The sequence below is a fragment of the Heterodontus francisci genome, chromosome 33 (genome assembly GCF_036365525.1).
Source record: "Heterodontus francisci isolate sHetFra1 chromosome 33, sHetFra1.hap1, whole genome shotgun sequence".
NCBI lineage: Eukaryota > Metazoa > Chordata > Chondrichthyes > Heterodontiformes > Heterodontidae > Heterodontus > Heterodontus francisci.
The window spans coordinates 26573383-26645471 of NC_090403.1; the positions used below are offsets into that span (position 1 = coordinate 26573383).

Here is a 72089-nt window from a genome sequence, read left to right on the forward strand (position 1 = left end):
ACATTTTACATTTATCTAAGAGTGCAGAAAGGGCCTCAGTTTAATGTTCCATCAGAAAGACGGCACCTCCGACAGCCCAGCATTCCTTCGGTACTGTATTAAAGTACAGGGGGCTTGTGGCTGCTTCTGCGCCCAGGCAGGCAGGGAGGGCCTCATGGCCTGCCCAGGGTGCTGGCCTCCCGGCTTGCCGCCAGGTGCCTGCCTCCAGGCACTTAAACTGGCCCCCACCGGTACAGGAACCTGGAGGCTAAGTGGAACATTCCAGTCGGCATCATTTAGTTGCCCTCAATTAGGCCCTTAATGAGCCTGATTGACAACCTGCCATGAGTGGCCCCGATCCCACCTTTGCAAAAATGGCCCGGAGTTGGGATAGAGCTGGGGAACTGGCACGCCGGCTAGTGGGGCTAACCACCCGCCTCCGATCCCAGCCCCAGAGGGGGTCAAAAATCCAGCCCTACGTATTCAGATCTCTGGAGCGGGGCTTGACCTTTTGATTTGGAGGCAAAAGTGTCACGACTGAGCCAAAGCTGGCACCCATGTTAGGGAAAGATAAAGAAAATCAGGATAAAGAATATAGAAAATTGGGAAAAATAGTAAAAGAAAACAATCAAAGGACCAAAAGGGAACTAGAAATGACCATAACTGTAGAACTCAAACATAACAGTCGCAATTTTTCCAGTACAACAGATGAATGAATGATCAAAAGAGAATCAAAATCAGTTAAGGATGCAAATGGAGTTGAAAGTAGGGATAGTTAAAAATAATAATTCCTTCCTGCGTATATTCAATAAAGAAAGGGGTGCTGTACCCATCATAAGCATTTCTTCAATTAAACTTAATGAGTTTGACATCGCTTGCAAGGATAGCAGCCACGAAACCAGAAAATCTCAAGGACAAAAGTTATCCATGGTGGGGTGCTGACTGAGGTTAGCAGGAAAACCTGTAAAGTGCTGATAGTCAACAAAAATGAAGATAGGGAGGCCCCATTTGAGAAGAAATATGTCAGAATCTTTTAGACTGGAAAATTGTACATATTACCCTGCTATTTAAGAAAGGTGAGAGAGAAAAACCAGAGAATTATGGACCAGTTAGTCTAACAACTGTTGTCAGGAAATTGCTAGAGTCTATGATTAAGGATTGAGTGACTGAAGACCTTGAAAATTTTCAGCTGGCCAGAGAGAGCCAGCATGGATTTGTAAAGATGTCATGTCTGATGAACCTGATTAAAATTTTTGAAGAGGTAAATAAAGTAATGGACAGGGAATGTCTATGGATGGTATTACTACCGACTTCCAGAGGACATTCAATAAGAGAAATATACAAGATACAAAGTGCAACAGAAAATGTTAATCTCAAACATTATTTCAAAGATAAACCTTGTCTACAGAACATGGAGACATTGGTACAAACTGAAAAGAAACAAAGATTTGCATGTATATAGTGCCTTTCATGACCACAGGACATCCTAAAGTGCTTTACAGTCCATAAAGCCCTTTTGAAGTGTAGTCACTATTGTAATGTAGGAAACGTGGCAACCAATTTGCATACAGCAGGGTCCCACATGCAGCAATGTGATAATGACTAGATAATCTGTTTTAGTGATGTTGGTTGAGGGATAAATATTTGCCAGGAGAACTCCCAAGCTCTTCTTCAAAATAGTGCCATGAGATCTTATATGCACACCTGAGGGTCTCTGCTTCACATCTGAAAGACAGCACCTCCAACAGTGCCACATTCCCTCAGTATTGCATTGAAACATCAGCCTAGATTATAATCTCAAGGAATGGAGTGGGACCGAAACCCACAATCTTCTGACCCAGGCATGTTACCACTGAGTCATGGCCGAAACTATCAGAAGTCTAGGGCTGATGTCAGGAACTGTTCATATAAAGAGTCATCAATACCTGGAATGGACTTCAGTGTAGGGTAATGATGGTAAAATCTTAAGAAACTGTGATAGGAGGGTGTGGCTGGATGGGCCAAATGTCATATTCTTATCTGTACTTACACTTGTGTGGAAAACAGATAAAAAGAAACAAAGATTTGAGGTGGGAAGATAAAGATGCGGAGTATACGTTCAAGCCAACAGTTTTTTTCTTTAGCTCGGATGGAAATTAATTTTTCCAAACTAGTTGGCAAGTTGAAACTCAGTCTTGGAAGTACGAGATTTCAGTGTTGTGAGGCACTTCATCAAATGGGTGGTTCCAAGACATACTACTGGTAGATTTGAGTTTGAACCCCATAATTTTGATCAAAATACAGCAATTTTTCAATGGCATTTCTTTCTGTACTTTCATGATTTAGATCTAGAGTTAGCAAATTTTGGCCCGGTAGACAATCCGGTTTTACGATTGATTAGCTCAAACTGGTCCTGCCTCTTGCCACTAAATTAACAGGTAACTTTTTGAAATCTCGGACACACCAATTATGGATACAATAATTCTCATATATACTGTCACTGCATACTGTTTTCTTGTTCTGATACTTACAGAGTGTTGAATATGTATGATGACCCTCTGATGAACGGCACATTATCCAGCTGATGCCATTTCCCAGCCCCGACGCAGGATAGCAGCCAAGAGGTACACGTGCACAAAACAGGGCAGGAGGCATTTTGGGACCCACTGCTCTCTGTGGTGGTCTGCATTAGACCAATATAAAAATGTCCATAAAGCAGTAGTACCACGACATGGGCCAGTGCCATATTTTATACCCTAATCGGTGAAACCACACCTGGGCTACCGGGCCACTCCGAGCCCGATACCCAGAAATTTGATGTCCAGAATGCAGAAGGAAGAACTTACAACAGTATGATTGGAATCTGATCTTAAATAAGGTTCTGGGCCTGTCACCCAGTAAAGAAATCCCAAATCTTAGAGCCAAGTGGTGGTTCCTCTGTGCCCAGGTAAAGCCACCTGTTGACTGAGGCTTGAGACGTTGGGCCCAATGGGAATGCAACCTGAAACGACAGAGCCACAAAAGGGAGGCCTTGACGCCTAGGAAATCGGAGGGCCTGAGTCTCGGTGAGCGAGCCCAGGCCTCCCCGTCCGTGTCTGGGAAGCTCGGCCCCTCCTTGACACCCGTGTTGATCGCTCACACCGAGGCCTGGCAGGAGGATTTCAACCCCGTAGGCCCCGATGCCGCTAACACCATTGATGCCATGTCCCCCCCAGTCACTCTCAGGCGCTGCTCCGATTGATTTCTACCCGGTCCATTGGTTACCAGATGGCGGTTGCTAGGCAGAGCGTTCCTTCCCATTGTGACGCTTCCGCCTTGCACTTGCGTCACGCTACGATCAATACACGTGGCCAACAATCAGCGGCCGGATTCTCCCCCTGGGGTCAGACCGGTTGCTGGAGTTGGTTGGGGGGGTGGGGGCAATGCTGTCTACCTTATAGTGTAGGAGAGCTCACAAACCAAGCCTGCCATTGGGGTTGGGGCAACCTTGATTCCCATTCTAAACACTGCTCAGGGGAAGGGGTTCCTGCTCCTGGCTTATATGCTCCATGCATCACTGCAGAGATACTCAACCTATCGGTTTTGTAGCATCTCATGCACGCCTGTCCCTTCAAGCAATTGAATGAAGAAGCTACCAAGAAGTTGGACATTCAGCCAAATATAGAAACAGTAGGTATATGGAGGAAACATTTAATTTCACAAGGTTTGATAAACGTTAGTCCATAAGAGTAATTCGCAACATGGCTAACAATTTTTAAAAAGACAACATACTCACAAGATTCCCTTTCTGTATTCTTAACCCATCAGCTAACTCCACCATTTTCTTACTCTTCTGGGAATTTACTTAACTAGTGTTCTTTTCCTTCCTTTCCATTTTGTTTTTTTTTGATTTCTTACGCACCAGCAGTCTTTTTTTCTTTCGTGGGATGTAGGCATCACTGGCAAGGCCAGCATTTGTTACCCATCCTTAATTGCCCTTGGCAACTGAGTGGCTTGCTAGGCCATTTCAGAGGGCAGTTAAAAGTCTGTGGGTCTGGAGTGACATGTAGGCCAGACCAGGTCAGGACAACAGATTTCTTTCTTTAAAGGACATTAGTGAACCAGGTGGGTTTTTACAACAATCAATGATAGTTTCATGACACCGTTACTGAGACTAGCTTTCAATTCCAGATTTTATTATTGATTAATTGAATTCTTTCTTTCTTTTGGGCCTCCTTATCTCGAGAGACAATGGATACGCGCCTGGAGGTGGTCAGTGGTTTGTGAAGCAGTGCCTGGAGTGGCTATAAAGGCCAATTCTGGAGTGACAGGCTCTTCCACAGGTGCTGCAGAGAAATTTGTTTGTCGGGGCTGTTGCACAGTTGGCTCTCCCCTTGCGCCTCTGTCTTTTTTCCTGCCAACTACTAAGTCTCTTCGACTCGCCACAATTTAGCCCTGTCTTTATGGCTGCCCGCCAGCTCTGGCGAATGCTGGCAACTGACTCCCACGACTTGTGATCAATGTCACACGGTTTCATGTCGCGTTTGCAGACGTCTTTATAGCGGAGACATGGACGGCCGGTGGGTCTGATACCAGTGGCGAGCTCGCTGTACAATGTGTCTTTGGGGATCCTGCCATCTTCCATGCGGCTCACATGGCCAAGCCATCTCAAGCGCCGCTGACTCAGTAGTGTGTATAAGCTGGGGGAGTTGGCCGCTTCAAGGACTTCTGTGTTGGAGATATAGTCCTGCCACCTGATGCCAAGTATTCTCCGAAGGCAGCGAAGATGGAATGAATTGAGACGTCGCTCTTGGCTGGCATACGTTGTCCAGGCCTCGCTGCCGTAGAGCAAGGTACTGAGGACACAGACCTGATACACTCGGACTTTTGTGTTCCGTGTCAGTGCGCCATTTTCCCACACTCTCTTGGCCAGTCTGGACATAGCAGTGGAAGCCTTACCCATGCGCTTGTTGATTTCTGCATCTAGAGACAGGTTACTGGTGATAGTTGAGCCTAAGTAGGTGAACTCTTGAACCACTTCCAGAGCGTGGTCGCCAATATTGATGGATGGAGCATTTCTGACGTCCTGCCCCATGATGTTCGTTTTCTTGAGGCTGATGGTTAGGCCAAATTCATTGCAGGCAGCCGCAAACCTGTCGATGAGACTCTGCAGACACTCTTCAGTGTGAGATGTTAAAGCAGCATCGTCAGCAAAGAGGAGTTCTCTGATGAGGACTTTCCGTACTTTGGACTTCGCTCTTAGACGGGCAAGGTTGAACAACCTGCCCCCTGATCTTGTGTGGAGGAAAATTCCTTCTTCAGAGGATTTGAACGCATGTGAAAGCAGCAGGGAGAAGAAAATCCCAAAAAGTGTGGGTGCGAGAACACAGCCCTGTTTCACACCACTCAGGATAGGAAAGGGCTCTGATGAGGAGCCACCATGTTGAATTGTGCCTTTCATATTGTCATGGAATGAGGTGATGATACTCAGTAGCTTTGGTGGACATCCGATCTTTTCTAGTAGTCTGAAGAGACCACGTCTGCTGACGAGGTCAAAGGCTTTGGTGAGATCAGTGAAAGCAATGTAGAGGGGCATCTGTTGTTCATGGCATTTCTCCTGTATCTGACGAAGGGAGAACAGCATGTCAATGGTCGATCTCTCTGCACGAAAGCCACACTGTGCCTCAGGGTAGACGCGCTCGGCCAGCTTCTGGAGCCTGTTCAGAGCGACTCGAGCAAAGACTTTCCCCACTATGCTGAGCAGGGAGATTCCACGGTAGTTGTTGCAGTCACCGCGGTCACCTTTGTTTTTATAGAGGGTGATGATGTTGGCATCGCGCATGTCCTGGGGTACTGCACCCTCGTCCCAGCACAGGCATAGCAGTTCATGTAGTGCTGAGAGTATAGCAGGCTTGGCACTCTTGATTATTTCAGGGGTAATGCTGTCCTTCCCAGGGGCTTTTCCGCTGGCTAGAGAATCAATGGCATCACTGAGTTCCGATTTGGTTGGCTGTATGTCCAGCTCATCCATGACTGGTAGAGGCTGGGCTGCATTGAGGGCAGTCTCAGTGACAGCATTCTCCCTGGAGTACAGTTCTAGGTAGTGCTCAACCCAGCGGTCCATCTGTTTGCGTTGGTCAGTGATTATGTCCCTCGATTTAGATTTGAGGGGGGGCGATCTTCTTGATGGTTGGCCCAAGAGCTCTCTTCATGCCATCATACATTCCTCTGATGTTTCCGGTGTCTGAGGCCAGCTGAATATGACTGCATAGGTGTTGCCAGTAGTCGTTTGCGCAACGCCTAGCTGTTCTTTGTGCAGAACTAATGGCTGCTTTAAGTGCTGCGGATGTTAAATCGCTGGGGGCTTTCTTGTAGTTCAACAGTGCAATGCACTTAGCGGCTATGACAGGTTCCAGTTCTTCATTATGAGATTGAAACCAATCTGCATTTCTCTTCGCACTTTTGCCGTAGGTGGTCAAAGCTGACTCATAGATGGCGTCTCTGATGTGGGCCCACTTGGTCTCAGCATCCCCTGTGGGAGTGTTTTGAAGGGCTGTTACAAGTGAATTTAGAAATTTTTGTAACGGCTGTGGGTGAGAAATTCTGCTCGTGTTGATGCGCGGGTGGCCCTTCTGCTTGGAATGATGCAACTTCTTTGGTCTGAGTCTAACCTTGCTGCACACCAGGGAGTGGTCGGTGTCGCAGTCCGCACTGTGGAAGCTGCGTGTGATTTGAACACTGTTTAAGGCGGCTCGCCTTGTGACAATGAGGTCTAGCTGGTGCCAACGACGCGATCTTGGGTGCCTCCATGAAACCTGGTGACAGGGTTTAGTGTGAAAGAACGAGTTGGTGATGCAGAGGTTATGATAGGTACACAACTCAAGCAGTCTCTGCCCGTTCTCATTCATCCTTCCAACGCCATAGCGCCCAAGGCAGGAGGGCCATGAGTCATGGTCGGCCCCAACCCTGGCATTAAAGTCCCCCAGCAGGAATAGGTGTTCGGTGTTGGGGATGCTGCTAATGATGTTATGGAGTTGTTCATAGAACTGGTCTTTAGCTTCAGGTGCGGAGCAGAGTGTTGGAGCATAGATGCTGAGTAGGTGTACTGGACCAGAGGTGGTGAGCAGTCGGATGGACAGTATGCGTTCCGAGCCATTTGAGGGAGGCTCTATCATGCTGAGCAAGGAGTTTCTGATGGCGAAGCCCACTCCATGCTGTCTTGGTTCTTCAGGATCCCTGCCCTGCCAGAAGAAGGTGTAGTCTTGCTCTGCTAGAGAGCCACTCGCGGGGAGGCGAGTCTCCTGAAGTGCTGCAATGTCCACATTGAATCTACTGAGCTCGTTGTTAATGATGGCGGTCTTCCGAGAATCGTTGATTTGTGTAAGGTCTTCCGACAGGCCAGGACACATAGTTCTGACGTTCCAGCTTGCAAAGCGAAGGGCTGGTACCTTCTTTCCTTTTTTCATGTTGTTTGGTGCGGTGTATCAGTCCACCTTTCGGGCAATGACCCTGAGCTCCAAGCACCCATTGAAGCAGGCAGACTGTGGCGGGACAGAACCTTATTGACCGGGGGCTGCCCGGTTTGAGGCGGGCGGTAGCTGTCCAGTGAGGTGCAATGACCTCTCCCACCGACAAAGGCAACCCGTGGCGCCCAGTTTCTACGCCAATTTATCTGGACTTATAACCCGTAACTGCTGCCTTCCGTGTTGTTTTAGTCGCTGTGAGGCAACTATGGAGTGACCTCTCCATGGCGCATGCCTGGGCAAATTTATGGAGGTTGAGAGTTGCCCAGTCGTCAAAACCCCCCTCTCGGCCTTTCTGGTGGGGTCCAAAGGAGTGCAGGACACGACGTTTGGCACCAGTATGGCTGCAGGAACTGCCGGAAACATGCCAAAGGTGACACATGACCGCCTACGGGGTTCCGCTCCGGATTTTCTGTTAGGGTTTACTCCCTTAGCCTTGGTCTCTCCCGAGACGCCCACAAGGCAGTGGGGTTGTTGGGGCCCCTACACAGGTGTAGGATGGTGCCGGTGGGAGGAGGGGATGCTCATCCCCGTCCTTCGGGAGGTGAAGTATCATTTGGCAGACTTAGAGGTGATTACATTTGCTAAGGGTTTTTTTTTTTGCAGTGGTTTAAATAAAGACATGCAGCATTGCCGACAGTGCGCTGCAGATGCTCTCCGAGCCATCTCCCGCGGGCGCTTTGAAGTTGCAGCCGGGGGGGCCGTTCGTGGATTTTTTGGGTGTTCGGGGCACCTTTTCTCAGGACTTCTCTCGGGTCCCGCTGCTCCTTCTTCACCTCAATGGACTTACCGCACGCCGTGGCTGCAGACACTCTGGGCGGTGAAGACAGCAGGATCGGAGATTGAAGAATCGGCAGCTGTGCTCGTCAGTTTCATCCGGATCAATTCCATTGAGAAAACAAAGAGCAGGTGTGGCTGGGGGAGGGCAGTGGGCCCAGGTAACATACACTAAACTAACTGTTAGCCTTTAGATAGGGCTAAAATGAACTGATTTAAAGAGCCAGGGGAATTTAAACAGTTTAAGAGGGCAGATTGGGGGAGAAAACGTTAGGGATGGGAGCAGATGGCCATGGATAGAGTTGAACAGCAAGGGAGCTTCCTAGGGAGCTTCCAGCCCAGGAGCCATCTTGAAGTCAATTGAATAACATCCAATAATCTCTGGTCCTTATCCTTAAAACTTTCACATTCATTCCTAAGCAAATGTTCATCACCTCAGATATGGCTGAAATATGCGACAAGAGAGCACGGAGGTTCTTTGATGCTGCACTGAAGGCCCTGGTGCAGGTAATAGTCAAGAGGAGCAACATCCTCTTACCCTCAGTGACCATCAAGAAGCCCTCCAGACATCAAATATGCTGGCTTTGGAAAGATATCATAAAGAAAATGCCAGAAACCTAGCACCCAGGACTTGTCTGTAACGCTGAAAGACGTTCAATTACCTTACTGGATTAATCAAGGTAAGAATACTATTCTCAAATTCTCTGCTCACACCTCCACCACTTACAGTAATCACAAGACTCCCTTTCTCCACTTTCCTTTATTCTCATTCAATCACTCCTCACATTCACCATCATTACAACCTTAACTTAGAGTCATTGAGTCATAGAGAGATACATCACTGAAACAGGCCCTCCGGCCCACCGAGTCTGTGCCGGCTATCAACCACCTATTTTTACTAATCCTACATTAATCCCATATTCCCTGACAATCCACACCTCACACTGACTACAAGCTACTCCAACATGATAGGCACATTCTCTAAAGACCTCACAAGATGCTGACTAATACATTCCCTTCTTTCTTGCAGAACAAGGTCACACACAATTCAAGACATCAAGCCTATCAGCACATCCTCTCAGTCCCTTGAAGAATACATGTTGGCTGTTGAGACCATGGCAACTAGCAATACTGGAGCACACGTTATTAAGGGTTTTTAAATACCTAATCCTCTTTGGTCCTTCTGACATTTATCCCACCCCACACACTTTGCATGTCAAGATGCACATGGTTTCATCACCCACTTCTCTCTCTGCTCTCCCTTTACTCAAAAAGCTAACCCTTATGGAAGCCTCAGTGTCAATGGAGGAAGAGCAAGCCAAACTTCTGAAGCACCATTAAGGCAGAAGCAGCTTGCGCAAGCCAATTGCTTGTGCATTGATGAAGATAGGCCAATAACCAGGGAGCATAGGTTTAAAGTATTGGGTAGAAGGATGAGCGGCGCTTGAGATGGCTTGGCCATGTGAGCCGCATGGAAGATGGCAGGATCCCCAAAGACACATTGTACAGCGAGCTCACCACTGGTATCAGACCCACCGGCCGTCCATGTCTCCGCTTTAAAGACGTCTGCAAACGCAACATGAAGTCCTGTGACATTGATCACAAGTCGTGGGAGTCAGTTGCCAGTGTTCGCCAGAGCTGGCGGGCAGCCATAAAGGCGGGGCTAAAGTGTGGCGAGTCGAAGAGACTTAGCAGTTGGCAGGAAAAAAGACAAAAGCGCAAGGGGAGAGCCAACTGTGCAACAGCCCCGACAAACAAATTTTTCTGCAGCACCTGTGGAAGAGCCTGTCACTCTAAAATTGGCCTTTATAGCCACTCCAGGCGCTGCTCCACACACCACTGACCACCTCCAGGCGCTTACCCATTGTCTCTCGAGATAAGGAGGCCAAAGAAGAAGGATGAGAGGCATTGAGGAGAATTTCTTTCACCCAGGGGGTGCTGGGGGTCTGGAACTCACTGCTTGAAAGGATGGTTGAGGCAGAAACCCTCACTGCATTTAAAAAAATACTTGGGTATGCACTTAAAGTGCAGACCAAGAGCTGAAAAGTAGCATTATTTTGGATAGCTGTTTTTCAACTGGCACAGACACGATGAACTACTTCTGTGTCATTATTTTGTTTGCAGTCTATGGCATCTTGGACTCTGGGAAAGGCCTAGCATGCATCATGCTCTCATCATGTTTTATTCTATCCATAGAGAAAATATAGATGTTTCTCTCAGCATAGAGAACCTGTCACTTTTCTGATTTTGAAGAAGAGCAGGGGAGTTATCCCATGTCCTGGCCAATATTTATTCCTCAACCAACACCATAAAAAGCAGATTATCTGGTTATCACACTGCTGTTTGTGGGAGCTTACTGTATGCAAATTAGCTACCACATTTCCGACATTTACAACAGTGGCTATACTTCAAAAGTACTTCAATGACTAAAGCACTATATAAAACGCGCTATATAAATGCAAGTCTGTCTTTCTTTCTGATACAACAGTGTGCTGCGAGCGAGGATATGTTGCCGACGTCACTTGCTGCAGCCTGGAAAGTGCAAGTGGGATCAAAGCTAAAGGCTAGGGTGATCTTGACAGCCACAGGCAGCACTGTCCTCGCCCTGGTTTGAGGCTGCAGCAGGTGATAGTTTCATCAAGGAGGCTGCCACTGAACTCCTCTGGCAGCTGATCTTGCTCTCTAGTGTCCTCCAGTCACAAAAGCAGCCCTAAAGACTAGCAATAACGGCAGCAACAAAAGTACATCTGTTAAATAAAAGCAAAATACTGCGGATGCTGGAAATCTGAAACAAAAACAAGAAATGCTGGAATCACTCAGCAGGTCTGGCAGCATCTGTGGAAAGAGAAGCAGAGTTAACATTTCGGGTCAGTGACCCGAAACGTTAACTCTGCTTCTCTTTCCACAGATGCTGCCAGACCTGCTGAGTGATTCCAGCATTTCTTGTTTTTGTTACATCTGTTAAATGTTGTTCTTGGCAAAGTGAATTTTCCCCAGAGTGATGCAACACCCAGATGTTACCAGCAGCCTGAAATGAAAACCAGCAACTAAGCTGTAAGTGCTACATGATCTGTTTAAATATTGCTGGCGAGGGGTCTTTCCTGCCTGTTAGGGTCACATTTTGCTGTGCAATCTCAGCATATGTTGAGTAATACACTGGGGGATTCAATATTAAAAATGGTCCTGCAGCAAGTGCAGGATGCTAATTTGAATAACATTTGTTTTACTTACCCCAAACAATTTAAGTGCACCCTTTTTAGAAGGGTACAAATAAACAACTTAACCATAAAAAAAGGAAGCTTATAAACGATCCACCCTTCCGCGACCAGTGGGCACCTGAGGGACTGGAGTGCATCATCACCATGGGGAACAATGTTTTGATTGAGTTAAGTTTCGTTTTATAGTTTGTGTTTTGTTACTGTCTAGAACTTGTGCCCATTCATTAAGGTTATCTAGTTCCTTTGTTCGATTTGGTACTCCAAATTAGGTATAAATGAGCCACTGTCCCCTCTGGTTGAACAAGTGCTGTGTCGATTCTCACTGGTCCCATTGTGCACTCCTGCCACCAGTGCATATACCTTATGGCAGGCAGCGCACCTCCAAGTCTAAACTGGCATCTGCTTCTTGCCCATTTAGCACCTGAAAAATGAGTGCTGTGTGGCTGAATTTCTAAGGTCAAATCTTGTTTGAGGTTTTATTGCACATTTACAGTCCAAATTAAATAACCTACTTAAATCCAACAATTTTCATTCACATTTTTTCTTTATTATTCATTCCTGGGATGTGGGCATCACTGTCTCGGTCAGCATTTATTGCCCATCCCTAATTGCCCTTCAGAAGGTGGTGGTGAGCTGCCTTTTGAACTGCTGCAGTCCATGTGGGGTAGGTACACACACAGTGCTATTAGGGAGTTTCAGGATTTTGACCCAGTGACAGTGAAGGAATGGCGATATGGTTCCAAGTCAGGCTGATGTGTGGCTTGTCCTTCTAGGTGGTAGAGGTTGTGGGTTTGGAAGGTGCTGTCAAAGGAGTCTTGGTGAGTTGCTGCAATGCATCTTGAAGACGGTACACACTGTTACCGCTGTGCGCCGGTGTTGGAGGAAGTGACTGTTTGTGGATGGAGTGCCAATCAAGCGGGCTACTTTGTCCTGGATGCTTTCGAGCTTCTTGTGTTGTTGGAGCTGCACCCATTCAGGCAAGTGGAGAGTATTCCATCATGTTCCTGACTTGTGCCTTGTAGATGGTGGACAGACTTTGGGGAGTCAGGAGGTGAGTTACTTGCCGCAGGATTCCTAGCCTCTGACATGTTCTTGTAGCCGTGGTATTTATATGGCTACTCCAGTTCAGTTTCTGGTCAATGGTAACCCCCAGGATATTGATAGTAGTTGAGCTGGCTGCTGTAGGTAAAGCACAAATCTCTGGTCCAGGGGGTGGTGCTTTTCTGAATTTAGTTTGATGTATATTGTTAGGAAAGTTTAGGGAGAATACCAGCATCGGGGACGTGAGAAAACACTGGCGGGCAAGAAAAAGGAAAATCCCAAGGCGTTTTATAAGTATATTAAGGGCAAGAGGATAACCAGGGAAACAGTAAGGCCCATTAGGGACCAAAGTGGCAATGTGTGTGTGGAGCCTGAGGACATAGGTGCTGTTTTAAATGATTACTTTTCATCTGTGTTCACTATGGAGAAGGATGATGTAGGTGTAGAGATCAGGGAGGGGGATTGTGATATACTTGAACAAATTAGCATTGAAAGGAAGTATTAGCTGTTTTAGCAGGCTTAAAAGTGGATAAATCCCCAGGCCCAGATGAGATGTATCCCAGGCTGTTATGTGAGGCAAGGGAGGAGATAGCAGGGGCTCTGACACAAATTTTCAAATCCTCTCAGGCCACAGGAGAGGTACCAGAGGACTGGAGGACAGTGAGTGTGGTACCATTATTCAAGAAGGGTAGCAGGGATAAACCAGGTAATTAAAGGCCAGTGAGTCTAAAATCAGTGGTAGGGAAACTATTGGAAAAAGTTCTGAGGGACAGGATTAATCTCCACTTTGGAGAGGCAGGGATTAATCAGGGATAGTCAGCATGGCTTTGTCAGGGGGAGATCATGTCCAACTAACTTGATTTAATTTTTCGAGAAGGTGACAAGATGTGTAGGTGAGGGTAAAGCAGTTGATGTAGTCTACATGGACTTCAGTAAGGTTTTTGGTAAAGTCCCGCATGGGAGATTGGTTAAAAAGGTAAGAGCCCATGGGATCCAGGGCAATTTGACAAATTGGATCCAAAATTGGCTTAGTGGCAGGAGGCAGAGGGTAATGGTCGAGGGTTGTTTTAGCGAGTGGAAGCCTGTGACCAGTTATGTACTGCAGGGATCGGTGCTGGGACCCTTGCTGTTTGTAGTGTACATTAATGATTTAGACTTGAATATCAGTTATGATCAGTAAGTTCGCAGATGACACGAAAATTGGCATTGTTGTAAATAGTGAGGAGGAAAGCCTTAGATTACAGGATGATATAGATGGGCGGAGCAGTGGCAGATGGAATTTAAGCCTGAGAAGTGTGAGGTGATGCATTTTGGGAGAACTAACAAGGCAAGGGAATATACAATGGATGGTAGGACCTTCGTGTACTTATCCATAGATCACTGAAGGCAGCAACGTAGGTAGATAAGGTGGTTAGGAAGGCATATGGGATACTTGCCTTTATTAGCCAAGGCCTAGAATATAGGAGCAGGGAGGTTATGATGGAGCTGTATAAAACACTAGTTGGGCCACAGCTGGAGTACTGTGTACAGTTCTGGTCACCACACTATAAGAAGGATGTGATTGCACTGGAGAGGGTGCAGAGGAGATTCACCAGAATGTTGCCTGGGCTGGAGCATTTCAGCTATGAAGAGAGACTGAAAAGACTGGGGTTGTTTTCCTTAAAGCAGAGAAGGCTGAGGGGGGAACCTGATTGAGGTATCCAAAATTATGAGGGGCATTGATAGGATAGATAGGAAGAAACTTTTTCCCTTAGCAGAAGGGTCAATAACCAGGGGGCATAGATTTAAGCTAAGGGGCAGTAAGCTTAGAGGGGATTTGAGAAAAAAAAATTTCACCCAGAGGTTGGTTGGAATCTGGAACACACTGCCTGAAGAGGAAGCAGGAACCATCACAACATTTAAGTATTTAGATGAGCACTTGAAAAGCCATAGCATACAAGGCTACAGGCCAAGTGCTGGAAAACGGGATTAGAATAGATAGGTGCTCGATGGCCAGCACAGACACGATGGGTTGAAGGGCCTGTTTCTGTGCTGTACAACTCTATAACTTTACTTTGTATCTAACCTATGCTGCACCTGCCCTGGGAGTTTTTAATGGGATAGTGTAGAGGGAGTTTTACTCTGTATCTAACCTCGTGCTTTACCTGCCCTTGGAATGTTTGATAGGGACAGGGTAGAGGGAGCTTTACTCGGTATCTAACCTGTTTTTCTCCCCTCCACAGTCAGTTCACCGCAGCTCGGACTGAGAGGGTGACTTTTCTGTTTAAGGATGAAAATCGGCCAGGCTTCCTGATCCGGACCATGTTGCAGATAAGGCAGAGACAGACGGAGACTCGCAGTGCAGCCAGTGTGTAATCTGGGAGTGTTTGATGGGGACAGTGTAGAGGGAGCTTTACTCTGTATCTAACCCCATGCTGGCATGAGCTGGATACAAAATCTTGCTATTGGCCCCTTCAAATCAAAAAATGGCTGTTATTAAGTGAAAAGCATTCACTTTGAAAGCATTTTTCGCCATCTCAGTGAAAAATAATGATAGTGGAGTGCTCCTCCTTGTTGTGATTAGGGGAACGCAGGAGCGGGAGGGTGGTGTGTGTAGTCACTTCTGTGTTAGATCTCCGATTGCAGTAGGCCAGTCTCCATGTGTCGTTCTTACCCCGTTTACATTTCTAGCCCTCGTCTATCCTTTGTCAGATGTAGAGCTGGGGAATCTTGCTGCAGTTCCCAAGGGTTGTCAGAAAGTTGGTCTTTGTTGCCGGGACAAGATATATCGGTGCTTTTACATTTCCCCTTACAGACGGCAGGAGGCTGTGTTTCAGCTACATACGGATGGCGTAAAATCTCCGAGTTAAGTAGCTAGGTTGATGCAGGTGGTTCGTTCAGTTTCATACTAGTTTAGTTGCGCAACTCTTTTCCTAACTCAGAACTTTCAGATCCCATAATCACCCTTATTACTCTTCTCTGCACTCTTTCAAATACCATGTTATACAAAACAGTTCATAACCTCATTTTCCATTTTGTAAGTACAATTGTAAATGTCGTCACCCTCTTGACCCATGTTTCCAGCCAATGCATTTACATACAAAGCTATACTGTAGTAGCTAGCCAGTGTGGATGCTGCTAAAGCTTGAAGGGCTGGATAGGCTGGGTTAAAAGGTTGATTTTGTTTTCAGCTAGATGAAGCGTAAATTTTTTTTGAAAAGTATAGAACCTATTTAAAACACAATGCAATTGCAAAACAAACTGCAATTTTCCAAATATTGTAACTTTACAGATAATTATAGAGTCACAAATTTTGACTTCAGATGTATCCCAATAATTATCTATTATAATTCAAAGTGGGAAAATGTTAAAGCCTAAAAGCAATGAATAAACACACCTAAATTCTTGGAAGTTCCCTAAATTATTGGATATGTACATTTTATATCAGTCTTCAGAAACTATTTTTCTATAACCTACTAAATGTTAAGAATCAATAAAGAAAAGGTTAATAGTACTATGCTTTATCATGTACAAATATTTTGTTTTGTAAAGGACTTGGGTCTGATAGGTTAGCAGCACAACTGATAATTTGGTCTCCAACTAATTCAGTGACATCAAAGAATACACATTTACATCTTAAAAATCATTGAAAGTGAACATTGTGAAGTACAAGGAGGTTCATACCCCACTTTTTATTTTAAGTACAGTTTGTAAACATTGCTATCCTCCTGGCCAATGTTTCCAGCCAATGCATGCTACAGACACAGCTATATTGTAGTCATTTGCCTGTGTGGGGCACTGAAGTTTAGAGGACTAGATAGGCTAGGGTTAAAAAGTTTTTTTTTTGTTTTAGTTCAGTGAAGGGTAAATAAGTTATTTTTTAAAGAAAGCATAGAACTTCTTAATACATATTCAGCATTAAATTGTTTTAGTCGCTATAAATGCTATACATCTGTATTGTAGTGAGCAAGTTTAAAATCATAACTACATCAAACAGTTAACCAATTAACCACTTCCATTGTAGTATTACCTCAATATAAAATTACAATCTAAAGATAAAAGGTTCCTACATAAATTTCAAATTGGAATATATTAACAGTGCCAAATTGCTGGCACAATATACTTTTGTGTTTGGCCATTTTGAAAAAAAAAATTAGGTTTATAAATGACCATTTTTAGCTGGTGTTCCTAGAATTATGATCTCGACATATTGTGGCAACAAGAAAATTATCAAGTTATATTTAAGCAATAGGTACAAATTATTAAGGCACTAACCAATCTAGTACAGTACAGAAATCTGCAAGTGAAGCATTAAAGCTTCACTCAGTATTTTGGATTCTTAGTTCTTCTAGGTTTTGGAATGCTCTATGAATGTGGCAAACATGAATTGTATATATAATACCAAGAATGTCAATGAAGTATGACCCACTACCTAAAGATATTAAATTGTTTATTAAGGCTTGGATGATTGCAGCTGTTAATGTTACTCAATTAAAAAAATTTGATGCCTTTTAAAAAAAACTAACAGTGGAAATGGAATTTTCCACGCCAAGTTATGGTAAAAACTGTTCGTAAAGTTATTTTCCAGAAATTTCACATACCAATTTCCAATAACAGGTTGCTGTAAAAGCTGTGTTTTGGAGCTATGAAACTGGTGGTCAGGAAAGTCTACTTACTGCAGTTACAAGTTCTCCAATGTGTCTGTTGATCAGTTTTACTTTTAAAACTGCAGACTTACAAAATGATATATATACACACACACCACTTGTAAATAAACATTGCTATGGCAAAAGCCTTAAAAACCACTAGCATATTCCAGTAACCAGACCGGTTACCTGGCCATTTATTGCTGTATTCTTGTAGAATGAACATATTCAGGACAATTCCAAAAGGTAATTTGTCAGATCATTAATGAGATTCAGTGTTTCCAATTTTTCAAAAGCAATTTTCTATTTTAGATCGCTATTTACACAAAGTTAACACAACATTGATTCCAGAGTGTCACTAGAATGCACTTGTCCTCCAATGACCCCAGAAATATATGGGAGCTTTTTGTTTCTTGACATTTCAATTCATTCTATAGACACTGTATTAAAACTGAGATCAAAGAATTTCTTCCTGTCCCTCATGTTCAAACTGACTCCATGAAATGTCATTTACCTGTGAAGAAAAACAAATCCAAGAGTTTTATCCAAGGTTACAGCTAAGCATAATTAGGTGTAAACCGACAATGTTATGCATCAAAACTGAACTGTAATGGTTCTATCAGAGCACGAGTAGAAACATAAATGATTTTGTAGATGACAAAGATACTTTATTGCAATTTATGCATTTGGATAAAAGGAACACCTTTTCCAATTCCCACATTGATCTGCCCAGTGATTGTACCTGCAGTTGTGTTTGAAGTTCCTCCTCTGTGAAACAGTCAGTTTCATCCTGTTCTAAGCTCCATTGCAAAGACACTTTCCCATTCCCTACAAGAAACAGAGGGGAGGGGAAAATAAAATCTTCACCCATGCAGCTTCTGGCAAATAATAAATAACATCTCAAACATAAGATTCATAGAACTTTAAGTTGTCAATAAAAATGCATCTGGTTTGCTATGGATATACCAAGAGCAAGAACCTTCCAAGACAAACACAAGAAAATAAAGGAAAAGTAAAGACCAGTAGGCCATACTGACATGGTGTGTGAAGGTTGCACTATCACCCTCATTCCTCCCTGTCAAAGTCATGCAATCTTTTACAAGTGGCAAAAAAAAAACTCAGGCCAATGTAGGGAAAGAAAACTAGGAAATTACACTCCAACCCCCAAAGGCAACCAAACTTGCTTCAGATCATGGTACCAAGCGCCAACAGCCACCAAATTCCCATTCCCACATACCTTCGATAGCTTGCGATACTTCACATTTACAGGAACCTATCCATCACCCTTTTAAATGCTTGCATCTAAATCGACATTAACCATACATGGTTTTTCTCATGGTGATAGGAATGTCACTAGCAAGGCCAGCATTTATTCCCATTCCTAGTTGCCCTCGAGGTGGTGATGGTAAGCAGCTTTCTTGAACCGCTGCAGTCCATGTAGTGTAGGTACACCCACAGTGCAGTGAGGAAGGATTTTTAGGATGTTGACCTAGCAACAGTGAAGGAACATGATATAATTCTAAGTCAGGATGGCGTGAGGCTTAGAGAAGAACTTGCAGGTGGTGGTGTTCCCATGCACCAGCTGCCTTTTTCCTTCTAGGCAGTAGAGGGCGCAAGTTTGGAAGGTGCTGTTGAAGGAGGCTCGACGAGTTGCTGCAGCACATCTTGTAGATGGTACACACTGCTGCCACTGTGCGTGGGTGGTGGAGGGAGTAAATGTTTAAGGTGGTAGATGGGGTGCAGATCAAGTGGGCTGCTTTGTCCTTGATTTTTAAAAATTCATTCATGGGATGTGTGTGTCACTGGCCAGGCCAGCATTTATTGCCCATCCCTAATTGTCCTCGAGAAGGTCGAGCTTCACTCATCCAGGCAAGTGAGGAGTATTCCATCACACTGCTGACTTGTGCCTTGTAGATGGCAGACATCCTTGAGGAGTCAAGAGGCGGGTTACTTGCCACAGAATTCCCAGCCTCTGACCTGCGCTTGTAGCCACAGTATTTATATGGCTAGTACAGTTAAGTTTCTGGTCAATGGTAATCCCCGAGATATCGAAGGTAGGTGATTCAGCAATGGCATTGCTGTTGAATGTCAAGGGGAAACTGTTATGATTCTCTTCTGTTGGAGATGGTCATTGCCTATTGCGAATATTACTCGCCACTTATCAGCCCAAGTCTGAATGTTGTCCAGGTCTTGCTGTATGCAGGCAGACTGCTCCAGTATGAAGAGTTGTTAATGGTACTGAACACTGTGCAAACATCAGCGAATATATGCACTTCTGACATGATGGAGGGAAGGTCATTGATGAAGCAGCTGAAGTTGGCTAGGCCTCAGACACTAACCTGGAGGAAGACTTGCAGCAGTGACCTGGGGCTGAGATGATCGGCCTCCAACAACCACCATCATCTTCTTTTCTGTTGGGCATGACTCTAACCAGTGGAGAGTTTTCGTGCTCCCACCCCGAATCCCACTGACTTCAATTTTGCTCAGGTTCCCTGATGCCACATTTGGTCAACTGCTGTCTTGATGTCAAGAGCAGTCACTCGCACCTCACGTCTTGAATTCAGCTCTTTTGTCCACGTTTGGACCAAGGCTATAATGAGGTCTGGAGTGGCCATGGCAGAACTCAAACTGAACAATGGTGAGTAGGTTATTGCTGAGTAAAGTGCCGCTTGGTAGCACCGTCAACGGCACCTTCCATCACTTTGCTGATAATCAAGAGTAGACTGATGGAGCACTAATTGGCCGGATTGGATTTGTCCTGCTTTTTGTGGCCAGAACATACCTGGTCAATTTTCCATATTGTCAGGTAGATGCCAGTGTTGTAGCTGTACAGGAACAGCTTGGTTAGAAACACAGCTAGTTCTGAAGCACGTCTTTAGTACTACATCTGCAATGTTGTCAGGGCCCATAGATTTTGCTGTATCCAGTACATTCAGCTATTTTACCTTGAGTGAATTGAATTGGTTCAACAGTGGCATCTGTGATGCTGGGGACCTCAGGAGGAGAGATGGATCATCCACTCAGCTGTTCTGGCTGAAGATGGTTATAAATGCATCAGCTTTGTCTTTTGCACTGATGTGCTGGGCTCCTCCATCATTGGAGTTGGGGATGTTTGTGAAGCTTCCTCCTCCTCCGGTTAGTTGTTTAATTGTCCACCATTCACACAGTGGCATGTCTGCACAGCTTTGATCTGATCCGTTGGTGTGACATGGCTTAGCTCTGTCTATCGCATGCTGCTTCTGCTGATTAGTATGTATGTAGCCCTGTGACATAGCTTCACCAGGTTGGCACCTAATTCTTAGATATGCTTGGTGCTGCTCTTGGCATGCTCGCTTGTGCTCCTCATTGATATGACCAGAGAGAGGCTTTGAACAAAGAATAGATCGCATTTAATTGTCCTAACTATGCATCCAAATACTTTATTTGCTTTTTAGACAGTGGTATAACACTAGTCACGGACCTTCCATAACTCATGCACTACAACCCTCAGCACATTCTCCTTCTTGGTAGCCTTGAGTGTGTAATCCTGCATGGCGTACACTGACTTGGAATTGCTTCTGCCTAAATACATTCAATAGCATTTGTTTATACTGAAAACCTGCCAGACACACTTATTCCTCCACTGAATCTAGAGTCGCCCATTTTTTTGATACAAGATCCTGAGACCAGGATATATCTTTGTGTCATCTGCAAAGATCTACCCTGCCTTCATTCAGATTGCTGATAAAGATGGTGAAAAGTAACAGCACTACCACTGATCATTACTTTAGCTGATGTCCCTGCTTTAGTAAATTAATTGTAATTCACATATAATTGAAAAAAATTGCAAAGATATTCAACATGTATTTGGCATTACATGAAATCTGAGGAATTGTACCTACACTGTCTACATAACAGCTACTGTCCTCCAAAAGCAATTGATTGCATGAAGTATTTCAACAAGATAAGATGCTATAAAAATGTAAGGAATTATTTTCTATTCTACTTATTCAGAGGCTCTTTTATGATCAGAAATATTGCACCATTTTACAACAGCAGAACCACCAATTATAATCCAAGTCAGATACAGCTTGTGGAGTGGGGGAGGTGGAGGTACAGGCAGGTCACTCTAGCTGCCTACCTCCCTTCCATGGTCTCGTCAGTGCCTGTGTGAACTTGGAGATCGACCAAGCAGTTCCTATGACAAGTGAGCACTGCAGGGATTAGACTGTATAGTGGACGTCAAGAATGACACTGTCATATAGTTTGACAAGTTTCCTTTTTCATTTTGCTTAAACTCTGCTTTTAAACTTGTCCCTTCTAAAAGGGGGCACATTTATTCAGTTTTTGGTTTACATCATTGGGGCAAGCCAGTGCATCCATATTGATCGCATTATAAAAGGCTTACATTATTAAACTGGCAAGTGATGAGAATAAAATGATAGCTTTATTTTTAGAATGGGCAATGAAGTATTTAAATTACAGGACTGATTCATGCTCTCCTCCTAATTGTGGAGAAGCGGTGGCACAGTGGTAATGTCACTGAACTGGTAATCCAGATGCCCAGGCTAATGCCCTAGGAACACAGGTTCAAATCCCTTCAGGTTGGAGTTTAAATTCAATTAATAAAAATCTGGAATTGAAAGCTAGTCTCAGTAATGGCATCATGGAACTATCATCGATTGTCGCAAAAACCCACATGGTTCATTAATGTTTTTTAGGGAAGGAAATCTGCTGTCCTTACATTATCTGGCCAACATGTCACTCCAGACCCACAGCAATGTGGTTGACTCTTAACTGCCCTCTGAAATGTCCTAGCAAGCCACTCAGGTGTCAAGGGCAATTAGGGATGGACAACAAATGCTGGCTTTGTCAGTGACACCCACATCCCATGAAAAGTGTTATCCAGTTTAACTGTACCAGAGACCTGGGTAAGCCAGGGTCAATCTTTATTACAGCAGCCTGGGCATTAATCCTTCAACCAGTTTTGTTTTATACTGTTTGCACAGCTCTGGTTTAAAAAAAACCCCATTTAAAACAAGTGGCTTTTATATTTTAAATGGACATTTTAGAAACAATTTTCATCAATGTTCAATATTAACCAAGACCACTTAGCTCAGATTAATAACTAAAGTCAAATAAGATGAGAAATTGCACCAAACTGTAACCAGGGACATTCCATATCCAGGTGAGTCACAGAGCAAGAGACAGGCTGAGGATTTACTGTTGTGTTCATAATTGAAGTGGCAGCTAACTTGAAGTAACAGGCCTCGAGTGTCTACAGCAAATGCACTTATGCACCAGAACAGTGCCCGAATCCCATATTGGCATGTGGCTTACTGGTAAATTGGTACCAATCATGCTTAAGCCAACAGCTTTAATTTTATTTGATGCACTTGTGAAGTGTTGCAGTTAATTAGAATAAAGAACCCACTAATACACAGAGTAGTTGAGGCAAATAGCATACATGTATTTAAGAGCATGCTAGATAAGTATATAAGGGAGAAAAGAATATGCTGATAGGGTGAGATGAAGCAGAGTGGGAGGAGGTTTGTGTGGAACATAAACACCAGTGTAGATCAGTTGGGCCAAATGGCCTAGTTCTATGCTGCAAGTTCTATGTAATACTTCAAGCTGCCTGAATATACCCAGGATACCTTAGCTCATTGTAAAGAAGAATTTTTATTGTGGGAACTTTTCCAGTTCTAACCAAGTATGTACAGGTCTGTGCATGCAGCTCAGACACATGGATAGAACTTTCTACTGCTAAAATTTGCCTGCTCTCTGAAAGCAACAACTTTCAATGTCTACATAAAAATAAACATCCTTAGTGTGTATTACTGTACATCAAGCAAAGGTTCAGAATCAGCCCAAACCTACTCTCTGGTAAAAACATCTGTAGAAATAGAACCCTCTTCATTCTGTCTCCAGGGCACCAACGTTATAAACTTTCCAGCCTATTACATTTGGAGTCAACATCTTCAAAGCAATCAGTAGTACAAAGTTCTGAAATTTTATGTGGCATTATAATCAATCTATTGAAAGGAAAATGCATCGAGTGCCTCGGTCTTGGAGATCCAGTCCCCTAACCCCATCATGTAGAAGATGCAATGAAATGGTATGGCAAAATAACTTCTGTTCTTTTAAAAAAAAGACTGTCTACAACAGGGTAATTCCAGTATACGTAACTAGTTGCTTAGTAAAAGCTTACAGTAGTCCCTGATGGCAGTATGTAAACTTTGCCTTGAATTTCAAGTCAAAAATGGCTTTCATGACCTGTGTCATTTTTAAGCACTGGAGCTAGCAGTGAGCAATTTCTACTATGCTTGTGAAGGAGGAGGATGGTGGCCAAAAGGAATAATTGAAAAGACTGAACCAAAGGAGACTGAAAATTTGCTTCACAGGTGTTAGCAGGGAATGGTAGCATAGTGATTATGTTACTAGACTAGTAATCCAGAGACCTGAACTAAGACAGTGACTATGTAACTACCAATTGATGTAAAAACCTATCTGGTTCAGTAATGTGCTTTAGGGAAGGAAAGCTGCTGCTCTTACCCAGTCTGGTTTATATGTGACTCCAGACCCACAGCAATGTGGCTGACTCTTAACTGCCCTCTGAAATGGCCTTGTACCCACACAGTTGTTTCAAGAAGGCAGCTCACCACCACCTTCTCAAGTCAATTAGGGATGGGTGACACCCACAACCAATAAATGAATTAAAAAGAATGGCACAGTCTTATGGATAGGACATGTATAAATCTGATTCTCAAGCAAGTGAATTGAAGAGGTTTCTTAATAGCTCAGCAGACTGAGACAGGAAGGTACCAGGCAGATATATGGTCTTTACTGAGCTACGAGAAGTCACCAAGCAGACTACATGACCCCAGTGTCCTGGATTAGGGAAGGGAAAATCCTGATCAGTATTTAGCAAGCCCTGGCAGAAGTGCAAGAATGGGTGTTAGATTCAATTGCGATGTCCTCTGGAATAAAAAAAAATACCAGGACTCAAGCTCAGAAATGAAGAATGGATACTTGGGGTGGACACCAGACTGCAGTTGTAAAACCATACACCAAGAGGTCAGCTGGAGACGAAGAAAAAAAAAAAGTTCTAGGGATACATTTCTGCACTCAATATGCCCCCATGAGTGTCTGAATGTCAATCCTAATGCTTTAAGTTGTGCCCCACATCAAGCACATTGTCAATGAAGTCCTTCATGCTGATAATTTATAGAATACTGCCCTTGAGCAGCCATGTCCGATTCTTGCCCCTACAGAACAGCTGTTTCAAAGTAATTCTTTCCTCAAACTTGCTAGAAATTTCACAATTCAATATTTCTCCTGTTCCGAGGGGACCCAGGCATTTTAACTAAAATCTGTTCTGCATTGCTACTAATGCTTCTCCTGAAAAGCTAAAAATTGAAGAATTATAACTTTACCCAAGACAACAAGGAGGATCTTCTGGAATGCATCCGATAAGGCTTTTTGTGTTGCAGACTTTTGAGCCCTTCCGAGTTTCAAGGCAAAATTCAGTGGATCTAACAACAGAATAAGAAATTTTCATTGACTGTTTGCATGATCAGGAATATTTTCATCAGTAATATTTTGCTACAGACCCATTTGAAAGAAGAAACGTCAGTTAAATAACACCTTTCGTAATCTGAAGTCTCAAAGCATTCAAAGCCAATTAGTTACTTTTGAAGTGTACTCACTGACAGTATTTAGAAAACAGTGGGACTCCTGACAACGCAGAGCATGCGCAGTGTGATCGTGGACGTCATCAGTGAACGCAAACATTTGCCAGTTTGAATGTGCGCAACAGCGCTAACATCACAACGCAATGACGTCATCCCACCATACCTGCTTCAATCGCCACTTTCAATTTCTTGCTCCGTCCCACCTCACTGCTGTCTTCACTCAGCCACTTGCTCTCACCCTCGCCGCTTCCCCCCCTCTCCCGGCTGCACGCTGCTTCCCCACCTTGGCCACTCGCTCCCGACCTCGTCTCTTCCCCCTTTGGCCAATCGCTTCCCACCATGCCACCTGAAGCAGTGGCAGGGGCGGGCAACGAGCCTCTGAAGCGGCAAGGCTGGGAGTGAGCAGCCAAGGTGGAGAAGTGGCCACAGCAGGAGCAAGTGGCTGAGGGAAGGCAGCGGCAAGGCGGGAAACGAGTGGCTGAGGGAGGAGAAGCGGCGAGGGCGGGAGCAACTGGCTGAAGGAAGGCGGGGCAAGACGGGGAGCGAGTGGCCGAGGGGGAGAAGCGGCGATCAGACAGTCATGGGAAGGAGCAGCGAGATGGCAGGAGGGAGCGGGGTACAGTTGGGGATGGGATGGAGGCGGCGATCGCAGCCACTGTGGGGATTTGGGTTTAAGGCTGCGATTGCTTTTTGTGACAAATTGAGCAGCACCATCTTTATTACTGGCAGCTGCCTGAAGCATCGCAGACAGTGACGTTTCAGTGGATGAGGCTGGATTTGCGCATGTGCCAGTACTGCGCCACCTAGTGGTCGCATTATCAGCAAATGCAGTCTTTAGAAAAACAGCAACTATTTGCATATGGCAAGATCCCATAGAATGAAACAAGTAACCTTTTAATCTGTTTATATGGGGTCAGTTAAGGGCGAGCTCCCCAATCTTCTTCGAATAGCAGCCATTGGATCAGACAGATGGAACCTCAGACTCATCCAAAAGACGGCACCTCTATAGCGCAACACTCTCTCAATAGTATGTTTAAGTGGCAGCTTGGATTATGCGCTGAAGCTCTGAAATGGAGCTGTACCTATGATCTTCTGACTGAGGCAAGATTGCTACTGCTGAGCCAAATATCTATTAACCTGGCATTGGTGATTTGAACTACAGTCTTGACCAGTGCCACCTTAAATTTAAGAGAACAGACAAAACCAACAGAACTATCCAGAATTTGCAGATGCACAAATAATAATGACAGAGCTTCGTATTGTGAAACATATTATCCAATTTAGTCATCTGGTTCAAGAGACTACTAGTATAATTAAGCTTTATCTCATTGATCCTTTGCATGTTACGAGTTGAATCCATTATATAATGGAACCTCAATTATCTTGCATAATGGAGGAATCATACTCACCCGCCACCACCCTTTAGAACTGTAGCTTTCCAGATTCAGAGGTGAGCACTAAAGGTAACATGCTCACTTCAAGCAATCCTGTGGAATTACTGCAGAGACTTACTTTTGTTGTCACTGGTGATCAAATCAAATCTGCATGCATATGACAAGTTCCTGGTTTCCCCAGAATCAACTAAAACTTTATTCCTATTGTGTGTGAAGGACACTTCAATGAATGGTACCATTTTCCAGTACATTCATACTACATTGTACAGTCACATGCAGGAAAATTGTAAGTGTGCATGCCTTCTATTCTGTAGGCAGGTCAGTACTTTTCCTTGCAGTTTAGGATCTTGGGTCAGCTGGTACTTCCTGGCCTCAATTTCAAGCCTCACAGATGTCCTTGCACTGCTAAACCTACTTAGGTTCTCCCTGCATCACCCAAATTAGTAATAGAACTTCAAAGCAAAATGTTAACAACATGCATTTATATAGCACCTTTAATCTAGTAAAGGATCACAAGGTGCTTCACAGGAGTGTTATCAGACAGAATTTGACACTCAGTCACACAAGAAGCTATTAGGACAAGTGACCAAAAGCCTGGTCAAAGAAGTAGGTTTTATGGAGCAGGGTAGAGAGGGACAGAGATTTAGGGAGGGAATTCCAGACCTTAGGGCCTAGACTGCTGAAGGCACAGCCACCAATGGTGGAGCGCTTAAAATTGGGGGATGCACAAGAGGTCAGAATTGGAGGAATACAGAGATCTGAGAGGCTTGTAGGGCTGGAGGAGATTGGAGAGAGAGTGAGGGGAGAGGCCATGGAAGGATTTGAAACCAATGATGAGGATGTTAAAAATCAAGGCAATGTGAACCATGAGCCAATATCTGTCAGCAAAAGCACAAGGGTGGTGAGCGAAGAAGACTTGGTGAAAGTTAGGATACAGGCAGCAGTTTTGGATGACCTCAGGTTTACAACACTATAAGCAGAATTCCATAGATTATTGATAACCTCCAAAGTATCTGACTTTAGAACAAACTAGTTAAACTTCCATGGCACTTTTCAAGGATGTTTCCTGAAACACTTCACAGTATATTGTATGATTTCTATCTCTGTATCTATTATTCATCTGTAGCCTTGCATTAGTGATGCATTTGCTCAAAGGATGGGGCAGGATACAGGCAACATCTGATTCACTGCAAGACCAATGGAAGTGGAAGTGAATGATGTTACTGTAATGTCGAGTCCTTTGCCACAGATTAACCAAAACTGCTGTGCCCCATATACAAGATTCACCCTTTCACTATAGCTCATGTCTCATCTTTTCTCAGTACTTCTAGTGTTCATGATTAGTGTATATAGTATCATTTCTGATGTGTCACTTTTCTTACTGCATAAATAAGCCAATCATCTTCTATCCAAAAAATAAATTAGATCCAGACATCCTCAGACTTCCCTGCATCCTGGCCACAATTAAAACTAAAACTGATAGATAAAATATTTAACATACATTTAATTACTGTATTGATGAATTAAAATGTTGAAACTAATACAACTTATTTTTAAATGAATGTCCCTACCCCAAATGGTCTCTGCATGCCCACGTACTCTGCCCTGTAGTATCAGGCCTGGAATTTTTCAATAATTTTGCTCCCTTCCTTTTTCAGAGGCAACTCTAAACTAATATTTCTCTTTTCTTGTCTTTGTCCTTATTTTAGATCATTTTAACCTGCTCTCGAGTTCTTCATTCACTTAGCTTTACTATTTAACCTTTCCTTTTCTATTTCCAGCTATACCACTCTCCCCAGTGTCCATGTTTTATGCCACTATATTTCTGAGGGGTGTTCCAGCCATGTCTCCTGAGCTTCAGCCAGAACCCTCTGATTGTGTTGATATCCAGGGTGTGGGCTAGATATGGTGCGCACAAGTCATCATTGCCCCTGGAGATACTTTCAATTAAAGCGTGTCTATATTACTAAAGGAGTGAGTGTGAGAGTGTGAGAAAGTGCTCTCCATCATTGAGGAGATTGGAGCATTATGGCAGTAATGGGCGCAGACAGTGGAGAAAGAAAAAGAAAAGTCGAAAGCTGGCCACTGAGTCAATGGCAAGCTTTGTGGGTCACCAGTTGAGCTGGGTATATGATTCAGGGCCAACAGTTAATCTGAAAGTGGATAACGAAGGATGGGATCACCTAGTTTAATTCAGTGTAGCAACTGACATTTTTACCAGGAGCAAAGGCTGTTGGGGGAGGGAAGAGAGAATTTCAGTCACAAAAACAAGAAATGCTGGATTCACTCAGCAGGTCTGGCAGCATCTGTGGAAAGAGAAGCAGAGTTAACGTTTCGGGTCAGTGACCCTTCTTCGGAACCGGGTCACTTCTTCGGGTCACTGACCCGAAACGTTAACTCTGCTTCTCTTTCCACAGATGCTGCCAGACCTGCTGAGTGAATCCAGCATTTCTTGTTTTTGTTTCAGATTTCCAGCATCCGCAGTATTTTGCTTTTATATTAGAGAATTTCAGTCACTTGACTAAACAGTTTACTACAAATGGATAAAGCTTTTTTTAAAGAAAAAACATACAGAATTTTGATCAAAGCCCATGATGGTGAGATAGACTCCGGTTGGCCCCTAATACACAGAATTTGGATATAAAGACCACTTTTATATTTTCTTGCAGAGGAAAACTCATTATACATTATCACCTGTAAACTTTAACTCCATTCTAAATATTTTAAGTAGAGGAATGACAGTGATTGGAAGTCGAACGTAGGCACCTCTGCAACTTCCATTTCCCTGCCCAAGACCCAGATATTTTTCTATTCCCCACCTACATGTTCATATCCATTTAACTCCCTTCCCCAACTTGTTAGAACCTTAAATTCAATGGCAAGATTCAGTGCCATAGATGGAGCAGCAATGGACGAAAGGTACAGAAGGCAGCCTGTAATCAGACACAGATTGAGAATTCTGGGAGATTTTACATGAGAATGCTAGAGCAAGAGGAGGAAAATGGCAAATTTCCCAAATTGCAGGTGCACGAAGTATTTATTTATTTATTTAGAGATACAGCACGGAAACAGGCCCTTCGGCCCACCAAGTCTGTGCTGACCATCAAACACTCATTTATACTAATCCTACATTAATCCCATATTCCTACCACATCCCCACCATTCTCCTACCACCTACCTACACTAGGGGCAATTTACAATGGCCAATTTACCTATCAACCTGCAAGTCTTTGGCTGTGGGAGGAAACCGGAGCACTCGGCGGAAACCCAAGCGGTCACAGGGAGAACGTGCAAACTCTGCACAGGCAGTACCCAGAACTGAACCCAGGTCGCTGGAGCTGTGAGGCTGCGGTGCTAACTACTGCGCTGTTTTTGATTTCTTTAATGCTTCTATTTTCTGATAGAAATACCTCAGCCCTCTAACAAGCTACTGTTTTCCTTTAAACAGATGGCCACAGATAAATACTCATGTTTCTCCCTCTCCCCTTTGTTCTGATTCTATTAAAATACTTGTTTTAGAAACATAGAAAAATAGGAGTAGCCCTTCGAGCCTGCCCCGCCAATCAATACGATCATCCAAACTCAGTACCCTGTTCCTGCTTTCTCCCCATATCCCTTGATCCCTTTAGTCCCAAGAACTATATCTTACTCTTTCTTGAATATATTTAATGATTTGGCCTCAACTGCTTTCTGTGGTAGAGAATACCACAGGTTCACCACTCTCTGGGTGAAGAAATTCCTCATCTCAGTCTCAAGTGGCTTACCTCTTATCCTTTGGCTGTGACCCCTGGTCCTGGACTCCCCCGCCATTGGGAATATGCTTCCTGCATCTAGTCTGTCCAGTCCTGTTAGAAACCTACAATATTCTATCAGATCCCCTCTCATTCTTCTAAACTCTAGCGAATACAAACCTAACTGATCCAATCTCTCCTCATGCGTCAGTCCTGCCATCCCAGGAATCAGTCTGGTGAACCTGCGCTGCACTCCCTCCATAGCAAGAACATCCTTCCTCAGAAAAGGAGACCAAAACATCACACAATACTACAGATGTGGTCTCACCAAGGCCTTGTATAATTACAGCAAGACATCAGTTGTGAACAAGGATTGTGTGTCTAAAACATTAACTTGTCTGTTCTCACAGCTGACCTGTTGTGTTGCCACATTTTTTGCTTTTGTATCAAATTGAGCCCAAATTGGTTATATACTTTATTTTCATACTGTAATGTTTATATTAATTGCCTATTTTTTAAAGGATTTGTATCCAGTAGCAATTTGTAAACAGTTTTCCTATTTTTCTGAATATGAATGGAGGTTCCAGTTGACTTCAGTTCATAGCATTTTTGACTCCAAGTCAGTAGATTGAGTTCAGACCCTATTCCAGAGTACAAATTTAAGGCAGACATTCCAGTAGGGCAGTGAGTCAGGGCTAAAGTTAGAGTCATAGTCATTATATGCACAGAAGGAAGACATTCAGCCCATTGAGTTCATGCTGGCTCTCCATGGAGCTATCCAGTATGTCCCATTTCCCCAGTCGATACCCGTAGCCCTGCAAGTCAATTTCCTTCCTTCAAGTAGCCATCCAATTTCCTCTTGAAATCACAGATTGCCTCCGCTTCCACCACCCTATGGGCAGCGATTTCGAGGTCATTACCACCTGCTGTGTAAAAAAATTCTTCCTCATATTCCCCTTGCATCTCTTACCCAAAACCTTAAATCTGTGTCCCTAGTCTTTGTACCATTAGTTAATGGGTTCAGTTTTTCCTCTAAGCCTATCATAATCTATTAAATCGCCCCTCAATCTCCTTTGTTGAGAACAAACCCAGCTTTTCCAACCTAACCTTAGAACTAAAATCCTCCACCCCGGGAACCTCTCAAGGGGTGCATCCTTCCTGAAGTGTGGTGACCAAAACTGGACGCAGTACTCCTGTTGAGGCCTAGCCAGTGCTTTATAACCATAACTTCCCTGCTTTTGTACTCAATGCCTCTATTAATGAAGCCCAAGATCTCATATGCTTTACTAACCACTCTCTCAATATGTCCTGCCACCAAAGATCTATGCGCATGCACCCCCAGGTCCCTCTGTTCCTGCACACTCTTTAGAATACTCATTAAGTATATATTGCCTCTCCCTGTTCCTTCTGCCAAAATGCATCACCTCACACTTGTCAGTATTAAATTCCATCTGCCACCTGTTTGCCCACTCCGCTAGCCTATGTCCTGTTTCAGGAAGTTCACATCATCCTCACTGTTTGCCACAGCTTCAAGTTTGGTGTCATCGGCAAATTTTGAGATTCTACTATGTTCCAAGATCCAAGTCATTTACATATAGCAAAAAAAAGCAGTAGTCCCAGCACTGACCACCATCCTCCAGTCTGAACAGCAACCATTTACTACAATTCACTGTTTTCTGTTCTTAAGCCAATTGTTTTTTTCCAATTGGGCACTGACCCTCCTATTCCACAAACCTCAATTTTCTTAACCAGACTTTTATGTGGTGCCTTATTAAACGCTTTCTTAAAATCCATGTTGACAACATCCACCGCATTCCCTTCATCAATCTTTTCTGTTACTTCATTTAAAAATTCAATTAGATTAATTAAGCATGGTCTGCCTTTTACAAACCCATGCTGACTATCCTTAATTAACTCGAATCTCGCCAGGTGTCTATTGATTTCTCCCCTAATTAGTTTCTAAAACCTTACCCATCATTGATGTTAAACTAACTGGCCTGTAGTTGCTAGGACTGTCCTTACACCCTTTCTTGAATAAGGGAGTCACATTTGCCACTCTCCAATCCTCTCGCACCTCCCCTTATCCAGGGAAGATTAGAAGATTATGGCAAGCCCTTCCACGATCTCCATGCCACTTCCTTTAATAACCTGGGATGCAAGCCATCCGGACCAGGTGAATTATCTACCCTAAGCAGAGCCAGCCTTTTTAGTACCTCCCCCACCTCTCAATTTTTACCTTATCCATTGCCTCTACTCTCTCCTCTTCTGCTGATATTTTATCAGATTCCACTTCCTTAGTAAACACTAATACTAAACACTAATATTCATTAAGTATATTAGCCTTGCTCTGTGCCTCTAAGCATATATTACCCTCTTTGTCCCTAATAGGCCCCGCTGCACCTCTTACCCACTTACTATTTCCAAGCCGGTAGAAGTTTTTTGTGTTTCTTTTAATGTTGACTGCCATTCTATTCTCATATTCTCTCTTTGCCAGTCATACTTTCCTCTTCACTTCCTCTCTCAACTTACTGTATTTGGCCTGGTTCTCATTTGAAGAATTCACGTGACAAACCTCATACACCCTCCTTTTTTTGTTTCATCATAATCTCTATCTCCCTCGTCACCCAAGGAAACCAGTTTTTGGTTCCTTTCGCCCTTGTTCGAATGTATCCAACTTAAACAGTAGTAGACTCGCCAACTTTAAGGGCATTTAAGTGGTCATTGGATAGACATATGGATGAAAATGGAAAGTGTAGGTCAGATGGTTTCACAGGTCAGTGCAACATCGAGGGCCGAAGGGCCTGTACTGCGCTGTAATGTTCTAATTCTAATTCTTAAACCTGAAGCATCTCTCCCTTAAAGATAACCCATTGTTCTGATACAACTCTTCTGGTTACTCTTTGGTTCCATTTTACCCTGGTTAGAGCCCTTCTCATCACGTTGAAATTAGTTCTCTCCCAATCTAGATGTGTCCAGAAACTAGCAGCTGCCCTGAATGTGAGGGAGCAGTTGAGAGCCCTGTCTGACTGACAGAAGACCTCTTTTACTTTCAAGTGAGTGCTGAGTGTTGGATGTGTTGCTGCTCAAAGGAGCTCCCTGCTGGCCAGCAGATGCAACTGCAGAAGTGAAACAGCCATGTGCAGGCTGTTGTCAGGCAGGAAAGGAGGGCTCCTGCGTCTTAGCAGCAGCATGTTAAACTGTTTAATTCAAGAGCAGTGCCTTCAGTTAATTTCTGTTTACTGCACACTTACTCCAAAATGACATGCACTCCTATGAACCAGCAACCTGAAGGTGACTTTGCTTTCCTCCGCTCTATCTGCTGAGCTATTGAAGGGAAGTGGCAACCGAGAATGTTTTTACTGATTATTCACCGTGCACTTTTTGCTGCTCAGGGCTTTGTCTACCCATTAATGCCACAGCTCTGTGGGACCATGAGCCACCAGTTACTCTCCACAGCCTCAGCCAGTGGTGTTATGGATAACATATGGATCAGAAGCCAATGACTTCAACTCCGACCTGGATCGCAGGTTTATGCAAACTTTATATTATGGCTTGGGAAACCTTGCAAGCTGACCTACGTGGTTGCTGCTTCAGCACATGCCTTCTTAGCACAGTAGACAGAATCAGTCTCAGATTCTGAAGGTCCTGACTTCAAGCCTCAGAGAAGGAAGCAATTCTTGCACAGTTTTATTCCTCCACTCACCTCAGCTTTCCACCTTTGCTACATCCCAAAAATCAAGACTTCTCGCTTGCTACAACATTTGTTGCCCCGCAACCTCTTAGTGCAGCAGCATGTTGAAACACCGTCGAAGTGTGTGGACTGTGGGCTCGTGACACCACTGCTGTGCCCCGAGCAAAAGTAGAGCAGAGAATGCAGGCATTGATCCCACTACCCCTCATATGCAAAGCACGTGCTCTACCATTTGAGCTAATATCCCAATCTCTGCTAGCACCTTACCCTAGCTTACTTCACAGGAGCCTCTCAGCAGCTCCCTCTAAGTACCTCCCTCTAAGTTGCTCTGCGACCAGCAGTGAAATCGTGCTTCAGGTTGGCCCACTGTTTGAACACATTAAATGCTTTGCTCCAACCAGCATGTCCAAGCAGCAGCAGGCAAGCACTGGCCGGATGGAAAGTGAGGGGACAGGAAACTAGCAGCCGCCCCAAGTGTGAGGGAGCAGTCAAGTTGGATGTTAAAGATCAATGGTATAGAAGGGCAGAAAGTTCTTTTGCTGCATTGACCAATATTGCTCCCTTAACCAACACCATTAAAGATTTATATAGCACCTTTAGCATAATAAAATATGTTAAGGCGCTCACAAATCAATTTGCAGTATGTAGCATATTGGCTGCAGCATTTAAATGCAATTAATCGGAAGCATTTTGAGCACTATTAAGGCACTACATAACAAGTCTTTCTAATTCAAAGCTCTAATTTATTTCTTACCTGTTGCATCTTGATCAAATGCCTCAGAAATCCCAAAACCTCTACAAGACATGCCGTAATTTATGAATTTAACTTCCATAATGCAAATATATTTTATGTTCTTTCTCTCTGGCTGTACCAGCTCCTGTGTATTTTCATCACATCCATCTGTATCAGAAATATTTTGGAGCTGTATATTAAAAACAGAGGCTGCAATTAAGACTCATATTTGAGAATTATAACACAGACAGACCCCCTCAGCACATACTACAATTTACCCAAGAATTAGTACTTGACAAATCAAATTGGCATAGGTAGTCTTGAGGACAGGTTCATAGAATGCATTGATGACAGTTTCCCAGAACAATACATCATGGAACCAACCAGGGATAAGGCGATTTTAAAATTTGTATTTTGTGTAATGAGCTAGGTTTAATTAGTAATCTCATAGTAAAGGATCCTATGGGGCAGAGCGATCATAATGATAGAGTTTCACATGTTTGAGAGAATTTAAATCTGAAACAACAATCTTAAACTTAAATAAGCCAATTTCATAGGTATGAAGGGTGATTTGGCCAAGGTTGATTGGGAAAATAGATATAAAAAGGTATGGAGGTAGATAAGTAGTGGCAAACATTTGAAAAAAATAAATCAGAATGCTCGAGGAAAATACATTGAAACAAAAACTCCATGGGAAAAGTAATCCATCAGTGATTGGCTTAAGAAATTAAGGATTAGATTACAATAAGAGGTTTGTAACGTTGCAAAGTATATTGGTGAGCCCAAGGATTGGGAGAGTTTTAGAAATGAGCAAAGGACAACAAAGATAAAAAAGGGGGGAAAATAGAATGAGAGCAAATTAGCAAGAAATATAAAAATAGATTACAAAGGCTCCTAGAAGAACGAAGAGAGTAGCAAAAGGAAACACTAGTCCCTTCGAGGCCGTGACAGTAGAGATTATGATGGGGAATGAGGAAATGGCAGAGGTTAAACAAATTTTGTACCTGTCTTCACAGTAGAAGACACAAAAAGTATACTAAAAATAATGGGGAACCAAGGGGCTAATGACAGTGAAGAACTTAAAGTAATTAATAGAAGAGGAAAACTAGTTTACTAGAAAAACTAATGGGATAAAAAGCCAATAAATCCCCTGGACCTGATATCCTGGGGTTTTTAAAGAGGTGGTTGCAGAGATAGTGAATGCATTGGTTGTGATCTTCCAAAATTCCCTAGATTCTCAAACAATCCCAGTGGATTGGAAGGCAGCAAATATAACTCCACTACTAAGAAAGGAGGGAGAGAGAAAACATGGAACTACAGGCCAATTAGCCTGTCATCACTCGCTGAGAAAATGCTGGAATCTATTATCAAAGAGGTGTTAGCAAGGCACTTACAAAATTATATGATTAGGCACAGTCAAAAGGGTTTTATGAAAGGGAAATTGTGTCTGACAAATGTATTGGGAGTTTTTTTTAAAGAAAAGGATGTAAATAACATTATATAAAGCAAAATTAGTGAATGTAGTATATTTGGATTTCCAAGAAGAATTCAATAAGGGGCCACATAAAAGGTTGTTACACAAGATAAGGGCTCATGGGATTGGAAGTAATATATTAGCATGGATAGACGATTGGTTAACAGACAGAAAGCAGGGATAAACAGGACATTTTCAAGTTGGCAGGCTGTAACTAGTCGGGTGCTTCAAGAATCAGGCCTCAGCTATTTACAATTTATATTAATGACTTAGAGGTAGGTAATGAGTAATGTATCCAAATTTTATGGTAGAATTTTGGTGGGACAGTAAGCTGTGAGGAGGACACGAACAGGCTGCAAAAGGACATAGACAGGTTAAGTGAGTGGGCAATAATGTGGCAGATGGAGTATAATCTGTGGAAATGTGAGGTTATTCACTTTGGCAGGAAGAATGGAAAAGAAGAATTTTTTTTTTTAAATAGTTAGAAACTTAAATGTTGATGTTCAGGAAGATTTGGGTAGAAAATTAGCATGCAGATACAGCAAGCAGTTAGGAAGGCAAATAACATGTTCGCCTTTACTGCGAGGGGGCTGGAGTATAAGAGTAAGGAAGTCTTGCTGCAATTGGATAGGGCTCCACCAGGTCTCCCTGGTGAGACCCACCAGGGGTACTGTGCATAGTTTTGGTCTCTTTTCCTAAGGAAGGAAAACTTGCCTTGGAGGCAGTGCAGTGAAGGTTCATTAGATTGGTTCCTGGGATGAGGGTTATCCTATGATAAAAGGTTCAGTAGATTGAGCTTAGACTCTCCAGAGTTAAGAAGAATAGGAGATGATTTCATTGAAACATACAAGATTCTGAGGGGACTTGACAGGGTAGATGCTGAGAGATTGTTTCCCCTGAATGAAGCGTCTAGAACTAGGGGCATAGTGTCAGGATAAGGAGTCAATCATTTATAAGATGAGGAGGAATTTCTTCACTCAGAAGGTTGTGAATCTTTGGAATGCTATAACCCAGTCGTTGAGTAAATTCAACACACAGATCTTTGAACCCTCGGGGAAACCAAGGGACATGGGAGCTGGCAGGAAAATGGAATTGAGGTCAAAGATCAGCCACAATTTTACTGAATGGTGGAGAAGGCTCAAGGGGCTGTATAAACTACTGCTATTTCTTATATTCTTATAATTTATAAAAACATGAGATGCTTATCTTACTGTACGACAAGTATATCAAACACTGAGTGAATGCACACACTGAAAAACAATTTGAGCAAACTATATCAAAACTACAATGGCTTACATTGTTATTTATAGCATCTTTACTGGTAAAAAGAGAGAGAGAGTGTGTAAAAGCCTGTACCAAAGGTACTAGCTGGGGCCATTTTCTTTCATTGATGTGTCACCTTTTGTACTTCATGATGTGCTGACGATCAAGGAAAAATAGCTGCTGACTCTTTCTACCTTGCACTCAAAAACCTTCATTCAGACCTTGTTTACTTCCACTGCTTGCAGCTGCAGCAGTACAAGTAGTTCCTCATTCTGTGACATTAGCCATTGTGGGCAGTTTCAGTCTAATCTGGTGACAGATTATCATTCATGCAATTAGTACCTACATTATAAGCAAACTAAGCTACTGCAAGAAACAGCTTAATCTCTACAAAGCACCTCACATATATAGATAGATGTATAAATGTTTTACACTAATAAATAATGTTTTGGTACTGAACAGGAGAAAGAGAAGCGGTTAGGGTAGGGTGAAAGCATGATCAAAAAAAAGGTCTGCACGAGGCATTTAAGGCAGGGATGGAGAAATGGGCACAGCAAAGCAAATGTACCAAAGGAGAAAGTTCCAAAGAGTAAGGCATGGTGACTAAAGGAGCAGCTGTCGATGGTGCAGGGAGTCAGGAAGTAACCTGGTGTTGGAGAAGCAGAACGAACACATGGAGATTGACATACAGGAGCACTTCAGTTGTCTAAACTGATGAAGGATGCTATTTGACAGATGACCCGAGGAGACAGTTAGCTGTGGAAAAGAGGAAATCTAAGTTGTTTTTCTCACCGGGATTACTTTACATTTTAGGAGGACTTGCTCACAGAAAGGCGACAACAGTAAGAGCAGAAATCAAATTTGGAATATTTACCAGGTCAGGGAGATTGCTATTTTTATAAGGGGAAAGCAATGGGTATGGGAGACTGTCCAGGTCAGATGGGGTCATGGGTGTCACACAGAATGTGAGGCAGTTGTGAAGATCGACAAAGATCAATCAAAAGGCTTCAATGTCATCCCAAGTAATGGACCGGGGTGGATGAAGTTGAAGTATAAGGAAATCAGAAGGTAGTTTTATGCAGGTGCAAAATGAAAGGTTCTGAAGGAGAGAGAGAAGTAAGTGATCAAAGACTCCTGCTCAGAAAACAGGCCGTATGTGATGACAAAAATCAATGGAGCATGTGGGTGACAGTAATTGAGGAAGGGTAGATGGAGGGCAAGCTGCCATGATGAGCAATGTGATTTGTAAATATTACAGTGGATGTTTACTACATAACATAAAAATAGTTAGTTTCAATATGCTTATTCTATTCAGCTGTCCACTTAACTCATTTAATAAACTGAAAAGTTCCCCATTTTGTGGTTGTAATTTCCCAATGAGTAAAGGTATGGAGTGCATTGCTTTCTATCTACATATTAAGTCATGCATTGTTTTAAATGCAAGCTGGCTTGTTATGCTGCATTGTTCAGAATTTCTTTTTGCTTACTGCAATTATGCGACTGGACCATCCATTGAAACCAAGGTAGTAATTTGCCAATTCCTGGCATTTGTTACTGTTTAGTGGAAGTTGGCGCTCTTGGAATACTTTCATAGTCCGTTGCTTTGTGCACATTTGAACCTAGATAAAAATCAAACTTTAAATTACAATTCATCTCTAAGAATATAAATAGTTTGCCAAGAAGCATTAAATTTGAAGAAGAAATTCTGGAAATAAATTGTTAAAAGATTGGGCCAGGGTTTAGGATAGAAAACAAAATCTAAAGACGGAGTGCCTATTGACACCACTGTGTCAGCCGATGAGTTGGAGGTGGGGTGGGACTTACAACAAACAACGCCTATTTTACTCAATAGTAAAGCAAACAGTTTATTGCAGAGCGTACATAGAAAAAAAGAGTCTGCAGCAAACAGAATCTATGACTGAGACCGCATCAACTTCTCCCAATAAAAGTAAGCGACTTTCCCAGTAAACTGCACTGGGTGGAGGATAGTTACATATAAATTGCGTGCAAAATTAATCCCAGTCACTTACAGCAGTGCGGTCCCCAAGAGAGATTGACATGAGAATTACATAATCATCTCCATTCTGTCTGGGAATAGTGGTGCCACTATATGCAGCCCTCTAAAAGTTGTTCCAGATTGTGGAGCCAAGAGTGGGTCATTTCAGAATATACATTTAGCTTGTGCTACAGCAGAAGTAGATATGTTGGCCAACATGGCTGGGTAAGCAGGACAGCACCACATGAAAGGCCTGTACACCTACAAGGACATCTGTTAAAAGGACAGACGTTGATATCAGGTTTTAGCAATAAATGTTCACATATAAAAAGTGTTACGAAAATAAAAAATCATGAAACAAGAAATAAAGGGTAGTGTGTACAGAAATTGCTTGCTATACACAAGAAATTAGTCAATCACTTTTGGCATTGCACATGGGTCGAAACCAAAAATTGCCCTTCTGGTGAAAGGGGAACAATTGGACCAAATGTAATTGAGTCCCAATTTTAAAGTTGTACATTCTGCCCTCATCTTTATATTTCCATTATCTGAATTCATATATTCAAATACCTATATAAACTTACACCAAGTAATGACACCCTCCTGCTACAACAATGTTTTTATACAAGAGAAGGCACTGCAGTGCCTGTACTAGGAGGAAGAGGTAATTGATGCTCACATAGAAAGTTATAATGAAAAAGTTGATAAGTTTTTGCAAAAGTAAGATGTTTCATATATTAATGGATTATAGATATCCAAATGCCAAAAGTCCTTATCGTTAAAAGACAGAAGTATAGCAGCTTTAAAATTCAATGTATAAAAAGGTGAGGCTTTCATTGTTTACACACTATTGGTATTGCTTTGCCTATTCAAAACATAAGGTACTTTTTATTCGAAGTCCATATTAAATGAATTCTTAAAAATGTGCTTATTAGAAATGAAAATGAAATATTTAGCTCGAGTAAAATTGTGTTCTCTTCCCTACCAGGCCATACCCCAACATATTACAACAATTCCATTAGATCTGAGTATTTTGTGAACGGCAAGAAGTTAGAACTGTGGAGGAGCAGAGATTGAGGGATCTCTGTACACAAATCACAAAGCTATTGGGACAGATACCAAAAAAAACAATAAAAGCTAATGGAATGTTGGCTTTTATTTCAAGAGGGCTGGAAACAAAGGAGTGGAAGTTATGCTAAAGTTGTAAAATGCTCTGATTAGACCCCATCCAGAGTACTGCATTCAGTTCTAGGCACTGCATTTCAGGAAGGATACATTGGCCTTGGAAGCAGTGCAGTGCAGATCCACCAGAACGATACTGGGGCTAAAAAGGGTTAAATTATGGAGGACAGATTGCTTAGACTCTGCTTGTATTCCCTTCAATATAGAATATTAAGGGATGATCTAATGAAGATGTTTAAGATTAAAAGGACAGATGGTGATAGATAGAGTAGAAACTATTTCCTCTGGTGGGAAAGTACAGAAAAGGAGGAAATAAACTTAAGAGTTGGGCTGTTCAGGGGTGATGTTAGAAAGCACTCCTTCACAAACAGTAGTGGAATTCTGTTCCTCAAAAGTTGTGAGGCTAGATCAATTGAAAACTTCAGAACTGAAAGATTTCTGTTGGATAAGGGTAGCAAGCGATTATGGAGCAAAGGCACATAAATCGAATTTAAACAGTTCAAGCCATGTTCTAACTGAATGACAGGACAGGTTCCAGGGGCTGAATGGTCTGCTATAACATTCCATTAACCTTAACAAAATCAAAGTGTGCAGCACTGTAACACACTGGATTTGCTTCTACAGAAACAATATCATAAAATAGTAAAAAAAGATGAAATCAGGACATATTGGACTTTTACAATCCATTACATACATTATTGGTAGAATGGGATAGAGTTTCCTGTAAGGACTCTATCCCATTTTCTCCATCTCCGACGCATCTGTTCTGATGATGCAACCTTCTACAACAGCACTTTTGACATGTCTTCCTTTTTCCTCAACCGAGGAATCTCCCCCACTGTAGTTGGTAGGGCCCTCAACCGTGTCCAAACCATTTCCCACACTTCTGCCTTCGCCCCTTCCCCTCCCTCCCAGAACCACGACAGGGTTCCCCTTGTCTTCACTTTCCACCCCACCAGCCGCCACATCCAAAGGATCATCCAAAGGACCATTTCCACCACCTCCAACGTGATGCCACCAAACACATCTTCCCTTCCCCTTCCCGTCAGCAGTCCGAAGGGATTGTTCCCTCTGATACCCTGGTCCACTCTTCCATCACCCCCGACACCTCGTCCCGTTCCCATGGCACCTTCCCATGCAATCGCAGGAGGTGTAATACCTGCCCTTTTACCTCCTCTCTCCTCACCATCTACAGCCCCAAACATTCCTTCCAGGTGAAGCAGCAATTTACTTGTACTTCCTTCAATTTAGGATACAGTTTTCGCTGCTCACAATGCGGTCTCCTCTACATTGGGGAGACCAAACGTAGATTGGGTCACCGCTTTGCGGAACATCTTGGCTCAGTCTGAAAACATGACCCCTAGCTTCTGGTCACTTGCCATTTCAATACCCCCCACCCTTGCTCTCATGTCAACATTTCTGTCTTTGGCCTGCTCCAGTGAACATCAATGCAAGCTCAAGGAGCAGCACCTGATCTTTCGATTAGGCACTCTACAGCCTTGCGGACTGAACATTGAGTTCAATAACTTCAGAGCATGACTGACCCTTTTTTATATTTTATTTTATTTTTTAACCATGTGCCTGTTTTTTACATAGTCAGAGCTACTCATTATTCTGCTATTAACACTCTCTCTGAACTAATGTTTTGTCTTTCACCACAAGCATTAACACACTCTTTGCCTTTGTCCCAGGACAGCTTTGTTATTTAATCTCTCCTGCCCTCTGCCCTATCAAACACCTTTCCCTTTGTTCTCTTCCCCACGCCTCCACCCCCTTCACTTGCTTAAGACCTAATTCTTTTCTAACCTTTGCCAGTTCTGAAGGTCACAGACCTGAAATGTTAACTGTTTCTCTCTCCACAGATGTTGCCTGACCTGCTGTGTATTTCCAGCACTTCGTTTTTATTTCAGATTTCTAACATCTGGAGTATTTTGCTTTTATTTTACTGCACTAGTGAACTGCCATGTATTATAGTCTTGATATTTAAGATATGATTAAGGAGAATGTCTTGCTTCAATTAAAGATGAATTTCAGACCTGCCACCAAAAACTGGGTTTCAACTAGACGATGCAGAATGGTATTAAACTAAAAAAAAGTAACTAAGTGAAATAATGGGTGAAAAGTAATGGAATCAGACTTAATGGGAGCCATGCAAAGCCATCAGGATAATGAAGAATGACCAACAGTGGAATGCCAGGATTGATGAATCTTGAGGCCTGTGGTGTTCAAAGTTAACGAAGATTTGATCCTTATAAAATCCTGGTCATTTCAAATTACTCCTCACCTTCAAAGGAATCCTTTGGAATAAACACTGCTTATTTGTAACATTCTGGGCCCTGTAAGCTTTCAATGCTGAATAGAATTTGATGACAGCATAATAGCCTGGTTCAGCCACAGTAGCATTCCTGCACACCCGCACAGAGTAGAGGAGTCCAAACTCAGAAAAAGTTTTCAAAATGCAGTCCTAGGGATACAAAAAAGATCACATGTAATTGCTGCACAGTTCTCTCCCCCAACAGATGATGTTCTCCCTCCATCGGCCGTTACTCTCTCACCAACACCGACCTCGCCCTCCCCAACCCACCGACAGTGGCCGTTCCCCCTTCTCATTCCACCCCCCATGACTTTCTCCCTCCCCCGCCCACTTTTCCCCTCTCCTACCCACGTTCCCCCCTAACCCTCCCCCCACCCACTTTCCCCCTCTCCCACCCCACCCAATTTTCCCCTCAAACCCCCGCCCGCGTTCCCCTTTCCCCCCACCGCCTTCCTCCCAGTTTGCGGTTTGCGTTCCCCCTCCCCACCAGCTATCTCCCCCGCCCACTTTCTTTCTCCCTCCCTCCTCTAGCCCGCTTTCTCCCTCTCCCTACCCCCCGGACGCTTTCTCCCTCCCGCCTGATTACTGCGTCCCTTCCCCCCACCCCCCCACTTTCTCCCTCGGCTTTCGGCCTCTGCCCCCGCAATCCCCCCGCTTTCCCACCCTCCCACCAAGCCCCGCTTTCTCCCTCCCCCCGAAACCCCGCTTTCTCCCTCCCCCGCTTTCTCCATCCTCCCCCTACGTTTTCTCCCTTCCCAATGCCCCCACTTACTCCCAACCCCACCACCCCCTACTGCTTTCTCACTCCCTCCCCCCCACTCCCCCGCTTCTTCCCTCCCATCGCCTCACCCCCACTTTCTCTACCTCCCTCCCATCGCCTCCCCCTCACTTTCTCTCTACCCCTCCCTACCCCTGCTTTCTCCTTCCCTACCCCCGCTTTCTCCTTCCCCACCCCCCCTCTTGCTCCTTCCCTCCCCACCTGCCACCCCCCTTTCCCCTTCCATCCCCCAACACCCCCCTCTTTCTCCTTCCCTCCCCACCCCACCCCACCCCACTTTCTCCCTCGGCTTTCGGCCTCTAGCCCCCCCCCCCAATCCCCCCACTTTCCCTCCCTCCCCCACTTGCTCTCCCTCCCACCAAGCCCCGCTTTCTCCCTCCCCCGCTTTCTCCATCCTCCCCCCACGTTTTCTCCCTTCCCAACCCCCTTACTTCCTCCCACCCCCCCACCCACTACCACTTTCTCCCTCCCTCCCCCCTACTTTCTCCCTCCCCCCCCACTCCCCCGCTTCTACCCTCCCTAGACCCCCACTTTCTCCCTCCCATCGCCTCCCCCCCACTTTCTCTCTACCTCCCTCCCCCACACGCTCCTTCAACACCCCCCCTCTTGCTCCTTCCCTCCCCACCCGCCACCCCCCTTTCCCCTTCCAACCCCCAACTCCTGCCTCTTTCTCCTTCCCTCCCCACCCCACTTCCCCTGTCCACCCCACCATTCTCCTTCCCTCCACCCCCATCTCCTTCCCTCCCCACCCAACCCATCCCTTTCTCCTTCCCACCCCACCCCCAACCCCCCCTTTCTCCTCTCCTCCCTACCCCACCCCCCCTCACCCACCCCCCCACCCTCCTCCTTCTCCCCTCCCCCCATCCTCCTTCCCCCACCTCCCCCCCCATTCTCCTTCCCCCACCTCCCCCCCCATTCTCCTTCCCCCACTCCCTCCCCCATCCCCCCCCCACTCCCTCCCCCATCCCCCTCCCCCACTCCCTCCCCATCCCCCCCCACTCCCTCCCCCCCATTCTCCTTCCCCCCCATCCCCCCCCCATTCTCCTTCCCCCCCATCCTCCCCCCATTCTCCTTCCCCCCCATCCTCCTTCCCCCACTCCCTCCCCCATCCTCCCCCCCATTCTCCTTCCCCCCACCCCCCATTCTCCTTCCCCCACCCCCCCCTCCCCTCCCCATTCTCCTTCCCCCACCCCCCCCTCCCCTCCCCATTCTCCTTCCCCCACCCCCCCCTCCCCTCCCCATTCTCCTTCCCCCACCCCCCCCTCCCCTCCCCATTCTCCTTCCCCCACCCCCCCCCCTCCCCTCCCCATTCTCCTTCCCCCACCCCCCCCCCTCCCCTCCCCATTCTCCTTCCCCCACCCCCCCCTCCCCTCCCCATTCTCCTTCCCCTCCCCATTCTCCTTCCCCCACCCCCCCTCCCCTCCCCATTCTCCTTCCCCCACACCCCCCTCCCCTCCCCATTCTCCTTCCCCCACACCCCCCTCCCCTCCCCATTCTCCTTCCCCCCACCCCTCCCCATTCTCCTTCCCCCCACCCCTCCCCATTCTCCTTCCCCCCTCCCCTCCCCTCCCCATTCTCCTTCCCCCCTCCCCTCCCCATTCTCCTTCCCCCACCCCACTCCCCTCCCCATTCTCCTTCCCCCACCCCATTCTCCTTCCCCCACCCCACTCCCCTCCCCATTCTCCTTCCCCCACCCCACTCCCCTCCCCATTCTCCTTCCCCCTCCCCATTCCTCTTCCCCCTCCCCTCCCCATTCTCCTTCCCCCTCCCCTCCCCATTCTCCTTCCCCCTCCCCTCCCCATTCTCCTTCCCCCTCCCCATACACCCCCTCCCCTCCCCTCCCCATACACCCCCCTCCCCTCCCCTCCCACCCCCCTCCCCATTCTCCTTCCCCCTCCCCTCCCCACCCCATTCTCCTTCCCCCTCCCCTCCCCTCCCCACCCCATTCTCCTTCCCCCTCCCCTCCCCTCCCCACCCCATTCTCCTTCCCCCTCCCCTCCCCACCCCATTCTCCTTCCCCCTCCCCTCCCCTCCCCTCCCCACCCCATTCTCCTTCCCCCTCCCCTCCCCTCCCCTCCCCTCCCCACCCCAATCTCCTTCCCCCTCCCCTCCCCTCCCCATTCTCCTTCCCCATTCTCCTTCCCCCTCCCCTCCCCATACGCCCCCCCCTCCCCATTCTCCTTCCCCCTCCCCATACGCCCCCCCCTCCCCATTCTCCTTCCCCCTCCCCATACGCCCCCCCCTCCCCATTCTCCTTCCCCCTCCCCATACGCCCCCCCCTCCCCATACGCCCCCCCCTCCCCATTCTCCTTCCCCCACGCCCCCCTCCCCATTCTCCTTCCCCCACGCCCCCCTCCCCATTCTCCTTTCCGGTGAGCCTGACATCAGTGGTAGGGAAGCTGCTGGAGAAGATACTGAGGGATAGGATCTATTCCCATTTGGAAGAAAATGGGCTTATCAGTGACAGGCAACATGGTTTTGTGCAGGGTAGGTCTTAATAGAATTCTTTGAGGAAGTGACAAAGTTGATTGATGAGGGAAGGGCTGTAGATGTCATATACATGGACTTCAGTAAGGCGTTTGATAAGGTTCCCCATGGTAGGCTGAAGGAGAAAGTGAAGTCGCATGGGGTCCAGGGTGTACTAGTTAGATGGATAAAGAACTGGCTGGGCAACAGGAGACAGAGAGTAGCAGTGGAAGGGAGTTTCTCAAAATGGAGACGTGTGACCAGTGGTGTTCCACAGGGATCCGTGCTGGGACCACTGTTGTTTGTGATATACATAAATGATTTGGAGGAAAGTATAGGTGGTCTGATTAGCAAGTTTGCAGACGACACTAAGATTGGTGGAGTAGCAGATAGTGAAGGGGACTGTCAGAGAATACAGAAGAATATAAATAGATTGGAGAGTTGGGCAGAAAAATGGCAGATGGAGTTCAATCAGGGCAAATGCGAGGTGATGCATTTTGGAAGATCCAATTCAAGAGTGAATTATACAGTAAATGGAAAAGTCCTGGGGAAAATTGATGTACAGAGAGATTTGTGTGTTCAGGTCCATTGTTCCCTGAAGGTGGCAACGCAGGTCAATAGAGTGGTCAAGAAGGCATACGGCATGCTTTCCTTCATCGGACGGGGTATTGAGTACAAGGGTTGGCAGGTCATGTTACAGTTGTATAAGACTTTGGTTTGGCCACATTTGGAATACTGCGTGCAGTTCTGGTCGCCACATTACCAAAAGGATGTAGATGCTTTGGAGAGGGTGCAGAGGAGGTTCACCAGGATGTTGCCTGGTATGGAGGGCACTAGCTATGAAGAGAGGTTGAGCAGATTAGGATTATTTTCATTAGAAAGACGGAGGTTGAGGGGGGACCTGATTGAGGTGTACAAAATCATGAGAGGTATAGACAGGGTGGATAGCAAGAAGCTTTTTCCCAGAGTAGGGGATTCAATTACTAGGGGTCACGAGTTCAAAGTGAGAAGGGAAAAGTTTAGGGGGGATATGCGTGGAAAGTTCTTTACGCAGAGGGTGGTGGGTGCCTGGAACGCATTGCCAGCGGAGGTGGTAGACGCGGGCACGATAGCGTCTTTTAAGATGTATCTGGACAGATACATGAATGGGCAGGAAGCAAAAAGATACAGACCCTTAGAAAATAGGCGACATGTTTAGATAGAGGATCTGGATCGGCGCAGGCTTGGAAGGCCGAAGGGCCTGTTCCTGTGCTGTAATTTTCTTTGTTCTTTTTTCCTCCTTCCCCCACCCCCCCCCCCCCATCCTCCCTCTCCATTTACCTTCCTCCCCATTCTCCTTCCGTCTACCCCCACCCCCCTCTTTCTCTCCCTCACTACCCCCGACCCCACCTCAGGCTGCTCCCTCTCTCCGCCCAAAAAAAGCTCTAGCTGTTCCTGCCGCCGGTACTCACATAAATTTCTGCCTCGGATTCTCTGGGGAGAATATTACAGACAAACAGAGTTTTATTATTTCCAGTCGGGACTTTAAAATCCACAATTTCTGTCTGAAGCGGACTCCCCTCAATGGCAGCCATAGAAACCCCGCTCAACCGCCGCACAATCCCTCACTGCAACCTGTCACTCAGGCCTGTTTCCATGGTGAAGGCTGTTCCCGGATTGGACTACGGGATAAGCCCCGCCCTCAGATTGTTCCGCCTCCTGATCGGCTGGATGGCGGGAATGAAACTTCATTCATTCTCTGGTCGTTGAGTACAGGCAGTGTATAACTGTGTGCATAATGCTGTGTCTAAGGGTTTTTTAAAAATATAACTCAAACTTTATAATATGTAGAGAATTTATAATTATGCATGCTATAATTTGATAATTTTCCTTTTGGCACTTCCAAAGATATTCTCGTTCCCTGCCACTGTTCACAGCCAGATGAAGACTTTAGACAAATCAAAATTTTTGGCCTAGATTTTGCGACCAGTTGCGAAGCAAGTTCATTCGCCACGGATCTTGAGAAAGCTGTCCACAAAGATCCAACAATCTCTGTGGCTGGTTTTCCCCATTCCCGATGGCAGTTTAAATCTGGTGCTAAGCCAAGGGGATGTCTTTGCATGCAGCAGCAGGGATGTCAACAAGCAGGTTAGCAGACAATCACATTGAAGTATTTACACACAAGATGAGTCTGGAACAGGGTTGTCCACCCTTTTCGGGCAGAGGGCCGCATTATGATGCGGCCGGTGAGAAAATTTCGAAAGATAAAGGCATTAAAAATGTATCTTACTAATAAAAACAACAAAGTGCATGTTATGAAGAAACTTTAAATGAGAAGACTAATTTAGACATACTTGCTGGTCACTACATTGGACATTGATTTAGTGAGATAGCTGGCATTTCTTTGCTTGCACACAGGCCGGAATTTTACGCCACCCTGATGAGGGCGGGGGGGGGGGGGGGAGGATGGGGGGAGCGGGTGCCGTAAAATGGAGCAGGAGCTCCAGGAGACCTTCCTGATCCACCTCCGCTTTACGCAAGGCAGCGGCGGCAAAAAACGGTCCGCCCACCCCAGGCCAATCAAGGCCCTTAAGTGGCCACTTAACAGCCACTTAAGGGCCTTTGCCTGCCTCCATGAGGATTTTACATGTGGCAAACGGATGTCCTGGAGCCGGGAGAAGCCGCCTAACGAAAGCAGGTGGCTTCTCAGCGTCCCAGGGTACCCTGTGCCCAATGGAGGGCCGCTCCAGCTACCCTACCCACCCCCACGACCCAACACGGCCCGTTCCGCCCATACGACCACCCTTGCCTCGCTGGAGCCCAACCAATTACCCCCGGCAAGGCAACTAAAACATACCTTCCTTCCAGGTTCCCAGGCATCGTCTCGTCATGCTGGGCTGCAGTCCCAGCAGTGGCCACCGCTCCCAGTGGCGCAGCTGCGACTAAGAACTGCCGCCCACTGATTGGCCGGCAACTCTATTAGGCGGGACTTTCTACTTCAAGCGGGTAGAAGTTCCGCCTCACGCCAATTGAAGCCCAGGGACTTGCAAAATACTGGTCAGATCCCCAGGCGAGGTGGATGCGGGCTCGCCACCGACTTTTCAGTCGGTGGCTGGCTCCCGTTGCCTCGGGTAAAATTCCAGCCATGTAGTCAATGTTTGTCCGCAAACTTGTTGTAGCAATGTAGAATATTCTGGTTAGATGTCATTCTGTCAGGAGTGATCTTGATCACTCTCTCTCCCTCTCTCTCTGTCCCCCTCTCTCTCTCTATCCCCCTCTCTCTTTCTGTCCCCTCACTCTCTGCCCCCCTCTCTCTCTCTCTCTCTCTGCCCCCATCTCTCTCTCTCTGTTCCCTTTTCCCTCTTTCTCTCTCTCTCCCCCCCTTTCCCACTCTCTGCCCCTCTATCTTTCTCTGTCCCCTTTCTCTCTCTTTGTTCCCTTTCTCTCTCTCTCTGTCCCCCTTTCCCCCTCTCTCTCCCCTTTCCTCCTCTCTCTTTGTCCCCCGTTCCCCGTCTCTCTCTGTCCCCCTTTCCCCCTCTCTCTCTCCCCTTTCCTCCTCTCTCTCTGTCCCCCGTTCCCCGTCTCTCTCTGTCCCCCTTTCCCCCCTCTCTCTGTCCCCCTTTCTCCCATCTCTCTGCCCCCTCTCTCTCTGTTCTCCTTTCTCTCTATCCCCCTTTCCCTCTCTCTCTGTCCCCCTTTTTCCCCCTTTCTTTCTCTCTATCCCCCTTTCTCCTTGTCCCCTTTCTCTCTCCCTCTGACAGTTGCAGACAGCGGGGATGCTCAACAGATGGCAGATCAGTTTTTTACAAAATCTCAAGTCAGTTTCACAGCCAACAGATCCTGACACCGGCAATAACAGTTTCTGAACTTTGGACAGATTCGGGGTTTTCCAGCGGCCTTTTAAAAAACCGACATTCAGAAACTGCTGTTCCCGATGTGAGGATCTGTTCATTGCAGACAGAAAGAACATGTACACACATTGCTCCTGTTTCAGCTAAACAAAATAAATGACAGCCATTTGCTGGTTCATTCCTCAGGGCAGTGCCTTGACCAATCAGAGTCAAGCTGCCTGGTTTAAATTTCAAGCAAAGCTTGGCATTTAACTGTCAGTCACCATAAAATGGTGCATTCTCCATGGCAACGCCTCTACCAATCAGCACTCTCTTCTCCTACAGTATAAATTTGTTGCTTTCTCTTACATTGATATTCTTGCAAATTGTCCTGCTAGGTGCAAGATGAAAAGCTTCCACAAAAGGGCCTGTTTCAGTGCTGTATCTCTAAATCTAAATCTAAAAAAAATTTATATTTTCAGCAATATTGAAGTTCTGTACTGCCAAACAACTATTTTTTAAACAAAACCACAAGAACATGGACACTTGTACCACAGACAAAATGGAGTAATGGTCATGTGCCCTCTCATGTATTGGAAATCAACAAACCTGTCTGCAAAGCTGGAACTCGTTGATCTCACCTGAAATAGCTCTGGGGAGAACTCCTTTGAAATTGAAAAGAGTACTATTACATATTAATGACTCTTATGGACATGAATAAACTAACAAAGGATTTTGGAGACAGACTGACTCACAGGCCAAACCAAAATGAGTAGGTGTAAAGTGGCACCATGTTATCAGAATGGTCCCCATTCAGACGTCAATCGACAGCCATGGTCTCCACATCCCTGTCCACTGTGTGGTCACATCAGGGGAGAGGGCCATGTGTCTCCTAACATAAACTCCAATGTGATGGATTTTTAAAAAGGTAGCATTCTGGAGAGGGAGGGGAGATCAAGCCAACACTTTCAGAAAGCAGTCCAGCCAGAGGCTGTGAAAAGAGATCCAGGCGAGCAAGAAGAACCCTACTTAACAGTCACTATAGCAGTGACATCACAAAGTGACTTTAAGACTTTCCATCTGTGGAGGTAATAAAATCCACACCACCAGCTTTGTGCTGAGTTGTAACCACTAGAACTCTACAACATCTCAACAAGTTCAAAACTATAAACACCCAGGCCTGCACCTTTACAAGAGACTGTCCTCCTGTGAAGATTTAACAGGTTTACTGTGAACCACAAACACTTACCTCACTTTGGACTTTAAACTACCTACCCTTTTCTCTCGAGTCTTGTGTATGTGTGCGTGGGTGAGGTTGTGACCATTTTGGGAATTGTGTAAAAACAGTTTTTTTTTAATCTACTAGAAACTGTCATTTGTCTGTTTATTTGGACCCAAAAGACATTTTAACAAAACACAATTTCTGCCAGTTGGGAAGTGAACAGAGGGAACAACCCACACCCCTTTCCACCTGTCTGTAACACTGCTTGTTCAGCTTTCAAGATTTTTCACAGTGCCGCTTTGAAATTTCAGTGCTCATTAAGTTGGTTAGCACATTTGCTAATGTTAGAGTTTGTTCAGAGGATCTAATTAGATTTGAAAGAAACTATATTTGTCTGTCTGAATTTAAGGACACAGCAAACGCAAGTCTTTGAAATTTGTCTTCTACAAAAAAGGATACAATTTAGAATAATAAATTAAAGTGAAGTTTGCAGTGGCCGGAGCAATTATTTTAAAAACACACTTCAATGTGGTGCTCTTCTCAGGTTAGGGGTCCACGTAGAAGGTGCTTTATTCTGCATCTACTCATACTAACTGACCTACCAGTGCTTGAAGCTGATACTCTGTGCCCAAAATGGAAAGTGTCCCATTCCTGAGCATGATCACTTAATGAAAGGAAAATTCTCAAAACAGTTTTTTTTAAATCACAGGTTTGTTGGCAATTCAATGTAATAATTTATTGAAAATGCAGGATAATAAATATTTGCTAAGATTTAGCAATGAATTTCCAACATTGAACACAACTGCAGAAAATTATACACCTACAGAAAATATTTTCCTCAATTCATATATTTCTAAAATTAAGCACTCTTAAATTTCAGAGATTTAACATTGTTATAACTTATGTAATTATAAAGACATAAGGGAATTTCTTATTGTCATTGTTTTTTTGAAATAATCAATTTTAAGACAGATTCTGTGTAACATTTTGAGTGTCTTTATCAAGTTTTCCTCACTCATTTTGTCTATAACCTTACACTACACAGTACAGTTACTCTCTGCAAAACGTTTGCAATTCATAACTTTCAGGTAGGTTTCAACTTTGTGCATATCCTTCTTAAAACAAGCCAGGAGACCATAGTTTTTCATCAAAGCTTCCTCACTTAAGTTTCCATCGAACCTGTCATAGGAAAATTTCAGCCAGGCAAAACCTTGCGAAGAGCCTCCATCTTCCAGAGTCTGGGAAGTGATAGAACAATTAAAGTTTTATCGCAGTTTCACATGGAGAGTATTTTTCAGAACTGCATTGAATACATATAATAGATTCTGTGTAGGTATTGCCTCTCCTGGTGTAACATATAGTAATACAAAAGCTTGCTATTTACATCATATGGCGCAATATTTCTTCAGTTCATCCTGTCCATATCATTCAAGTTGTCATCTGATTCATTTATGGAGACTTTCATTTTTTTTGCCATGCTACTCACTTCTGGAAAATAATCCTAAAAATAGACCAAAACCACCATATGAACTCCACTTTTGTATATTATGAGAGTAGTGCATGGAGTGTTGGTCAAGAATATAATGAATCCTGGTGGTTCCGATGAAAGCTTAAATTTTGTAATTGTGGTTTAAGACATTACCTGAACCTTTTGACATTTAGTAACTTCTAGCCTACCTGTTTTGTTGTACAAGAGGTAATGTGTGAATGAATAAGTAAATGGCTTGATGGAGCACATAAATTCATGTATTTGTCCTTGAGTATGGGTATCCTTGGAAACTAGCCCGAGGACTAAACCATATTTGTATAAAAACATGCAAAATCATAGAAAGGGAAAAAGAAACTATCCAGTTCACTGGGTTCATTCCATGCACATCTTTGCTTGTGGATCCCATCTGCCCCATTTAATCTCCCATGGAAAGGTTCTTCAAAATGTCCTCTCATCTTTGCTTTATGTTCTCGTCCTCATTCTCTCACTGCTTTAACGCTAAGTTAATTTTTCTAACCATAATCTAATCATTTTCTAATCTGTAAGTTTTATTGTATTATTACTTACTTTTATGTTTAAATGCTGTACTTATCTTTTTCCACACCCCAGTGGCCCATATGGTCAAATTTCAGTCTCAGTTTGCAAACAGAATCTAAAGGCTGGTTTGACAGCTGTTATAACTCGTTTCATTGCAGTTGAACATTACATTTTTAAAGAAATCCATCAAACATATAATTGTTTTTTTCTGAAACAATACTAAGTGCGCCAACCACCTAATCAGTCATTTTGTTGACAGCCTTACAGAGTAGGCATTTTTATTGCTGGTATCTGAAAGGTTAAAATCCTCTGCCATTTACTATCCCATCCAAGTAACCCTTTGAATGCGATAAATCCCTTTTACGTTCAGCGCCGAGCCAAACAAAGTAACAACGTTTATGTATATAACAGTGTATTCCATCTTTAGGACATGGCAAAACACATCACCTTCAATATATTGCTTTAGTGTAGTCATTGTTGTTATGTAGGTATAGTTTAAAGTCACCAGCAACGTTTATATTAGTAAAAACGACCTCCTCCATATCATTTATCTAGTGCGGAGAGCAGAGGACTCAGAAGAGAAGGTTCCAGAACATGCCAAACTATCTTCCGATTTATTATAGCATTTTACTTTCTGTTGTTGAATCAGTTTTAGTCTTATGAGCTATTTTAGAATAATTTCATGAGCTTTAATCGTTTTATAAGCCCTATATGTTGAACTACATTAGCTAATCTCATAAAATCTGCACAGAGAATGTATATTTTATCCTGTTCAACTGATAACAGCTACATCTTGAACAGCATTCCAGGAGTTCAGTGAGGTACTTCCTGTTGCTTCTAAATTCATATGGACATCAATGCTAGAATCCCGTAAAAAGCTGTGGAGCATTTCGCCCACTATCGATATGATGTTATCTCTTTGACCAAGTGAATCACAAAAATTAAATCGTACCTTTTAGCAAGGTTACAATTGGTCCTGTTAAACTTACACTAAACGAAGGAAAGAAAAACGAATGCTTCAAACAAAGTCTGTACAGCACGCGTCAACATTTCGTGTTAACTTTTGCCGCCTGTTGCGAAACTTTAACACGTGTTATTACCACAGTAACGCTAGTTGTATTGTGCGCGCCGACCTTCATGAGAGCATAGATGCCTTCTTCCAGATCCCGCATTTTGTCATAGACTCTGTCCGAGGTCCTGAAAGCCCTACTATTCTGAATGGGATTGAGCCAGGACTGGATGAGAAGCAACGAGTACAGTAGGAGCTCCTTATCCTATGAGAGGAGAAAACAACACAAATAGAACTTTTGTTGTAATCAGTTCCGGTTATAGTACAAGTGTTTGTTCTACAGTGAAATGTACTATAATTTGAACATGCGAGAATCCAGTGAACAGTCTAAATATTAATTCCTAATTACTCCGTTACCATCTGGGTCTTTTCCTGTATGCGGTGTGGTTCAATAATGGCTTTAACTGTGAGCAGTTATAGTTAGAATCATTATTTATGGGTTCGAGTTGGACTCGGTCCCCAGTTTCTGCAGAGTCATAAATATAGCTGAGGTCAATGTGACTAACTTTTGTTTGACAGAATGGGCCTGGAAGTAATGCGAGAGAGAAATGACCCAAGCGCAGCTAATCTGACCAGAAAGGACAAATCTTCGAATGGAGATATTTAGGTAGGTGATATCTTTGTATTGGTGACGGAAACCATTAGCAAAGAAACCAATGTGTAGTGTTAACAACAAAGCTGAATTTAGGTTTGGATGTTTGTGTGTGTGTGTGTGATTTTTTAATTACTGATCGTTGCTGGGCATCCTCCTTGCCAGTAGGTGCTGGGATGGTTTCAGACTGGCAGAAAGCAGAAGGTGAGCTCTTGTGAGAATGGCGCTGCTCTTCGGGGATATATTTTCGTTCCTGTTGAAGTTAAAAACACACACAAATTAAAAGCAGGTGACTGTGGGGTTCTATAACAAACCAATTGCTTCAGCTTATTTTGTTTCCGAATAACTCGCGTTTAGGGTTCGCTACGTACGAAATCCTTGCAGGTTTCTGCGGCGACGAGATGCAGGTGCTGTGCCCTGTGCACAGCCTTGGCGAATAGATCAGACAGAGGCAGCAAAGGGTACGCTTCCAGATCTCTGGGGCACAGCATGGAAACCAACACCAGGGCCAAGGCAATGGAACACAGTGACAAACCTAGCCGGGGAGGAAAGAACAGTTCTAAGTAAACTGAAAATATCTTTTGGAAAAAATGAAGAGGACAAAAAGTTAGGCAAAGTCATAGAAATAGGAAGAGGCAAGACAAATAACATGCTACACTAAAATAATGGCCCCGGGGGCTTAAATCAATAAAAAATCAAATTGAAAGAGGTTTGTATCTGACTCTCAGGAGGAAAGGATAACGATTCCAACTCATTGCAAACTTCAGAAGGGATTAGAATTGTCGAGCTATTCTACTTTGGCACAGAGCGAATTATTGAACAAAATACACCAATTCTGTGAACCTAAAATAATGGACGGTGGGCAGTTTGGGAATAATTTCCATCAATGTTCCAGATGTTAAGGGATCGGCACATCTGCTGAATGCTGTGATATCTGCTAGTTCGAAGGAAGATGAATCATCAGGAATAAAACCAGAGAGAATTTGGAATGACTCTTGCATGAGAACAAACATCGCAACATAACACAAAAGTGAAGCTTGCGAAGATCAGCGGAAAAGAAACACGTAGATGATAGAAATTCAACAGAAACTTTCAAATAACTTTCAAATACCAATCAAGCAGACATCCCAACTAGGTTAACCAATAATTAAAACAGGAGATATTACCTGAAGCCATCCTGTCAATGTCACTGTAAATAAAGCACAAGATGCAGGGAACTATAGACAAGGCAGTTAGTTCACAGGATTGTAACATAGCCTTCAACTCAACGATTATATATATGTTTAAAATCCATGTATAAATTTAAGCCTTCTTGTTAATGGTGTAATATTAATGACATTTAAAGGGAAGAAAACAAAATGTTTTGAATTTAATGCACCCGGTGTTCTTTGTTATCATGGAAAACAGGATTATTCGCCTCCCAAACATGTTCTTAGAAACGTGACCCCTAATTTGTTTGTGTGTTCAGGACAGTGTCTTCTCCCATTCACTAAATAAGCGGATAGTATTGCATTGTATTTCTCATAACCTGAACCGGTGACAGGAAAACAAAATAAGACGAAACAGCATGCTTTTATCGGGTGTTGTGACATGACCAGTGTTTCAACTGTGTTTCATCTTGAACTTGGGGGGGAGGGTAGGGGGACCTCACAATGATCGGTAAACATGTCGACAGTATACATTTCACAGTGTGAGGAATGAATAATTAATTGAAGCATTGCCATCTAGCTGAGCTGGGGTTGTGTTTATGAAGTTTCAGCAACATCTTTCCGCTTTGACATTTCTAATCGCCTACACAGGTACTTAACAGTTGGAAATCGGCGTACGAGAGTTACCCTATTACCTCTCAGTGCCCTCTCTCCATAAAGATTTTAAAATGCAATTATTCAATGGTGTTTTGGACAAATAATATTGCTCCATCACTCACTGCCAATGGATGACGCATGCTCTGTGTCAAATCTATTACCGTGTCTTTCTTTACCATTGTCTGCACTGGCTCTTTTAAGAGAAAGTGAACTTCTGGTACCAAATTTCTCTTTGCCCTCTTTCAACCTAGGCATTAACTCGTGTTAATGCCTAGGTTGAAAGAGGACAAAGAGAAATTAACTCGTGTTAATGCCTGCGTTAAAATAGGGAAGAGAGGAATTGGGTAAAGCAATGGTAGGACAGCAGCACATGTGTGGGCATGCTCATGTTCAATGTGCACAAATGATTTCATCTCCAGACTTTTGAAATTGTTTAAATAGAATATCGGAGTCTGGAAAAGATTGAAAAATGCACATTTGTCATTAAAATTGTTTTGACTTTCACTATTTAGTTTCTGAAATCATGTCAGAATGAAAGCATTCTCCATATGTATTTGTACAGGCACTTATGTCAACACCAGAAGTTACAGAACAACTGAGTGTTAGGTACAATCTGACCCATGAGGACAGTATAGACAAAGAGGCTATCTCATCCTGATCTCAGTTAGTTTGTAACTGTAATCTAATACAAAAATGCACTTTAAAAGTTCATATTTTGTGACTGCTAGCCCCCGCCCCCACCCCCACACGCACCACCCCAGGACTTTTTAAACTTATATGTTCATATAACATTCATATATTAAGAAAAAATAGACACTTCCACTCACTCTGCTAAAAAGAATGGGACCTTTGCACTTATCAAAGTTTGCAATCACAGAGTCCTGTTGTTACTGCACCTCCATGCAGGTCAGAGTGAGACCAATCTCTAATGTATGGTACGAGTTTCCTGACGGCAAGCCAAACCAGCAGATCCTGATCTCCCATGGATATCTAGTTTTCATGTAGTTCGAGTGATTGAACTCTGGCCAGTAAGCCCAGCTACAGCTAATATTTCTAGGCTGTGTTTACACAAACTTAGAGTGCATGCCAAATCGTTTCTGCTTTGAACCAATACTAAAATTGAGTACATTTAAAGCCAGAGCCCAAATTGTGTTTAGAGACACCGAGATTGCAATGTAAATGCATCTTTACACTACAATTAGACAGATCTGTTCAAAAGGTTCAAACCAGTACAAGGGTTTTTTTTGCATCTTATTTTCAGTTAAATAGTTTTTTTTGAGAAACCACTGATTTCAGTCCTTAATAGTAAATCAATGTCTGACTAATTTTTAAGCAAGCTATTATATGTGGGAGGAGAAACTTGTCTGTGTATCTATGTTGCATTGATGTATTTTTATTTTTCATATATCCATTCATCTGCAGCTGCAATAGAAAATTGGTGTTAGAAAAATGAGGACTTTTTAATAGTATAGAATATAAAAATAATGAATGAAGCGATTGTTATTTAGGAGGCAGGATGCAGAGGGAAATTAAAATTAATAATTTCCTAATAAAGTCATGTTTCTGGCTGCATTACATCAGTAGTTGAAATGTCAAAGATTAACATGACCTTTAAATTGTGCAGATTTAATGCATGGATGGACATTGAGGAACATTTTCACTGATTAATTCATTAGTTTGGGAGAATGGTAGGTGTATATGAGCGTTGAGTAACCGACTAGCAAAATGTGAAATAGGGGGAAAGAGAAAGAGCAAGAAAAATAATTAAATAATTAATAAATGTTAAGGCATATAGAGAATTGGAAAGACTAGACACTGGAATTGATCCAAAGGGAGATTTAAACATGGGAGGGTGATAAGCAGGGAAATAGACAAAAGATGAATTGATCCAGAGAAGGAAGGAAGAAGGAATAAACTTCCAAGTATATGGTGACACATGACATCCTCAGGATGTCCCACTTCACATCCAAGGAATTATTTTTAGTGTAGTCACTGTTGTCATGTAGGCAAATCTGACAGCCAATTTGCATGCATTAAGGTCCCACAAACTGCAGATGAGATAGGCAAAGATCAACATAGGAAGACATACTGAGATAGAGAAAATAATGAGATAGAACTGATAAATAGGAAGGTGAGAAAAATAATAATAAAATGCAGAGCTACAGAGATGGAGATGGATCAATGCAAGAGACCTTATTATTAAGAACCCATTGTGAAGGGCCAAGACCCATAGTGAAGAATATCAGCAAGGTTGAAATGAGATAAAAGAGGCAAATCAAGAAGCTGTGACAGACACCAACTTGGGCAAAACAAAACTGAAGTTCACAGTGTTTGTCTCTCCTTACCTTACCTGATTCCCATTGCTTTGCTTGCCCCTCTAGCCTGCCTAATTTCTCACATTCTTCCTGTATTTCTCTACTTGTCTTTCTGATTCCTGATATCTTGATAACAAACTTGCACCAATCTGCAGGACTATGGAGAAAAGGCAGGGGAGTTGGACAAATTGGATAACTCTTTCAAAGAGCCAGCACAGGCACGATGGGCCAAATTGCCTCCTCATGATTCTATGAATTGCTTTGCTTTAGTCTGGAATGACTCATTGCTGTGACTTGCCAACCAGCAGCCCAGCTGTCCTCTGCAGCCACTTAAGTCAGTTGATTCAAAATTGCCACAAAGTTGTGACATATTGCCTAGAGCATGAACAAATTAAATTGGTAGTTAGACATCAAGGGGTTGATAAATGATTTAAAAGTACATTTGTGCCTGGTCAAATGATTTTCAAAATACTTCAGGATTTGGAACCACAGCTTATGCTCACAGATAAGATTGTAACGTACAACCTGAAATCACACTAGAATACGACATGGACTGATTTTAAGTCCTCGCAGGTGCACACGGCACTCATATGGGTGTGTGATTTGAAGGCCGAACAGCTTTTTATTGCTGGTCCTCATCTGAATCAGTTGCTTATCCATTTCGGACAGAAATAACATCTGACGGGAGGGGGAGGATGAAAATTGGGCAGCCCAGAGGTCACCTGCAACCAGAGGTGCTTCACTGGAACCCACTTTTTAAAAAATATCTATCTTAACTGGCACGCAACAGGTTTGTCTAGTGGGATGGATGCAGAGGGCAGCCTGTTCAGCAGCTGGTTAAAATAACATTGGGGTCACATGCATGCCATAGGACCCGGATTTGCATTTATTAATAAGGCTCCTGCTGGAGTCCGGGTGACGGCTCATACGCTGCCAAACATAGCTGTGTTAAAATTGTAGATCAACAGGAATGGACTGGAAACAGGAGCTGCTCCATTTTAACTGTACCCCAAGCCTTTTCCATCTGATTGAGAAAAGTTAACTTTCCCCTGTTTCTGTTTCTCTGAAATTCCTCTCTCCACTATTTTAATGAAGCTGTTTACCCCTTTATTTTCAACATTGGTGTACAAATTTCCTCATTTTTATTCTCCCTCTCCTTTATGTCAACTGCACCATTCCTCAGCCAAAATGACTTGGCAGCTAATCTTTTCCTAAGTCTCAGCGGTCTTTGTTCCAAAATTGCTATTTGTAATTATCATACAGTGACCTCCAGATTAATTTTACAGCCCTTTCTCTGGGTATCACTTGCCTCCATTCACAAGTGCCCCTTAGGAACTCATTGCAGGTGCATTACTTCTCAGGTGAACTTACATAGAATTTACAGCATGAACAAAGCCATTCAGCCAACCACTCTATGCCAGTGTTTATGCTCCACATGAACCACCTCCCATCCTTCTATGTCTAACCCTTTCAGCACATCCTTCTATTCCTTTCTCCCTCAAGTACTTATCTGGCATTCCCCTAAATGGTTTTTGCCATAACCACTCCATGTGATGGCAAATTCACATTCTAACCACTCTCTGGCTAAAGATTTATGGCATAAATCAATTAAAGCTCCCAACATTTGTAGCTGTGCATGTTTGCATGGGGCCTGGCCTCGATGTGTAGTGGTTCTGTTGATCTGCCACCAAAATTAAACTGAACTATTCAACTTGTACAACATATGATGAGCTTCTGTGTAAAATGGGTCAGTTTATTTGAGAGAGCAGGGCTGATGTGAACTTCAGACAAATAACCACCAGGCTGCAAGAGGAGCTTACTCGCTGGCATGAGGCCCAAACTATTTTGAGGCCCAGACAGTATTTACACACTGCTGATGAGCTATGTGCACCCCACTGCAGCTCAGTGATTGTGGGAAGGTGAACCTGCTGGTATTTGAAGCCTTGAGAAGCAAAGCCAATGCAGGGCAGACCTTGGAAGTGTAGGCAGTGCGCTCATTTTTGCGGAAGAGGAATATTTCGACTCCTCCTGTCCCACAAAACAAAAATTAGACATTTCCTGGGCTGCTTATTAACTTCCTCCGCCAGTCCCTGCTGGTTAGGCTGCTTATCACCCGCTACAGATGAATGTCACCAGAATTCTATTTGCATGTTAGAAATTGTTTCCTGTCTGAATAAGGCAAGAGCTCCAGAGGCTCTTCCCCACACTGACACTCACTCTATCTCCCTCCACACTACAATGCTCTCTCTCTCTATCAACCCCCCACCCTGGCACTCACACTCTCTCTTCCCCAACACTGACACTCACTCTATCTCCCTCCACACTGCAATGCTCTCTCTCTCTCAACCCCCAACCCTGACACTCACACTCTCTCTTCCCCCACACTGACACTCACTCTATCTCCCTCCACACTGCAATGCTCTCTCTCTCTCTCTTCCCCCACACTGACACTCACAATCTCTCTTCCCCCACACTGACACTCACTCTCTCTCTCCCCACACTGACACTCTCTCTCTCTCTTCCCCCACACTGACACTCTCTCTCTCTCTCTCTCTTCCCCACACTGACACTCACTCTCTCTCTCTCTTCCCCACACTGACGCTCACTCTCTCTCTCCCCACACTGACACTCACTTTCACTCTTTCTTCCCTCACACTGACACTCACTCTCTCTCTCCCCCCACAGTGACGCTCACTCTGTCTAACTCTTCCCCGCACTGACACTCACTCTCTCTCTCCCCACACTGACACTCACTCTCTCTCTCTTCCCCACACTGACACTCACTCTCTCTCTCTCTTCCACCACAATGACACTCACTCTCTCTCTCTCTCTCTCCCCCCACACTGACACTCATGCACTCTTCCCCACACTGACACACACTCTCTTTCTCTCTTACACACACTGACACTCATTCGCTCTCTTTTTTCCCCCACACTGACACTCACTCTCTCTCTCTCTTCCCCACACTGACACTCAATCTCTTTCTCGCTTACCCACACTGACACTCATTCTCTCTCTTTTTCCCCCACCCTGACACTCACGCTCTCTCTTCCCCACACTGACACTCACTCTCTCTCTTCCCCCACACTGACACTCACTCTCTCTCCCTCCACACTGACATGCAGTCTCTCTCTCTTCCTCACACTGACACTCTCTCTCTTCCCCACACTGACACACACTCCCTCTCTAACACCCACAATGACACTCACTCTCTCTCGTTTCACACTGACAATCACTCACTCTCCCTCCTCCCCACACTGACACTCACTCTATCTCTTCCCCACACTGACACTCACTCTATCTCTTCCCCGCACTGACACTCACTCTCTCTCTCTCTTCCCCCACACTGACTCTCTCTCTCTCTCTCTCTCTCTTCCCCACACTGACACTCACTCTCTCTCTTCCCCCACACTGACACTCACTGTCTCTCTTTCTTCCCCCACACTGACACTCACTCTCTCTCTCTCTCTCTCCACACTGACACTCACTCTTTCTCTCTCCCCACACTGACACTCTCTCTCTCTCTTCCCCACACTGACACTCACTCTCTCTCTCTTCCCCACACTGACACTCACGCTCTCTCTCTCCACACTGACACTCACTCTCTCTCTCTTCCTCACACTGACACTCACTCTTTCTCCCTCCACACTGACATTCACTCTCTCTCTCTCTTCCCCACACTGACACTCACTGTCTCTCCCTCTTCCCCACGCTGACACTCACTCTCTCTCTCTTCCCCACACTGACACTCACTCTCTCTCTCTCTTCCCCCACAATGACACTCACTCTCTCTCTCTCTCTCTCTCTCCCCACACTGACACTCATGCACTCTTCCCCACACTGACACACACTCTCTTTCTCTCTTACGCACACTGACACTCATTCTCTCTCTTTTTTCCCCCACACTGACACTCACTCTCTCTCTCCCCACACTGACACACACTCTCATTCTCTCTTCCCCACACTGACACTCATTCTCTCTCTTCCCCACACTGACACTCACTCTCTCTCTTCGCCCACACTGACATTCACTCTCTCTCCCTCCACACTGACATGCAGTCCCTCTCTCTTCCTCCACGCTGACACTCTCTCTCTTCCCCACACTGACACTCACTCTCTCTCCCTTCACACTGACACTCACTCTATCTCTTCCCTACACTGACGCTCACTCTCTCTCTCTCTTCCCCCACACTGACACTCACTCCCTCTCTCTTCCCCACACTGACACTCATTCTCTCTCTCTCTCCCCACACTGACACTCTCTCTCTCTCTTCCCCACACTGACAGTCACTCTCTCTCTCTTCCCCACGCTGACAGTCACTCTCTCTCTCTTCCCCACACTGACACTCACGCTCTCTCCCTCCACACTGACACTCACTCTCTCTCTCTTCCTCACACTGACACTCACTCTTACTCCCTCCACACTGACACTCACTCTCTCTCTCTTCCTCACACTGACACTCACTCTTTCTCCCTCCACACTGACATTCACTCTCTCTCTCTCTTCCCCACACTGACACTCACTCTCTCTCCCTCTTCCCCACACTGACACTCACTGTCTCTCCCTCTTCCCCACGCTGACACTCACTCTCTCTCTCTTCCCCACACTGACACTCACTCTCTCTCTCTCTTCCCCCACAATGACACTCACTCTCTCTCTCTCTCTCTCTCTCTCCCCACACTGACACTCATGCACTCTTCCCCACACTGACACACACTCTCTTTCTCTCTTACGCACACTGACACTCATTCTCTCTCTTTATTCCCCCACACTGACACTCACTCTCTCTCTAACGCCCACACTGACACTCACTCTCTCTCTCCCCACACTGACACACACTCTCATTCTCTCTTCCCCACACTGACACTCATTCTCTCTCTTCCCCACACTGACACTCACTCTCTCTCTTCGCCCACACTGACATTCACTCTCTCTCCCTCCACACTGACATGCAGTCCCTCTCTCTTCCTCCACGCTGACACTCTCTCTCTTCCCCACACTGACACTCACTCTCTCTCTAACTCCCACACTGACACTCACTCTCTCTCCCTGCACACTGACACTCACTCTATCTCTTCCCTACACTGACGCTCACTCTCTCTCTCTCTTCCCCCACACTGACACTCACTCCCTCTCTCTTCCCCACACTGACACTCATTCTCTCTCTCTCTCCCCACACTGACACTCTCTCTCTCTCTTCCCCACACTGACAGTCACTCTCTCTCTCTTCCCCACGCTGACAGTCACTCTCTCTCTCTTCCCCACACTGACACTCACGCTCTCTCCCTCCACACTGACACTCACTCTCTCTCTCTTCCTCACACTGACACTCACTCTTACTCCCTCCACACTGACACTCACTCTCTCTCACTCTTCCCCACACTGATACTCACTCTTTCTCCCTCCACACTGACACTCACTCTTTCTCTCTCTTCCCCACACTGACACTCACTCTCTCTCCCTCTTCCCCACACTGACACTCACTGTCTCTAATCTTCCCCACGCTGACACTCACTCTCTCTCTCTTCCCCACACTGACAATCACTCTCTCTCTCTCTTCCCCCACAATGACACTCACTCTCTCTCTCTCTCTCTCTCTCCCCACACTGACACTCATGCACTCTTCCCCACACTGACACACACTCTCTTCCTCTCTTACGCACACTGATACTCATTCTCTCTCTTTTTTCCCCCACACTGACACTCACTCTCTCTCTCTCTTCCCCACACTGACACTCAATCTCTCTCTCCCCACACTGACACTCAATCTCTTTCTCGCTTACCCACACTGACACTCATTCTCTCTCTTTTTCCCCCACACTGACACTCACGCTCTCTCTTCCCCACACTGACACTCACTCTCTCTCTTCCCCCACACTGACACTCACTCTCTCTCTTCCCCCACACTGACACTCACTCTCTCTCCCTCCACACTGACATGCAGTCTCTCTCTCTTCCTCCAGGCTGACACACTCTCTCTTCCCCACACTGACACATACTCCCTCTCTAACACCCACAATGACACTCACTCTCTCTCGTTTCACACTGACAATCACTCACTCTCCCTCCTCCCCACACTGACACTCACTCTATCTCTTACCCACACTGACACTCACTCTCACTCTTTTCCCCACACTGACACTCACTCTATCTCTTCCCCGCACTGACACTCACTCTCTCTCCCTCCACCCTGACATGCAGTCTCTCTCTCTTCCTCCAGGCTGACACTCTCTCTTCCCCACACTGACACTCACTCTCTCTCTAACTCCCACACTGACACTCACTCTCACTCCCTCCACCCTGACATGCAGTCTCTCTCTCTTCCTCCATTCTGACACTCTCTCTCTTCCCCACACTGACACTCACTCTCTCTCTAACTCCCACACTGACAATCACTCAATCTCTACCCCGCACTGACACTCACTCTCACTCTCTCTTCCCCCGCACTGACACTCTCTCTCTCTCTCTCTCTTCCCCACACTGACACTCACTCTCTCTCTCTCTTCCCCACACTGACACTCACTCTCTCTCTCCCCCCAGAGTGACACTCACTCTGTCTCTCTCTTCCCCACACTGACACTCACTCTCTCTCTCTCTTCCCCCACACTGACACTCACTCTCTCTCTCTCTTCCCCACACTGACACTCACTCTCTCTCTCTCTTCCCCCACACAGACACTCACTCTCTCTCTCTCTTCCCCACACTGACACTCACTCTCTCTCTCTCTTCCCCCACACAGACACTCACTCTCTCTCTCTCTTCCCCACACTGACACTCACTGTCTCTCGCTCTTCCCCACTCTGACACTCACTCTCTCTCCCTCCACACTGACACTCACTCTCTCTCTCTCTTCCCCACACTGACACTCACTCTCTCTCCCTCTTCCCCACACTGACACTCTCTCTTTCTCCCTCCACACTGACACTCACTCTCTCTCTCTCTTCCCCACACTGACACTCACTCTCTCTCCCTCTTCCCCACACTGACACTCACTCTCTCTCCCTCTTCCCCACCTGACACTCACTCTTTCTCCCTCCACACTGACACTCACTCTCTCTCTCTCTTCCCCACACTGACACTCACTCTCTCTCCCTCTTCCCCACACTGACACTCACTCTCTCTCCCTCCACACTGACACTCACTCTCTCTCTCTCTTCCCCACACTGACACTCACTCTCTCTCCCTCGTCCCCACACTGACACTCACTCTCTCTCTCTCTTCCCCACACTGACACTCACTCTCTCTCCCTCTTCCCCACACTGACACTCACTCTATCTCTTCCCTACACTGACGCTCACTCTCTCTCTCTCTTCCCCCACACTGACACTCACTCCCTCTCTCTTCCCCACACTGACACTCATTCTCTCTCTCTCTCCCCACACTGACACTCTCTCTCTCTCTTCCCCACACTGACAGTCACTCTCTCTCTCTTCCCCACGCTGACAGTCACTCTCTCTCTCTTCCCCACACTGACACTCACGCTCTCTCCCTCCACACTGACACTCACTCTCTCTCTCTTCCTCACACTGACACTCACTCTTACTCCCTCCACACTAACACTCACTCTCTCTCCCTCTTCCCCACACTGACACTCACTCTTTCTCCCTCCACACTGACACTCACTCTTTCTCTCTCTTCCCCACACTGACACTCACTCTCTCTCCCTCTTCCCCACACTGACACTCACTGTCTCTAATCTTCCCCACGCTGACACTCACTCTCTCTCTCTTCCCCACACTGACAATCACTCTCTCTCTCTCTTCCCCCACAATGACACTCACTCTCTCTCTCTCTCTCTCTCTCTCTCCCCACACTGACACTCATGCACTCTTCCCCACACTGACACACACTCTCTTTCTCTCTTACGCACACTGACACTCATTCTCTCTCTTTATTCCCCCACACTGACACTCACTCTCTCTCTAACGCCCACACTGACACTCATGCACTCTTCCCCACACTGACACACACTCTCTTTCTCTCTTACGCACACTGATACTCATTCTCTCTCTTTTTTCCCCCACACTGACACTCACTCTCTCTCTCTTCCCCACACTGACACTCACTCTCTCTCTCTCTTCCCCCACAATGACACTCACTCTCTCTCTCTCTCTCTCTCTCTCCCCACACTGACACTCATGCACTCTTCCCCACACTGACACACACTCTCTTTCTCTCTTACGCACACTGACACTCATTCTCTCTCTTTATTCCCCCACACTGACACTCACTCTCTCTCTAACGCCCACACTGACACTCACTCTCTCTCTCCCCACACTGACACACACTCTCATTCTCTCTTCCCCACACTGACACTCATTCTCTCTCTTCCCCACACTGACACTCACTCTCTCTCTTCGCCCACACTGACATTCACTCTCTCTCCCTCCACACTGACATGCAGTCCCTCTCTCTTCCTCCACGCTGACACTCTCTCTCTTCCCCACACTGACACTCACTCTCTCTCTAACTCCCACACTGACACTCACTCTCTCTCCCTGCACACTGACACTCACTCTATCTCTTCCCTACACTGACGCTCACTCTCTCTCTCTCTTCCCCCACACTGACACTCACTCCCTCTCTCTTCCCCACACTGACACTCATTCTCTCTCTCTCTCCCCACACTGACACTCTCTCTCTCTCTTCCCCACACTGACAGTCACTCTCTCTCTCTTCCCCACGCTGACAGTCACTCTCTCTCTCTTCCCCACACTGACACTCACGCTCTCTCCCTCCACACTGACACTCACTCTCTCTCTCTTCCTCACACTGACACTCACTCTTACTCCCTCCACACTGACACTCACTCTCTCTCCCTCTTCCCCACACTGACACTCACTCTTTCTCCCTCCACACTGACACTCACTCTTTCTCTCTCTTCCCCACACTGACACTCACTCTCTCTCCCTCTTCCGCACACTGACACTCACTGTCTCTAATCTTCCCCACGCTGACACTCACTCTCTCTCTCTTCCCCACACTGACAATCACTCTCTCTCTCTCTTCCCCCACAATGACACTCACTCTCTCTCTCTCTCTCTCTCTCTCCCCACACTGACACTCATGCACTCTTCCCCACACTGACACACACTCTCTTCCTCTCTTACGCACACTGATACTCATTCTCTCTCTTTTTTCCCCCACACTGACAGTCACTCTCTCTCTCTCTTCCCCACACTGACACTCAATCTCTTTCTCGCTTACCCACACTGACACTCATTCTCTCTCTTTTTCCCCCACACTGACACTCACGCTCTCTCTTCCCCACACTGACACTCACTCTCTCTCTTCCCCCACACTGACACTCACTCTCTCTCTTCCCCCACACTGACACTCACTCTCTCTCCCTCCACACTGACATGCAGTCTCTCTCTCTTCCTCCAGGCTGACACACTCTCTCTTCCCCACACTGACACATACTCCCTCTCTAACACCCACAATGACACTCACTCTCTCTCGTTTCACACTGACAATCACTCACTCTCCCTCCTCCCCACACTGACACTCACTCTATCTCTTACCCACACTGACACTCACTCTATCTCTTCCCCGCACTGACACTCACTCTCTCTCTCTCTTCCCCCACACTGACACTCTCTCTCTCTCTTCCCCACACTGACACTCACTCTCTCTCTTCCCCCACACTGACACTCACGCTCTCTCCCTCCACACTGACATGCAGTCTCTCTCTCTTCCTCCAGGCTGACACTCTCTCTTCCCCACACTGACACTCACTCTCTCTCTAACTCCCACACTGACACTCACTCTCACTCCCTCCACCCTGACATGCAGTCTCTCTCTCTTCCTCCATTCTGACACTCTCTCTCTTCCCCACACTGACACGCACTCTCTCTCCCTCCACACTGACATGCAGTCTCTCTCTCTTCCTCCAGGCTGACACTCACTCTCTCTCTAACTCCCACACTGACAATCACTCAATCTCTACCCCGCACTGACACTCACTCTCACTCTCTCTTCCCCCGCACTGACACTCTCTCTCTCTCTCTCTTCCCCACACTGACACTCACTCTCTCTCTCTCTTCCCCACACTGACACTCACTCTCTCTCTCCCCCCAGAGTGACACTCACTCTGTCTCTCTCTTCCCCACACTGACACTCACTCTCTCTCTCTCTTCCCCCACACTGACACTCACTCTCTCTCTCTCTTCCCCACACTGACACTCACTCTCTCTCTCTCTTCCCCCACACTGACACTCACTCTCTCTCTCTCTTCCCCCACACTGACACTCACTCTCTCTCTCTCTTCCCCACACTGACACTCACTCTCTCTCCCTCTTCCCCACACTGACACTCACTGTCTCTCCCTCTTCCCCACGCTGACACTCACTCTTTCTCCCTCCACACTGACACTCACTCTCTCTCTCTCTTCCCCACACTGACACTCACTCTCTCTCCCTCTTCCCCACACTGACACTCTCTCTTTCTCCCTCCACACTGACACTCACTCTCTCTCTCTCTTCCCCACACTGACACTCACTCTCTCTCCCTCTTCCCCACACTGACACTCACTCTCTCTCCCTCTTCCCCACCTGACACTCACTCTTTCTCCCTCCACACTGACACTCACTCTCTCTCTCTCTTCCCCACACTGACACTCACTCTCTCTCTCTCTTCCCCACACTGACACTCACTCTCTCTCCCTCTTCCCCACACTGACACTCACTCTCTCTCCCTCTTCCCCACCTGACACTCACTCTTTCTCCCTCCACACTGACACTCACTCTCTCTCTCTCTTCCCCACACTGACACTCACTCTCTCTCCCTCTTCCCCACACTGACACTCTCTCTTTCTCCCTCCACACTGACACTCACTCTCTCTCTCTCTTCCCCACACTGACTCTCACTCTCTCTCCCTCTTCCCCACCTGACACTCACTCTTTCTCCCTCCACACTGACACTCACTCTCTCTCTCTCTTCCCCACACTGACACTCACTCTCTCTCCCTCTTCCCCACACTGACACTCACTCTCTCTCCCTCCACACTGACACTCACTCTCTCTCTCTCTTCCCCACACTGACACTCACTCTCTCTCCCTCGTCCCCACACTGACACTCACTCTCTCTCTCTCTTCCCCACACTGACACTCACTCTCTCTCCCTCTTCCCCACACTGACACTCACTCTATCTCTTCCCTACACTGACGCTCACTCTCTCTCTCTCTTCCCCCACACTGACACTCACTCCCTCTCTCTTCGCCACACTGACACTCATTCTCTCTCTCTCTCCCCACACTGACACTCTCTCTCTCTCTTCCCCACACTGACAGTCACTCTCTCTCTCTTCCCCACGCTGACAGTCACTCTCTCTCTCTTCCCCACACTGACACTCACGCTCTCTCCCTCCACACTGACACTCACTCTCTCTCTCTTCCTCACACTGACACTCACTCTTACTCCCTCCACACTGACACTCACTCTCTCTCCCTCTTCCCCACACTGACACTCACTCTTTCTCTCTCTTCCCCACACTGACACTCACTCTCTCTCCCTCTTCCCCACACTGACACTCACTGTCTCTAATCTTCCCCACGCTGACACTCACTCTCTCTCTCTTCCCCACACTGACAATCACTCTCTCTCTCTCTTCCCCCACAATGACACTCACTCTCTCTCTCTCTCTCTCTCTCTCTCCCCACACTGACACTCATGCACTCTTCCCCACACTGACACACACTCTCTTCCTCTCTTACGCACACTGATACTCATTCTCTCTCTTTTTTCCCCCACACTGACACTCACTCTCTCTCTCTCTTCCCCACACTGACACTCAATCTCTCTCTCCCCACACTGACACTCAATCTCTTTCTCGCTTACCCACACTGACACTCATTCTCTCTCTTTTTCCCCCACACTGACACTCACGCTCTCTCTTCCCCACACTGACACTCACTCTCTCTCTTCCCCCACACTGACACTCACTCTCTCTCCCTCCACACTGACACACACTCCCTCTCTAACACCCACAATGACACTCACTCTCTCTTGTTTCACACTGACAATCACTCACTCTCCCTCCTCCCCACACTGACACTCACTCTATCTCTTTCCCGCACTGACACTCACTCTCTCTCTCTCTTCCCCCACACTGACACTCTCTCTCTCTCTCTCTCTCTTCCCCACACTGACACTCACTCTCTCTCTTCCCCCACACTGACACTCACTCTCTCTCCCACCACCCTGACATGCAGTCTCTCTCTCTTCCTCCAGGCTGACACTCTCTCTTCCCCACACTGACACTCACTCTCTCTCTAACTCCCACACTGACACTCACTCTCACTCCCTCCACCCTGACTTGCAGTCTCTCTCTCTTCCTCCATTCTGACACTCTCTCTCTTCCCCACACTGACACTCACTCTCTCTCTAACTCCCACACTGACACGCACTCTCTCTCCCTCCACACTGACATGCAGTCTCTCTCTCTTCCTCCAGGCTGACACTCTCTCTCTTCCCCACACTGACACTCACTCTCTCTCTAACTCCCACACTGACAATCACTCAATCTCTACCCCGCACTGACACTCTCTTCCCCCGCACCGACACTCTCTCTCTCTCTCTCTCTTCCCACACTGACACTCACTCTCTCTCTCTCTTCCCCACACTGACACTCACTCTCTCTCTCCCCCCAGAGTGACACTCACTCTGTCTCTCTCTTCCCCACACTGACACTCACTCTCTCTCTCTCTTCCCCCACACTGACACTCACTCTCTCTCTCTCTTCCCCACACTGACACTCACTCTCTCTCTCTCTTCCCCACGCTGACACTCACTCTTTCTCCCTCCACACTGACACTCACTCTCTCTCTCTCTTCCCCACACTGACACTCACTCTCTCTCCCTCTTCCCCACACTGACACTCTCTCTTTCTCCCTCCACACTGACACTCACTCTCTCTCTCTCTTCCCCACACTGACACTCACTCTCTCTCCCTCTTCCCCACACTGACACTCACTCTCTCTCCCTCTTCCCCAACTGACACTCACTCTTTCTCCCTCCACACTGACACTCACTCTCTCTCTATCTTCCCCACACTGACACTCAGTCTCTCTCCCTCTTCCCCACACTGACACTCACTCTCTCTCCCTCCACACTGACACTCACTCTCTCTCTCTCTTCCCCACACTGACACTCACTCTCTCTCCCTCGTCCCCACACTGACACTCACTCTCTCTCTCTCTTCCCCACACTGACACTCACTCTCTCTCCCTCTTCCCCACACTGACACTCACTCTTTCACCCTCCACACTGACACTCACTCTCTCTCTCACTTCCCCACACTGACACTCACTCTCTCTCCCTCTTCCCCACACTGACTCTCACTCTTTCTCCCTCCACACTGACACTCACTCTCTCTCTCCCCCCAGAGTGACACTCACTCTGTCTCTCTCTTCCCCCACACTGACACTCACTCTC

General features: G+C 45.4%; 2 protein-coding genes across 3 annotated transcripts; both read right to left on the bottom strand.

The window, feature by feature from the left end:
- Positions 1-16134: 16134 nt before the first annotated feature.
- On the bottom strand, positions 16135-47418 carry rdm1 (RAD52 motif containing 1). Of its 2 annotated transcripts, XM_068013215.1 has the most exons (7): positions 47268-47418; positions 42543-42722; positions 38568-38699; positions 34365-34533; positions 24537-24635; positions 17864-17949; positions 16135-17635 (listed from the first exon to the last, which is right to left on the bottom strand). In XM_068013215.1, exons 1-7 carry the CDS (start codon positions 47388-47390, stop codon positions 17579-17581), a joined length of 846 nt encoding a protein of 281 aa, XP_067869316.1. In that variant the 5' UTR covers positions 47391-47418; the 3' UTR covers positions 16135-17578. The 2 variants fall into 2 exon arrangements, with proteins under 2 accessions (XP_067869316.1, XP_067869317.1); XM_068013216.1 differs by lacking the exon at positions 38568-38699.
- A 4466-nt stretch (positions 47419-51884) lies between these two features.
- gh1 (growth hormone 1) lies at positions 51885-55710 on the bottom strand. The gene is made up of 5 exons (XM_068012957.1): positions 55701-55710; positions 54906-55069; positions 54671-54787; positions 54007-54147; positions 51885-52085 (listed from the first exon to the last, which is right to left on the bottom strand). The coding sequence occupies exons 1-5, from the start codon at positions 55708-55710 to the stop codon at positions 51885-51887; spliced, it is 633 nt and encodes a 210-aa protein (XP_067869058.1).
- Between the last annotated feature and the right edge of the window lie 16379 nt (positions 55711-72089).

What these genes read in the sequence shown, in the direction of transcription:
- gh1 (XM_068012957.1), bottom strand. An exon ending in AGGATGCCCAGCAACGATCA is followed by an intron (nt 54,148 to 54,670) that starts GTAATTAAAAAA and finishes CTCCTCTCATAG; the next exon opens with GATAAGGAGCTCCTACTGTA. An exon ending in GCATCTATGCTCTCATGAAG is followed by an intron (nt 52,086 to 54,006) that starts GTCGGCGCGCAC and finishes ATCACTTCCCAG; the next exon opens with ACTCTGGAAGATGGAGGCTC.
- rdm1 (XM_068013215.1), bottom strand. Translation starts at nt 47,390, where the DNA reads ATGGCTGCCATTGAGGGGAGTCCGCTTCAGACAGAAATTGTGGATTTT. An exon ending in TCCAAAGGATTCCTTTGAAG is followed by an intron (nt 38,700 to 42,542) that starts GTGAGGAGTAAT and finishes ATTTTTATCTAG; the next exon opens with GTTCAAATGTGCACAAAGCA. An exon ending in ATTTGATCAAGATGCAACAG is followed by an intron (nt 24,636 to 34,364) that starts GTAAGAAATAAA and finishes TTCTGTTGTTAG; the next exon opens with ATCCACTGAATTTTGCCTTG.